The 71,908-nt window shown below is 48.2% G+C and overlaps 2 protein-coding genes and 1 pseudogene across 3 annotated transcripts; 1 reads left to right on the forward strand and 2 right to left on the reverse strand.

Moving 5' to 3' along the window:
• Positions 1-16,140: 16,140 nt before the first annotated feature.
• On the reverse strand, positions 16,141-17,573 carry LOC125548978 (annotated as a pseudogene).
• Positions 17,574-24,631: 7,058 nt separating this feature from the next.
• On the forward strand, positions 24,632-29,231 carry LOC125545672. Of its 2 annotated transcripts, none has more exons than XM_048709693.1 (15): positions 24,632-24,958; positions 25,618-25,721; positions 25,834-25,945; positions 26,025-26,168; positions 26,721-26,825; positions 26,929-27,012; positions 27,177-27,292; positions 27,383-27,484; positions 27,568-27,681; positions 27,767-27,823; positions 27,899-27,965; positions 28,043-28,096; positions 28,498-28,572; positions 28,650-28,685; positions 28,830-29,231. In XM_048709693.1, exons 2-15 carry the CDS (start codon positions 25,693-25,695, stop codon positions 28,941-28,943), a joined length of 1,209 nt encoding a protein of 402 aa, XP_048565650.1. In that variant the 5' UTR covers positions 24,632-24,958; positions 25,618-25,692; the 3' UTR covers positions 28,944-29,231. The 2 variants fall into 2 exon arrangements, with proteins under 2 accessions (XP_048565650.1, XP_048565651.1); XM_048709694.1 differs by having other exon boundaries at positions 24,634-24,958; positions 25,837-25,945.
• Positions 29,136-31,053, reverse strand: LOC125545671 (hornerin-like). Its single transcript, XM_048709692.1, has one exon. The coding sequence runs from the start codon at positions 30,950-30,952 to the stop codon at positions 29,360-29,362; it is 1,593 nt and encodes a 530-aa protein (XP_048565649.1). The 5' UTR covers positions 30,953-31,053; the 3' UTR covers positions 29,136-29,359.
• Between the last annotated feature and the right edge of the window lie 40,855 nt (positions 31,054-71,908).

Consider the following 71,908-nt stretch of genomic DNA (forward strand, 5'->3'; position numbering starts at 1 on the left):
GTGCCTCCTCTTGGCCGGCCGGCCCCCCCCCCTTTGAGCCTTTATATACGGAGGCAAGGGGCAGCCCTAGAGATACAAGTTGATCCACGTGATCATATTCTTAGCCGTGTGCGCTGCCCCCTTCCACCATAGTCCTCGATAATATTGTAGCGGTGCTTAGGCGAAGCCCTGCGACAGTAGTACATCAAGATCGTCACCACGCTGTCGTGCTGACGGAACTCTTCCCCGACACTTTGCTGGATCGGAGTCCGGGGATCGTCATCGAGCTGAACATGTGCTAGAACTCGGAGGTGCCGTAGTTTCGGTGCTTGATCGGTCGGGCCGTGGAGACGTACGACTACATCAACCAAGTTAACGCTTCCGTTGTCGATCTACAAGGGTACGTAGATCACACTCTCCCCCTCTCGTTGCTATGCATCACCATGATCTTGCGTGCGCGTAGGAAATTTTTTGAAATTACTATGAAACCCAACAGTGGCATCCGAGCCTAGGTTTTATGTGTTGATGTTATATGCACGAGTAGAACACAAGTGAGTTGTGGGCGATATAAGTCATACTGCTTACCAGCATGTCATACTTTGGTTCGGCGGTATTATTGGACGAAGCGGCCCGGACCGACATTACGCGTACGCTTACGCGAGACCGGTTCTCCCGATGTGCTTTGCACAAAGGTGGCTAGCTGGTGACAGTTTCTCCAACTTTAGTTGAACCGAGTGTGGCTACGCCCGGTCCTTGCGAAGGTTAAAACAGCACCAACTTGACAAACTATCGTTGTGGTTTTGATGCGTAGGTAAGATTGGTTCTTGCTTAAGCCCGTAGCAGCCACGTAAAACTTGCAACAACAAAGTAGAGGACGTCTAACTTGCTTTTGCAGGGCATGTTGTGATGTGATATGGTCAAGACATGATGCTAAATTTTATTGTATGAGATGATCATGTTTTGTAACCGAGTTATCGGCAACTGGCAGGAGCCATATGGTTGTTGCTTTATTGTATGCAATGCAATCGCGCTGTAATGCTTTACTTTATCACTAAGCGGTAGCGATAGTCGTGGAAGCATAAGATTGGCGAGACGACAACGATGCTGCGATGGAGATCAAGGTGTCGTGCCGGTGACGATGGTGATCACGACGGTGCTTCAGAGATGGAGATCACAAGCACAAGATGATGATGGCCATATCATATCACTTATATTGATTGCATGTGATGTTTATCTTTTATGCATCTTATCTTGCTTTGATTGACGGTAGCATTATAAGATGATCTCTCACTAATTATCAAGAAGTGTTCTCCCTGAGTATGCACCGTTGCGAAAGTTCTTCGTGCTGAGACACCACGTGATGATCGGGTGTGATAGGCTCTACGTTCAAATACAACGGGTGCAAAATAGTTGCACACACGGAATACTCAGGTTATACTTGACGAGCCAAGCATATACAGATATGGCCTCGGAACACGGAGACCGAAAGGTCGAGCGTGAATCATATAGTAGATATGATCAACATAGTGATGTTCACCAACGAAACTACTCCATCTCACGTGATGATCGGACATGGTTTAGTTGACTTGGATCACATAATCACTTAGAGGATTAGAGGGATGTTTATCTAAGTGGGAGTTCTTTAAGTAATATGATTAATTGAACCTAAATTTATCATGAACTTAGTACCTGATAGTATCTTGCTTATGTATGTTTGATTGTAGATAGATGGCCCGTGCTGTTGTTCCGTTGAATTTTAATGCGTTCCTTGAGAAAGCAAAGTTGAAAGATGATGGTAGCAATTACACGGACTGGGTCCGTAACTTGAGGATTATCCTCATTGCTGCACAGAAGAATTACGTCCTGGAAGCACCGCTGGGTGCCAGGCCTACTGCTGGAGCAACACCAGATGTTATGAACGTCTGGCAGAGCAAAGCTGATGACTACTCGATAGTTCAATGTGCCATGCTTTACGGCTTAGAACCGGGACTTCAACGACGTTTTGAACGTCATGGGGCATATGAGATGTTCCAGGAGTTGAAGTTAATATTTCAAGCAAATGCCTGGATTGAGAGATATGAAGTATCCAATAAGTTCTATAGCTGCAAGATGGAGGAGAACAGTTATGTCAGTGAGCATATACTCAAGATGTCTGGGTATTGTAATCACTTGATTCAACTGGGAGTTAATCTTCCAGATGATAGCGTCATTGACATAATTCTCCAATCACTTCCACCAAGCTACAAGAGTTTCGTGATGAAGTATAATATGCAAGGGATGAATGTGACTATTCCCGAGCTCTTCGCAATGCTGAAAGCTGCGGAGGTAGAAATCAAGAAGGAGCATCAAGTGTTGATGGTCAACAAGACCACTAGTTTCAAGAAAAAGGGCAAAGGGAAGAAGAAGGGGAACTTCAAGAAGAACAGCAAGCAAGTTGCTGCTCGAGAGAAGAAACCCAAGTCTGGACCTAAGCCTGAAACTGAGTGCTTCTACTGCAAGCAGACTGGTCACTGGAAGCGGAACTGCCCCAAGTATTTGGCGGATAAGAAGGATGGCAAGGTGAACAAAGGTATATGTGATATACATGTTATTGATGTGTACCTTACTAATGCTCGCAGTAGCACCTGGGTATTTGATACTGGTTCTGTTGCTAATATTTGCAACTCGAAACAGGGACTACGGATTAAGCGAAGATTGGCTAAGGACGAGGTGACGATGCGCGTGGGAAACGGTTCCAAAGTCGATGTGATCGCGGTCGGCGCGCTACCTCTACATCTACCTTCGGGATTAATATTAGACCTAAATAATTGTTATTTGGTGCCAGCGTTAAGCATGAACATTATATCTGGATCTTGTTTGATGCGAGACGGTTATTCATTTAAATCAGAGAATAATGGTTGTTCTATTTATATGAGTAATATCTTTTATGGTCATGCACCCTTGAAGAATGGTCTATTCTTATTGAATCTCGATAGTAGTGACACACATATTCATAATGTTGAAGCCAAAAGATGCAGAGTTGATAATGATAGTGCAACTTATTTGTGGCACTGTCGTTTAGGTCATATCGGTGTAAAGCGCATGAAGAAACTCCATACTGATGGACTTTTGGAACCACTTGATTATGAATCACTTGGTACTTGCGAACCGTGCCTCATGGGCAAGATGACTAAAACGCCGTTCTCCGGTACTATGGAGAGAGCAACAGATTTGTTGGAAATCATACATACAGATGTATGTGGTCCGATGAATATTGAGGCTCGTGGCGGATATTGTTATTTTCTCACCTTCACAGATGACTTAAGCAGATATGGGTATATCTACTTAATGAAACATAAGTTTGAAACGTTTGAAAAGTTTAAAGAATTTCAGAGTGAAGTTGAAAATCATTGTAACAAGCAAATAAAGTTTCTACGATCTGATCGTGGAGGCAAATATTTGAGTTACGAGTTTGGTGTACATTTGAAACAATACGGAATAGTTTCGCAACTCACGCCACCCGGAACACCACAGCGTAATGGTGTGTCCGAACGTCGTAATCGTACTTTACTAGATATGGTGCGATCTATGATGTCTCTTACTGATTTACCGCTATCGTTTTGGGGTTATGCTTTGGAGATGGCCGCATTCACGTTAAATAGGGCACCATCAAAATCCGTTGAGACAACGCCTTATGAACTATGGTTTGGTAAGAAACCAAAGTTGTCGTTTCTGAAAGTTTGGGGCTGCGATGCTTATGTGAAAAAGCTTCAACCTGATAAGCTCGAACCCAAATCGGAGAAATGTGTCTTCATAGGATATCCAAAGGAGACTATTGGATACACCTTCTATCACAGATCCGAAGGCAAGACTTTTGTTGCTAAGTTCGGAAACTTTCTGGAGAAGGAGTTTCTCTCGAAAGAAGTGAGTGGGAGGAAAGTAGAACTTGACGAGGTAACTGTACCTGCTCCCTTATTGGAAAGTAGTGCATCACAGAAAACTATTTCTGTGACACCTACACCAATTAGTGAGGAAGCTAATGATAATGATCATGAAACTTCAGAACAAGATACTACTGAAACTCGTAGATCAACCAGAGTGAGATCCGCGCCAGAGTGGTACGTTAATCCTGTTCTGGAAGTCATGCTACTAGATCATGATGAACCTACGAACTATGAAGAAGCGATGGTGAGCCCAGATTCCGCAAAATGGCTTGAAGCCATGAAATCTGAGATGGGATCCATGTATGAGAACAAAGTGTGGACTTTGGTTGACTTGCCCAATGATCGGCAAGCAATTGAGAATAAATGGATCTTGAAGAAGAAGAAGACTAACGCCGACGGTAATATTACTGTCTACAAAGCTCGACTTGTCGCAAAAGGGTTTCGGCAAGTTCAAGGGATTGACTACAATGAGACCTTCTCACCCGTAGCGATGCTTAAGTCTGTCCGAATCATGTTAGCAATTGCCGCATTTTATGATTATGAAATTTGGCAGATGGATGTCAAAACTGCATTCCTGAATGGATTTCTGGAAGAAGAGTTGTATATGATGCAACCAGAAGGTTTTTTCGATCCAAAGGGAACTAACAAAGTGTGCAAGCTCCAGCGATCCATTTATGGACTGGTGCAAGCCTCTCGGAGTTGGAATAAACGCTTTGATAGTGTGATCAAAGCATTTGGTTTTATACAGACTTTCGGAGAAGCCTGTATTTACAAGAAAGTGAGTGGGAGCTCTGTAGCATTTCTGATATTATATGTGGATGACATATTACTGATTGGAAATGATATAGAATTTCTGGATAGCATAAAGGGATACTTGAATAAGAGTTTTTCAATGAAAGACCTCGGTGAAGCTACTTACATATTAGGCATTACGATCTATAGAGATAGATCAAGACGCTTAATTGGACTTTCACAAAGCACATACCTTGACAAAGTTTTGAAGAAGTTCAAAATGGATCAAGCAAAGAAAGGGTTCTTGCCTGTGTTACAAGGTGTAAATTTGAGTCAGACTCAATGCCCGACCACTGTAGAAGATAGAGAGAAAATGAAAGATGTTCCCTATGCTTCAGCCATAGGCTCTATCATGTATGCAATGTTGTGTACCAGACCTGATGTGTGCCTTGCTATAAGTCTAGCAGGGAGGTACCAAAGTAATCCAGGAGTGGATCACTGGACAGCGGTTAAGAATATCCTGAAGTACCTGAAAAGGACTAAGGATATGTTTCTCGTATATGGAGGTGACAAAGAGCTCATCGTAAACAGTTACATTCATGCAAGCTTTGACACTGATCCGGACGATTCTAAATCGCAAACCGGATACGTGTTTACATTAAACGGTGGAGCTATCAGTTGGTGCAGTTCTAAACAAAGCGTCATGGCGGGATCTACATGTGAAGCGGAGTACATAGCTGCTTCGGAAGCAGCAAACGAAGGAGTCTGGATGAAGGAGTTCATATCCGATCTAGGTGTCATACCTAGTGCTTCGGGTCCAATGAAAATCTTTTGTGACAATACTGGTGCAATTGCCTTGGCGAAGGAATCCAGATTTCACAAGAGAACCAAGCACATCAAGAGACGCTTCAATTCCATCCGGGATCTAGTCCAGGTGGGAGACATAGAGATTTGCAAGATACATACGGATCTGAATGTAGCAGACCCGTTGACTAAGCCTCTTCCACGAGCAAAACATGATCAGCACCAAGGCTCCATGGGTGTTAGAATCATTACTGTGTAATCTAGATTATTGACTCTAGTGCAAGTGGGAGACTGAAGGAAATATGCCCTAGAGGCAATAATAAAGTTATTATTTATTTCCTTATATCATGATAAATGTTTATTATTCATGCTAGAATTGTATTAACCGGAAACATAATACATGTGTGAATACATAGACAAACAGAGTGTCACTAGTATGCCTCTACTTGACTAGCTCGTTAATCAAAGATGGTTATGTTTCCTAACCATGGACAAAGAGTTGTTATTTGATTAACGGGATCACATCACTAGTTGAATGATCTGATTGACATGACCCATTCCATTAGCTTAGCACCCGATCGTTTAGTATGTTGCTATTGCTTTCTTCATGAATTATACATGCTCCTATGACTATGAGATTATGCAACTCCCGTTTGCCGGAGGAACACTTTGTGTGCTACCAAATGTCACAACGTAACTGGGTGATTATAAAGGAGCTCTACAGGTGTCTCCAAAGGTACATGTTGGGTTGGCGTATTTCGAGATTAGGATTTGTCACTCCGATTGTCGGAGAGGTATCTCTGGGCCCTCTCGGTAATGCACATCACTGAAGCCTTGCAAGCATTGCAACTAATGAGTTAGTTGCGGGATGATGTATTATGGGACGAGTAAAGAGACTTGCCGGTAACGAGATTGAACTAGGTATGGGATACCGACGATCGAATCTCGGGCAAGTAACATACCGATGACAAAGGGAACAACGTATGTTGTTATGCGGTCTGACCCGATAAAAGATCTTCGTAGAATATGTAGGAGCCAATATGAGCATCCAGGTTCCGCTATTGGTTATTGACCGGAGACGTGTCTCGGTCATGTCTACATTGTTCTCGAACCCGTAGGGTCCGCACGCTTAAGGTTACGATGACAGTTATATTATGAGTTTATGCATTTTGATGTACCGAAGGTTGTTCGGAGTCCCGGATGTGATCACGGACATGACGAGGAGTCTCGAAATGGTCGAGACATAAAGATTGATATATTGGAAGCCTATGTTTGGATATCGGAAGTGTTCCGGGTGAAATCGGGATTTTACCGGAGTACCGGGAGGTTACCGGAACCCCCCGGGAGGTATATGGGCCTTAGTGGGCCTTAGTGGAAGAGAGGAGAGGTGGCCAGGGATGGGCCGCCCCTCCCCCCCCCTTAGTCCGAATAGGACAAGGAGAGGGGGCCGGCGCCCCCTTCCTCCTCTCTCTCTCCTCTTTTCCCCCTCCCGAATCCTATTCCAACTAGGAAAGGGGGGAGTCCTACTCCCGGAGGGAGTAGGACTCCTCCTGGCGCGCCCTCCTCTGGCCGGCCCCCCCCTTTGAGCTTTATATACGGAGGCAAGGGGCACCCCTAGAGACACAAGTTGATCCACGTGATCATATTCTTAGCCGTGTGCGGTGCCCCCTTCCACCATAGTCCTCGATAATATTGTAGCGGTGCTTAGGCGAAGCCCTGCGACGGTAGTACATCAAGATCGTCACCACGCCGTCGTGCTGACGGAACTCTTCCCCGACACTTTGCTGGATCGGAGTCCGGGGATCGTCATCGAGCTGAACGTGTGCTAGAACTCGGAGGTGCCGTAGTTTCGGTGCTTGATCGGTCGGGCCGTGGAGACGTACGACTACATCAACCAAGTTAACGCTTCCGTTGTCGATCTACAAGGGTACGTAGATCACACTCTCCCCTCTCGTTGCTATGCATCACCATGATCTTGCGTGTGCGTAGGAATTTTTTTGAAATTACTACGAAACCCAACAGCTGGAGGCTGGCAGCTGCGGCTGGGGGTGGCGGCCGGTTCTCGCGGTGACCGGATGCCGGGGCGGCGGCCCCGGAGCTTGGTGGTGTTCCTGCTCGGCACTAGGCGAGCGGTGGAGGGGCATGGGGCGCGCGGCGGCGGGCCTCGGTAGGTGGTGGTGGGCGCTGGGCTCGTGGCGACGCTCCGTCGTGTGCAGGCGGCGGCGGCCCCTATGCGCGGTCGGCAGCTCCCTCTCTGACCCGGACGACGCGGGGGGTGGCGGCCGCCCGGCGTGCCCGGCGATCTGGATGCGGTTGGGCCGGCGACTCGCTGGTTTGCCGGAGATCTAGGGGCATCATCGTCTCCGACTCGATCTGCTTCGGTTTGTGCTAGATCCGGTACAGGGAGATAGCCGTCATCTCCCGGTGCTGGCTACATGGATCTGGCGACGACGGCTGGACCCTTGGTCTAGTCTTCAACAGAGAAGGCGGCGGTCCGAGCACAAGAAGCGGATGAAGTTCTTCGAACAGATCTGGGTGAAAACCTGCTCTTGGCTAGATGCCAAAGCCGACGATGGCGGCGCTCTAGGGTGTCGTTCCCTTCTTGAAGGCATCGCCGTGGAGAAGTTCTAGACTACGATCTGCTACCTTCGGGGGAAACCCTATATCGATAGATCAAAAGACGGCGACGTGTTTGTGTCGTTTCCCCCTTGGGGGCGTCTTTCTTGAAGGTGTACGCGGGCTCGAGGGACCAGTGGACGACGTGTTTGGTGGAGTGGTGCTTCATCATGCACATTGATAGTGATAGATCTCGATGGCTTGGCGCTCTGGAGATTAGGCGTCTGATGTGCGATGATGGACTCGTGTAGGAGGGTGACGCTGTCTGGAGTCATGGTGGCGTCGACAGCAGCTAGACCGGGCAAGGTAGATGCAACAGTACATCACTGAAGATGGATTGGTGGCAGGTGGCTGCGGCGGCCTCATACACGGCAGGCGTCCTGATTGAGGAGTGTGCCGGACTGGTGAGTGCCCCATACACGGCAGGCGTCCTGGTTGGGACCTCAGGTCTTAGATGTTAGGTTTGACTGCGAGGTATATTTGGTATTAGGCCTAGACTATCAGCATCCATTCATCAACTGGATATGAGTAGCGACAGATGTTACCTAGACGGTGACTTTAGTTTTACTGTTGTATCACTTTGTAAGGTCTTCTGTGAATAATTAATAAAGTGGCTGCATGCATTATCCAAATGCAGAGGCCGGGAGTCCTCCTCCATTTCTAAAAAAAATCTCGTCAAGTATATGACTGCATTAGATTTAGATTAATCGGTAACAATGTGCACTTTTAATGCGTCGGGACCAACATTGCTTTAGCAGACGCCCAAAAAAGCACGCAGTGCAAATTGTGAAATGCGCGCAATCCGGAGCCCAAAATATACTGCGCTCGATAGCGTTTTTCAGTGCGTGTCCAAAACTTTTTAGCACACGCAATATTTTACAGCATCTGTTGGAGCTATTCGGTGCCAAAAAAACAATTTTTTTCACGCACGGTGCTTCTTTTTGCCGCCTATTGAAGATGCTCTGTATACAATGAAAGAAAGAAACCGGAGAGATCATATTACCATGAGTTCTTGAGAGAGTATGAGGGTACATATGGTACACCAATATTCCTTAGTCAAAACATTCGGGAAGTAGGGGGTAAACTTACCGTTAAATCTTTTAACAAGGATTGCCGTCACCTTGTTGCTAAAGCAGTGTCCAAGTTTTGAGAGCTAAAAGATACTACTTCCTCCGATCCCAAATAAGTGCCGGAGGAGACAAATTTGACAATTTTGATCTGTGGATGAAATCATTTCATAAAATGAACTGTTTTTAGAAGAATTTCACTTAACTGACCTTTTTGAGTGGCGCCTGACACGAAGGCGTTATACTATATTGTGCAACGCTTGACAGATATGCAGCGCCTAAAAGCTAGGCGCCATACTATATAGTGTAGCGCCTAGCCTTTAGGCGTTGCATTAGTGCTTGCCTACAAAATGAAGCATCCACTAGTGCAACGCCTAGAGGCTAGGCGCTACACTATATAGTGTGGCGCCTAGCTCTCAGATGCTGCACACTGACTTAGTAATTTTTGGATCACACACGTGCAACGACTGCCAGTCAGGCGCTGCACAGTATAGTGTGACGCCCTCGTGTCGGTCGCCATTTAAAAAGGTCAGCTGGATGAAATTTTTTCAAGAGCAGTTTATTTTGTGAAATGATTTTATTCACAGGTTAAAATTGTCAAATTTGCCGCCGGAGGAAGTAGAAAGAACGGGTGCTTCACCGAAGCGCGCCATTGTTTAATGGCATCGTAATAGTGTAGGGTCCTCAAAGAATAGGCGTTTGATGGCATGGTAATAATGCAGGTTCCTCAAGGATAGGCTAGCATACGTCATATCGATTACTACTAATCTAGAAGGAATCTCTCCTGGAGTCCTGGTTTGCATGCATGTTCTCCGGCATGGTAACTAACCTGATGTGTGTAAATCAAGCTCAAATGTACTACATGCTCATATGAATTGCTATTGTCGTAGAGTTAGATGAACATATACACAAGCCGACAAGCCTAATTTATTGCTTGCTGAGGAACAACTCCGAATTTTCACAAGTCTATCAATCACAAACAACTCAAACATATGTGAATATTTATAAAAGTAACATTAAATTAAAACCCATTAATTTCATATATCAAATATGACTAGGACCATATTTTTCTAAACCATATACTACACCAGATCAGGTTCAGCGGAAAAGGTTCGTCCATACGTTGCCCAGGCTGCCCGCCGCGTCGATACTGGGCATATCAACCGCCATCCACCTCCTTAGCTCCATCCCTGTCGCTTGTGATTCCCACCTAAGATCTTTAGCAATGATGAAAGCTATTTCCATATTAATTAACAATCAAAAACTGAAAAATAGTGCTTTCTAGTTCTATCTACTTTTGATCTGTCGTGTTCTAATAAGAGGTAAATACACCAGGAGTCATAGAACTTGCATGTGACGGTCAGTTTGGTGCACAAAGTTGTAAAATACGTGTTTCTGGTCATCAAACTTGCACAAACGTTCATATACGGTCACATTTCATGTACGCAGACGTATTCATGGCCTATGTGGCATGCCAGCATGGCCAGGGCCCACTGTAAGCCCATCACGCATGGTAGATCTGTAGGCTTTTTCTTTATTTACGTATTATGCACCTATTTTTTTAACTTATTAAGCCCCTAAAATAAAATGATTTTTTATTTACGTATAAAGCCCCTAAAATAAAATGGAAAAATAAGGGATGGTTCGGTTACAAACTAGGGACGTGCCCCTACTAGGCTTGGATTAACAACCACCAAACCAATGACCATTCATGTCTAGATAGCACGAATAGTTTTTATATCATATAACACGGCCGAAAAATCAATTTTGCAAGAAATGTAACCCCAAAAAAGGGAGCACCATGGCTCGACTATGTGACCTCGTGGTCAACTTTAACTAAGATTACCACCGGGCTTCGACAACACAACATATCAAATGGGATAAATATTTTTCATGTTGTTATTCCTTCTTGTTCTATGTAAGAAAAAAAATTATATTACTTTGTTTGTGATATTTAATAAATGTTTATGTGTTACAAAAAAAGGTGTGTGACATTTAAAAAAAATAAACATTGTAAACCACATTTGTGTAATTAAAAATGATATGTTGCATTTTAAAAATGTTCATGCATTCCAAAAAAACTGGTCATGACATTTTTTAAATGCCTATACAATGTATAAAACAGTTTGTGTAGCTTTAAAATGTTTCGTACCATCCGAAAATGTTAAAAACATAGTTGAAAAAAGTTTCAAGACTTTTCAAAACTTGTATTTGAAAAAAATGCCAATCATACACTTAAAAAGTATTAAGCATATATTTTTTGAATACTCCAAACATAGATGTATAGTGGAGTATTTAAAATATATGTGTATCAAAACATAGATGTATACTGGAGTATTTAAAACATCAAAAGATATATGTATCACATGGAGTATATGTTTCAATACACATAAGTTTCAAAACTTGTATTTGAAAAAATGTTAATATGGACGTGTTGTGTTGATTAACATTTTTCCAAATACAAGTTTTTGAAACTTTTTAAAATGCCGCGTACCTTTTTTGTAACACATAAATATTTTTTGAAAGTCACAAACACAAGAATATAAATTGTTTTCTTACATCTGGACGTGTTGTGTTGTCAGTGGTAATGTTAGTTAACCTTGAGCACAAGGTCACATGGTCGAGCCACGGTGCTCATTTTTTCCGTGTTACATTTCTTGTAAAAATTATTTTCAGTTAATGTTTATATGATACAGAAATTAGTCATGCTACATAGACATGAATTATCAATAGTCTGGTGGTTGTCCACGTATGACTACTAGGGCACGTTGAAGCTTCAAGACCCCACATCGCTTGTTTTTTCATTTTATTTTTAGGGGCTTAATACGAAAATAAAAAAGCCAAAGGCTTCTCTGCAGATCTACATGCTACAGCGGATGACAATGGGCCCTGGCCACACTGGAATGCCACATAGCCGTGTACATGAAATGTGATCGTATATGAACGCTTGTACAAGTTTGATGACCGGAAACATGTATTTTACAAGTTTGTGCACTAAACTGACCATCACGTGCAAGTTCTATGACTTCGGGTGTATTTACCTCTTCTAATAAGTATCATCTATCCAGCGGTGGTATCATGCTAAAAACGAATTTCAATATCGATAATGTAAGTGTCGTTGCTATTCCATAGTTCACATCTAGCAGATCATGCCCTTTTAATAGATCATATATATACACGCATCAGGATCATGCTTCATATATATGCACGCAAGAGAAACAAAGTCACATATAGCAGGCAGGAGAAATATTGTTTTGTTTTAAGTTAATCATGATCGACACCACAAATAAATTCACATATAGCAGATTTTAAAAATGTACTAGAATTTTTATGCGTTCATCCGCCACAGTCCACCGTGCCCCCGCCCTCCCGGATCAGCCCCCCCCCCCCCCCCCCCCCCCCCCCCCCCCCCGTGCCGCCCCTTCCATGCCCAGCCGGATCCGATGACATCGGTCTTCATCGCCCCCACCCATGCCACTTCCCACGATCTGCCCATCATTTCTGCTCAGGGCTGGCCCTATGTTTTGAAGGGCCCTAGGGCGAAGTCGATGACATGGGCCCTTAAGGCTCTCTCTTTATATATATTCTCTTGCAACAAAAAAAATTTAATTTTTAGTTACACATTTTTTGTTTGAGATTACATGATGTCTAATAATGATTGTTGAAAGACTTGGAAGAAAAGGAAAATAGTGACATCTTTGACTATTAGTAATTTATGTTGAGTATCATTGTTATTTAGGAAACGTAGGATAGCGTAGGATTTATTCTATCTTGACTTGTACTCCAAGATAACCATGTACTCCTATATATATATATACCCATGAGGCTCAAGCAATAAAACAATCATTCCACCAATTCTCCTCTTCCCTTCTAACATGGTATCAGACTAACCGATTCAAACCTTATCCACCGCTTCCGCCCTGCACGCCGCTCCCGGGGCGGTCAGCCTCCATGACCGCCGCCGGGGGCCATGCCGCCCGGACCTAGGGTTTGTCCGCCGGTCGTGTTGATTGGCTGCCTTAGAGAGTCTTTTTTTCTGATTCTTGATCCGAGTTTTTCTTTCTCACACCGGTCTGCGTTTCTTCCTAATTTTCTGATCTAAGATCGGTTTGCGTTGCCCGCCGCCATTCATCATCTAGAACGTGTCTCTACTCCGACCTCGACAACAACTCCCGCCTTCACCGGGATCTGTTGCTGCCGACGTCCCAGGTTCACGCGTGTGTGGTGTTGCAGTGGCCGGTTGCACCGTCATTGACTGGCATGTCGTCTCGCATGCGGGCGTGGTGTAGCCGGCCGCTCGCGCATGCTCATCAGGCCACGTCGATCTACACTGGTTGTGAATCATGCAACCTGCAAGTCTCGCTACTTGCATGTGGGCTGCATCATGTTCGGGTATGCTTGGGTGCATGCATGCATCCATGCACAAGGCCGGTTCCGGTCGGCTGCACCACTGCTTGCATCCGAGCGCGTCTCGTCGTTCGTCCACGTCTTCTCGATCTTGCTGGCCGTGTTTTCGGTTTAATCAGCAGTCTGCACGCAGCTTCGCGGGTCTATGAAGATCATCATCCAGTATGAACGCCTCTTCACTGATCGAGCAACGGGCTATTGCTCTGTCACCTCATAGAGCGCAGCGTCGCCGCCTGGTGGTACTCCTGCGATTGCATCGACCGTGTGCTACCGCTGCGTCGCCCTTTGGGCCATAGTGCCGTGGCCCGCGGTCCACTGCCGCCTCGAGGTCGTTCAATTCAGGCGTCCCTGTGACTGCACCGACCCTTGCAATGTTGGTGCGTAACCCATCGGGTCGTAGTGAGCGTGGCACGCGGTTCGTGCCGCCGCCCTGAGGTCTTCCCCGTCGTCGCCCCGATCCACGCGCTGCTGCTGCGTAGCCCCTTCGGGACGTAGCGCCGCGGCACGCGGTTCACTTTGCCGTCCACGCGCGTCGACTTTTGTGTGGTATGCGCCGCGTCACCTTCCTAGACGCGGGAACGCCACTGTCCGCGCTAATCTTCATCACGCTGTCGGGTTCTTCTTCGCCTACTTCGAGCACCGCCGCCGCATTCTTCACCTAGCCGTCGCCGCCTCCTCAGGCCGCCGCCGCTCTTCTTCCCGGTCCACGGTGACTACCTCGACACCGGCCACCCCGACTTGACATCGACCACGGCGTCCCTTGCACGGCTAGCTCGACCACGGCTACACCGCCCTACGCTCTCGGCTACATCGACATCGGCACAAAGGGTTACCGCCTTGCTTGAGCAACCTTATCGGTTTCCATTCCAGCCACGACTTTCGCGATGCGTCGACCGTTATGACTAGGGGGGTCAGTCGGTTTGCCTTCGGATTCTTCTCCAGCCTCATCGTCTGCGTCGCTACCGTTGTGATTGCGGGGGATTTAAGTATCGTTGTTATTTAGGAAATGTAGGATAGCGTAGGATTTATGCTACCTTGACTTGTACTCCAAGATGACCATGTACTCATATATATATGCCCATGAGGCTCAAGCAATAAAACAACCATTCCACCAATTCTCCTCTTCCCTTCTAACAATTTAGAATCAATCTCCTTGCCATTTGGATTGTCAGTACCAGATGAAGGCTCATTTTTTCTTCCTTTTTATTGTCCTCATTCACGTAGGGTCGGCCCTGTGTTTTGAAGGGCCCTAGGGCGAAGTCGATGACATGGGCCCTTAAGGCTCTCTCTTTATATATATTCTCTTGCAACAAAAATAATTAATTTTCAGTCACACATTTTTTGTTTCAGATTACATGATGTCTAATAATGATTGTTGAAAGACTTGTAAGAAAGGGAAATAGTGACATCTTTGACAATTAGTAATTTAGAATCAATCTCCTTGCCATTTTGATTGTCAGTGCCAGATGAAGGCTCAGTTTTTCTTCGTTTTTATTGTCCTCACTCACTGAATTTCTGCTTGCAAAACAGAGCAAGCAACACCCTCATCTACATTTATTGACCCTGTTTCTTGGAGCTATGTCGTCATCATTCAAGAGTTATTCTGTTGGTCAGTAACAGAAAAAAAAAATCTCTCTCTATATATCTAAATGCATTCTATGTGCAGACTCTATTTCCCCTTCACCGTCAATCAAGATGATTTAAAATTATGTTTTCATAAAAAAATTCAACATCAAAATCAACTGTTTTCCTAAACGATTGTCATTTCTTGTCGCCCACCGTTTGGTGGGCAACGTGCGGCCAGCTGTACCCCTATATATTCTAGGTATAAGATGGCACCACCTTATACTCCCTAATATAAGTAGATTGTGTGAATGCATGTGATAAGGACATTCTCTTTTGGTGGTTTTGACATGTTTTCCCAAAATAGAAACACCTTTTGTCATTGGTAATCATACTATTCTTATTAATGAAAAGCGGTGTTGTTGTTGTTGTTAAACAATCATTTGATCAATGTATGGTGAAGGCCCATTCTTTCTGTCTTTCAAGATAACGTGAGACCCTAGCCTATAATGTCGTTACACATCCTTTCGTCTTACACACACCGGATGTATGAAAGTGCCTCTAACTTTTTATCTGCTCCGGCTAGATCATGCTATCAGTGGCCTAGAAGTGAGTTTGGGCAGTTGCAAGCACCCACATCAGGTTATGTAAGGTGTCATGTTCTTGAAATGGAGCAATTATGACTACTCACCGTACTCATACAACAGTTAGGTTACTAAATATCTGTTACTCCTTTTAGGTTATCAAATGTAGAATATGTGTTGTTTAATTTTTCATTTTCTTATCCAAGAAAGGTTCTCGATGATTTGCTAAAACTGCACTATGGTCAATTTGCACAATAAATTCTTATGCAAACTCTCTTACGACATCAAGATGCACATGCCACGTGTAAAATTACTAGTATCACAAGATTACTAGTATCACCAAACGTACATGTATACTATATCAACATCGGGTAGGTAGCTTGATGTAACTGAGTGTTGAAAGATTTGGCAAACAAACGGTGACAATCATAAACCCCATCGTAAAGGCCTATCGTCCATGGTGCTTCATATATTTTTGTCTAGTGTTTGTTGAGAGATGCTGAGATCGGTTGTGAGATTGAGTGATGAGCCCAACTTTATAACATTGTGGATGCGCATGAACTCGCCAAAGGTGAGGGTGCGGTAGCGTCTGGGGTTTCCTTCACTGACGAACTCCTCCGCTGGGCCGACGAGGCAATCTGCATCAGGCTGGATGAAAACCCCCACTGACGTTCGTGGCATCACCGGGTTGGTCATCACCCGGTGCTCAATGCTCTTTAGCACCCCGTTGGTCACAACCTGCAAGAGCGAACCAACATATATAGTGATGATTCGATCCACCGATACTTGAATGAACAACTTGCTCTGTTGAGAAATGATGTATTAACTCAAGTTGCAAGCCGAAGTTGACGACAAAGGCATTTGGCACGGGCTCAACGGTAATCCGATCGCCCTTGTATGAGACCTGCAAGCCAGGGACAGCACCGGGTAGGAGGAGCGTGATGAGGTTCCGGTCACAGTGTGGCGGCAGCCCAAGGCCGAGTCCCGGATCCAGGTTTGAGCATGACGGGTAGTGGTTAAGGCCAATGATGGTTTCACTACCACCGAGGGGCCCCTCGAAGTAGTTGTGGCGGAGCCCCAACCCATTCCCATGCCTCTTGTGAGCACGATCAACTTCTCGACAACCTCCCTATAACCAAGCGAAATCACAAGCAATAAATTAAGATTACCTCTCCACCACACATGTATGCATATGATGGATGAATCGGCATGGAATTATGACAACAGATGGTTTCATCGACTAGACAAAAACTAGCGAGTTATGATATGGGAGAGCTTATGCTACCGGAGTCCTTGGGGTTTGTCGGGCCAGTGATTCTTGCTGTCTCCCACGGGGAAGGTGCAGGTGAGGCGGAGGCAGTCCGTCCAGTACTTGTCGCCGCCGGTCTCAAAGGTGCTGCCGGAGAAGAGCCGGTTGGGCTTGCATCTGTCGTCTGAGTAGAAGGGTGCCACATCCGGCGCCGGCAGGCGGAAGAACTCGCACACCGCCTCCATGTCCCACATCGCATGCTCAGGGACGCCGTGGTTGACCACCTGCACGCATATGCGCATGCTTACACGTACTTTCTCTGTAGTGATCTAAACGCTCTTATATTTTTTACCGGAGTAATAAATATACTGATGCTTGCTACCACTAGACGCCTATTAGTACATACGTAATGAAATACCCGTGGCAAATTAATCAAGACAAGATGCTTGGCGTGGTGGTGGTTAAATTGGTCTGACCTGGAAGAAACCAAGCTCCTTGCCAGCGTCAAGGACGGCACGGCGGACCTCGTCGCGGCCGAGGGAGAGGTTGATGATGGGAAGAGAGACGGCCGGCGGCGGGACAAGCAGTTCGTGGGACGGGGCTGAGGAGACCAGCTTCTCCATGGGAATAGCAAGGCAACAAGAACGAACTGGAGTAGGGCTAGCTCGTGTTATCTGATTGCACTGCACTTACTGCTGCTGCCTGGCATGGTTTTCATAGGCTTGGAGATGGACGACGGAGAGGTTTTAGCCGTGTCAGCAATTTGCTCCGTAGGGGTGGATGTAAAGTTCGAAGCTCCACGAGCTTAACGAGCGGTCGTTTGATAGGCTCGTTCAGCTCGTGCTCATTTGTTAATGAACTGAGATAATATTTATTTTTAGTTTGTTAAACTAGCTAGCTTAACAATGCGAACAAATGTCTCGCGAGTAGCCCCTTAAGCTCACTAATAGTAATGTTTTTGTAGACCCGCTCAACTAATCAGAAGTGGCCAGGCGAACTCAACAAGGCCACTCGACATGTTCTCTTGTTGCATCACCCCAGTCTTATATTTTTCGTTGCACCGTGGAAAGATATTAGGTGAGTTGCGATCACGAGACACCGGCTTCCTCCTTCTCTTGAATCATGTTTGATCCTTCTCTAGTGAACCCGGTTGCATGGGGGGCATGGAGAACAGACCCTTCCCTGGTGGGCCCCGGGTGCATCATGGGGTTGGCATGGAGGACGGAACACATGGTGATGCCCGGCGGGTGATTGCAAAATGAAACTGATATTTTCTAAACATGAGCAAACAATTTGTATTTCGGTAGTCATGATCGGTTCTATGTCTTCTTCTCCATGATTCGACCGCCTTTCGTGGTCTTCAGAGTTTGTACAGTCCCTTTTCAGCATTTTCTTCTCCGCGAGGCGATTTGCTTCACAGTTTGCGGCCGATGGCGCCTCCTGGTCCGGAGGCTTCCCGGCCATTGCTTCTACGAATTCCTGGGTTTAAACAAGTTCACTTCGTTGAGGCGAAAGCCAAAGGAGACATCGAGCTATGGTCAAGATGCGCCAAACGGTGGAAGCAGGAGGAAGAATACTTTGGCACCAACCAAAATTTTAATGTAATTTTATTTTTCTATAATGGTGTGTTTGTAAAGATATGCGATACTTAATACTTCATCTCTTCTGGTATAGAGAGCATATCTCAATTTTTTTTTGGTTTTTCCATTTTGTAAGTGCCATATTTATTACTCTCCATCATATGTTCTGATTTCGAGTTAGATTAAATCGTTGCATGCAAGTATTAAGAGAAAACTCACCAATGCACACAAAAGTTTTTGGTCATTTAGTGGTCACACATGCATGTGTTGCAATTAATGCATTGATAAACATATTTTTTGAGTAAAACAAGCACATTAATTGCGTAATTTTTGTAAACTACAAAAAATATTATACCACTCACAATCTACGTTCGTTGGTGAGATTTTTGAATTTATCACTTTAAACCAAAAGGGAGGGAGTATATGGCCTTGGGTACAAAGGACACACATCCTGAAGTACCACTGCTTAATATATCTTGGGTAGTCTGCAAAATTCTCAATTAGCCAGTTTTGAATCTGGAGACGGCTACATAACATCATTCCAAAACCTTGCTCTTGAGTTTATTTCTTCCGGATTGAGACAATCAGACCATTTCTTCATAGCAGGTTGATGGAGAATGAGCAGTAAAGAAATAAGCAAGGCATATAAACTGTAACTCTTGATTGATTAACTTTCATTAATAATATTTGGGGTTGTTTTAGGATGAAACTTAATAAAGTAACTGAAAAGTATTACTTTTAATCGAGGCATCATAATTGGAGTTGATGGCATCAAATTATCGGATAATGATTTCTCAAACCTGTAAAATACTCCCTTCATACACTAGTAGAAAAGGGGGCTTTGGTCCAGGCCGGGTAAGCCCATTAGTCCCGGTTCAGTCCAGAACCGGGACCAATGGGTGCATTTATCCCGGTTCGTGCGGCTAAGGCATTAGTCCCGGTTCACCTGGGCCCTTTAGTCCCGGTTGGTGCCACGAACCGGGACTAAAGGGTGCGATGCCCATTAGTCCCGGTTGGTGGCACCAACCGGTACTAAAGGCTAGACCTTTAGTCCCGGTTGGTGCCACCAACCGGGACTAATGGGCTTTGAGGCATTAGTACCGGTTCATGGCACGAACCGGTACTAAAGGTCCCATTTTCAAACCCCCCCCCCCCCGGACCGCCTTTTCAGTTTTAGAAAAAACAAAAGAAAATGATGGAAATGTCAAAAAAATAAAATAAAATAAGTTTCCCATGTGATATGTGGTCTAGTTGTTGGGAAAATTTACAAATATGAATTTCGACTTTATTTACAAAATCTCTCTGGAATTTGTAAAATGGGCATAACTTTTGTGTACGAACTCGGATTAAAAAGTTTTTTATATGAAAAATCATCTACTCGAAAAGTTACATCCAATGGGGACTGCCTACGGCCTGTTTGCAAATTTGTAGAATCCTCAAATTCCAAAAGGAAAAAAGTTATGCTCAAATTTCAGTTTTTTTAAATTTTCATTAAATCTGGTCAAACTATGGTCAAACTACTTATTCAAGAAGTATTAGTGTTACTAAATAATTATTCAAGAATATTAGTGTTATTAAATAATTATTTCAGTTTTTTTGAATTTTGGTCAAATCTGGTCAAACTATGGTCAAACCGTGGTCAAACAATGGTCAAACTACTTATTCAAGAAATATTAGTGTTACTAAAAAATTATTGTTTTTTAGAACAATAGTTTCAAACTCAAACAGTGAAATGTGTGACTTCATGCTCAAGCTAAACTCCTGAGGGTTAATATGATTGACATCTTACTATTGTCAGGAAAACAACGAGTGCAAACTTGAAAACGAGGGAGAATAGAACCCGGAAGTTAAGCGTGCTCAGGCTGGGGGAGTGGGAGGATGGGTGACCGTCCGGAAAGTTAGATGATTTGGAATGATGAGGGGTGATTAGAGATTAAATTGAGCAGTGATGAGGGGTGATTAGAGATTAAAGGTTAAAATAATTCAGAAATTTGAAAATAAAAAAAATAAAAAAAATCAGAAAATTTCCTTTAGTACCGGTTGGTGTTACCAACCGGGACTAAAGGGTCAAGGCATTAGTACCGACCCTTTAGTCCCGGTTCAAACCAGAACCGGAACTAAAGGCCCTTACGAACCGGAACTAAAGGCCCTTTTTCTACTAGTGATACCAAAACTAGCCTAAAAAGGCATCTTATATTTTGATACGGAGGTAGTACATCTTAGCCAAGAGGTTACAACATATACCCAAACTGTACGACTGAAGAAGGCAACAACGCTGATTGTGAAAAGTAACCCCTACTACATCATGTTAACGGGTAATACAACAAAAAAGACATATATATCTTTTACTTTTAGCTTAATAGATGCAGCAATGTTTTTCAAAAGTATGGCTGCCATTAATAGAGACTTTTCTCAAGAAATAATTCCTGCTATTTGTTTTATTTCCACATGTACCGTGTTCTTGAAAGGTGTCACTTCATGTCAGCAGAGATAATGACCGTTTGAGTTCAGTGATGTCTCTTGGAAAAAATAATCATGAAGCAGATTGTCAATACATTGCAAAGAGAAAGTATATGATTTGAACGCATACATTATGGGAGTACCATTTTTTTCATTCCATATGCACCTGCATGCCCTGAATCCATTGTAAAAAGGCCAGCAATGTAATCCAACCAAAATACGTGTGCAAGCTTTGCAGCCCTCTACAAGTTTTTTCCTTGGTTTTGTTGCTCGAATAGGCTCTGCGTACCGGACCAACATAGTTTCTCCTTTAGTATTATATTAAGCTGTAATATATTGGGCCGGAAACAACAAAATATGGAGAGAAGGGCATAAATGTACTCTATGCACACATGAAAGGAGGGGGCAGAATGAATCTCCATGAAAAATGCTAATCTATGTGGGAGCCATGGATGAACCTCGTACAGGGATGCTGCAACCGAAGGAAATAGCCTCTGGTATTCCTGCGAGAAAGACATACAATCAGAAGAACATTCGAACCAAAGCCATATTTCTGAATTGAACAATGAACCGAGGCAGAAGCCAACAAAATGAACACCAATCATGTAATGGCAAAAATCTACCGTGGGGCCAGAAAGTTGACTACAAGCCACCGAAATCAGATTCGCAGATGATAAATGGGCAAATGAAGCAAAGATCTCTGTGTAGTAGCTTCATGAGTTAGATAGATAAATGGGCCAATAAGCCCACTCAATGGCAGGCCTTTGAAAAAGTCTCCAGAATAGCGGCCTATTAGGACAGCCAGCCCAATTGCGGTAAATCGGTGCTCAAACAAAGATCTGAAGGTTAGATACTGTTCAAACACGAAATCCAACGGCCAAAATCGCTGGAAGCGTGGGCTCAGTTTTACTGTCATAAATGTGCTTAACTATAGATAAATACATGATAACATATCCAATTTTCTACGTGTGGCTATTTAAACCTCCATACATTCAGCCAAACATGACAGTGGGAAGAAAATGACTTTCGTTAGAAAAGTGCACGATGTCTTCAAACACTGTTGCACGCCTCTGTTTGTCTTTGCTTCCTTCGATCACGCTCTGGTAGAAAAAAATGGCAAGCAATGTGAAACAAACGGGAAAATAGTCGGCAATAAATACTATTCCTCCGTCCCAAAATAATACTCCCTCTGCACTAACTTTAATGCAAAGTTATATTAAAGTTGAGACACTTGTTTTAGGACAAAGGGAGTAGTTTTGTTCACATGTAACAAAGAGCACAATATACTATTTTGATTCAATGAAAACAATTTTACCATGAAAACGTGCGTCACAAGCAACATCAGGCAATTAGAGCTCTAAGCAAAGAAGGGGGCCAATCCTCCTTAGCCTCGAACTGAAGATTAATACTCAGGTCAGTAAATTTAATTCTCAATAACACCATGCTCTCTAGTTTTAAAAAGCCCATATGCAATTGAGGTCTTCAATTGAAATTGGGTCCCTATCAGGCCAACAATTTCTTAAAGCCCTCTCATTTAATTCTATGGCAAAGGGGCCATGCATGTCATGGCTAGGAGACACAAAGTAAATGCAGTCATAACCAAATTAAAAACAAGAAGAAAAATACGGAATGAAATAGGACGCCAAGAGCCAGGGACCCGTTCGCTAGTTAGAATGGCACTTGCAAATGGCTCAGCTGGTAGTTTCTTCATTGGGGGCGGCAATTTTCAAAACTGCCATGGCAGTTTGTTTAAATCTGGGGAGTTCTTGCTGTAGAATTGCGACTATCTAATCCCGATCAGACGGTTCTGGGGCGTTTGTGGGATTTCGTCCCCATGGAACATTCCCTAGATAGCATTACTGATGAAATAATGTTGCTTGGAGGCAAAGGAGACCAAGTAGGTCACACCTGGAACACAAAAGAAGAGTAGTAATAATAGAATTAAAGAAAACAGAACATATAAGGAAGGAAATAATCTCCACACGCATGGACCAATGAAATAATCTTGCTTGGAGGCAAAGGAGATCAATTAGGTCACGCCTGGAACACAAAAGGAGAGGCAAAACATATAAGGCTGGTTGTAATGGGGAGTATCATATAGTAGTATCATACATACGATACTAGTGTATGATACTACCTTCCTAATGCATAATATCATACTTCCTCCGTCACAGTTTAGAAGACATAATTAAATTTGCATGTGTTTCCACAATAGACAAGGTTTAGGGCGCATTGCATTTATTTCTAGTAGCTAATTAGTACTCCGATATACTATTTCTATATGCATGCGTAGTGTGAATGCTATTTTTTAATCCATCCCACAACCAATAGATAACCACCTAGGTTCCAGAGAATTTCCAAGTGCGCCTTCTAAACCGTGACGGAGGGAGTATATTAGTATCATGTAGTACTCTATTTATTGCCATTTATGACACAAAGTAGAATATCATTTATTATTATACGGTATCATAATATGATACTCCATCATCCCTTTCTTTATTTAATGATATGACACCTCATCAAAATTGCTTAGTTGGTATGCATGATACTAGTTATGATACTACTGTTACGACCAGCCTAAGGAAGGAAATAATCTCCACGCGCATGGACACAAATATTCACCGAATGCCAGATTTTTAGGCATGGCAGATCGAAGATTTTCCATGATAAATTGTGTCTGTCGAGGATGACAAGTTTCGTTGGCGAACATGACAAATCCGACTTAGTAGTTCATTTTTTGCCCAGAAGATTACCGTGTTTGCAAAAAAAAAATCCATCCTCGTGCCAAAATAAAATGTCATGAAAACATTCGATTTGCCGTGTCTAAAAATTTGACGTCAGATTTTTAGCACACGCTTGTCAACGCGCCGCCTAGTTTCAGGTCGCCTTCTTCCTATTTTTAGGCGGGCACGATTCAAAGCTGGATATCCGAGTTACTCCCTCCATTCCAAATTACTACGCCTTTAGATTTCTTCCAAAAACTAAATCTTATAAAAATTAATAAAGTCTAGAGAGAATATTCTATGCAATACCTTTCTTCGGGCATAATCGGTGTAAACAGATAAAATGAATCCAACGGCTCGCGAATCGGCGGATCTTGTAAAATTATCCGCCGGCCAACGTGTAGCATTGCCCATATATAAACGGCAGGGTTACAATGCAAAATCTTTGGGTATCAATTCCTTGCTCATGAATGGAAACCCCAGGCCGCCTGTCAGCTCTGTCCGTGGCCTCGGCCCGCGGCTTCCCTTTCCCCCGATCACCTCGCCCTCCCTCCGCCGATCACCCCGTCTCCTCCATGACCGCAAGCACGCCTGGATTCTCTGTCGATCGGTTTTATGCTGGTAGGAAACTGTTTTAGGCGCATCTCAACATTTTGTATTACAGCCAGACAAGAACATGCGAGGCCGTCACGGCCGGCGAGCGATGATGATGAGCTCCGTTGCTGGAGGCGCAGGGCAGAGGCAAGGAGACGGCGGCATGTTAACCCGGATTAGTTTATCCCGTCGGGGTGGCGCAGTTTGATCCCGGCCGCCCTGAATGATTGCCATGTGTAGGACAACCAGATACAGCTGCGAGTATTCTACTCACCCACTGTCATGAGTCATGGCCAACGCTCACGACGCAGACCCCAATTCCTCGCAGACTCGTCGTAGCCGCGTGATATTCTACCCCACCCGCCGCTGTACCACCACCTCTACCACGACTAGTACTGCCAGGGAGGGGCCGAGGGGGGACTCAGTCACAGCGAAGAAGGGTTTGTCCTGTCGGCCTTCGCTGCCACCTCCTCCTCCCCCCGCCACCGCGCCGACTTCACGCCGGGGACTCCCTCTCCGCCGCCGAACCTGCGGGTCGGCGACGCCCTCGCCGGACCCCCGAGGGAGGCGGGCTCCCGGGCTGCTGAGCCCAGCCAGCAGGGCCGCCGCCGCCGCCGCCGGATCGCTGGCGCGGCCGCCCCGATCCGCGAGGACACGAGCCGCCGCCCGCGGATTTGGTAAGCACCGCCTCGGGCCGTGCGCCGCACCCACGCATGCGCGCGCAGATGTTGAGGCCAGTTCAAACTGTTCCGCGGTTTGGGGGATCTGGCTGCCCGCCCCGAACTGCCTCCGATTCGTAACTGCTCCCCCAGTTCCTTCAGTTTCCGCTGCGAATTCTGCCGCGCCGCCCGGACGCTCCAGCGATCTGTGTTGCGTGCCCGCGCTCTGCTCCTCACGCGGATCTTGCTTCCGGCCTAAGATTTCAACAACCGCCGCCTGAAATTCGGGGCCGGGCGGTTTAGAGTTTCTTCTAGGTGCTTGCGTGTGTACTTGTCGGCACTGTTGTAGTCTTAATTGTTGCTTGTGGAAGTTTAGGAAGCAATGCTGAGTTAGGAGTCGTGATTTTTCGATGTACTACTAAGAAAGCTACACCTCTAAATCTACAAGTCTGTCTTAGTTGGGGTGTTCGAACTAGTCTCGTTCATTCATTGCGAAACTTCTTCAAATTGGTTACGTGGATTCAGCATTCTAGATGTAACCAGCCTAATCAGCACCCCCTTTTGCTTCTCAGTTTATTCATCGGGGATTCAGGGGCATTGTTTTCTCATTTCTGAATCATTTGATGATTTAAAAGCTGCTCTGATTTATCATTCTTTCCTCGCTTTTGCGTTCACAGCTACAAGTTCTTCAGCGGTGCGGAAACCGTTCTGCTAACAAGTTCCATCGCCGCCAAACGATACTGACAGCCCCCATGGCAAAGCCCGGCATTCTAGGCCGGAGGTATGTATAGTGCATCTACTTCATGGACAGGGCTCATGCCTAGTGACTTCTAATATTTTATTCTGTGCTCCTCAATGGAATGCATAATAATTTCTTTGCCAATCTTCATCAGCAGCAGCATGCCAAGATCAAATGAAGGCATGAGGCTTGTATTCTCAGCAGTTATCGGTATTATGCTAGGTTACTTGTTTGGGATATCCTTCCCCACAGTCAATATAACCAAGGTAAATTGGATCATTTGCATCTCTTGTTCTCTTATGCCACATACTTTAGACAATAATCTTTACTATCTGCACTTCGCAGCTTCATTTCCCTTCCAGTATTGTTTCCTATATTGAAGATAGAAACTCCGGAATCACAACCCAAACATTGTTGAACCATGCATGGACATCTGCAAACAGTCACAAGAAGAACAATTCTGATTCCAAGTCTGATGAAATTCCTAAGGTACTTTGCCAAGCTAGCACTTTTTAAGGGATTTTGTTAGCCTTTTGACTTGTGTCCTGTATTTGTTCAATGCAATCTGTGTTGGCTTTCTTCTTACTTATATCCTGTTTTGTTTTGATCGTACATTGTTTTAGTTAATTTTGGGTGATCATATTATTGGCCCATTACTTGAATTGCTCCTGTATTTCTCATGTTTAGTACGTGAATTTCAAATTCCGGGATTACATGTAGGATGTAAATTGTTTCTGCCCGTGTTAAAACGATCTAATGCATTACTGCATTCTTTATGGAAGTGTGTAAGTTTGTGACTAAATTTCTGATCCTCGATTATCACTGATATTTGATCGAAGTCCTCACTCTACTTAGATAGAAAAGATACGTGGTTCCTCCTAACTATTCTCATTCCTAGTTGGATTTGGGTAACCTCTTTTATTGAAGTATAGGACATAACTTGCCACATAGATGGCTGCTTCTCATAGATATAACAGCCTTTACTGCTTCTCATAGATAAAGCTGGTTTTATTTTATTTTTAATAACTATTCTTTATTCAGATTTATGTTACCTCAAACCCTAAAGGTGCTGAAAGGCTCCCACCAGGTATTGTCGTATCTGAAACAGACCTCTATCTGCGAAGATTGTGGGGTGAACCTAGTGAGGTTAGTTGTTGTTTCACTTGCTAAGTAGCAAATGATGCTTTTAAATCTCTTACTGACGTTTTTAATACCCTTTTTTGATCTATGATCTGAAACATATCATCAGGATCTTACTATCCAGCCAAAGTACCTTGTTACATTTACAGTTGGAATTGCGCAAAAGGCAAATATTGACGCAGCAGTCAAAAAGGTAATTAATTAGACATGTAGCATGCTTAAACAGAATGCCCTGGATAAAATATATTCTGGTACTGATTTGGTAAAACTGATGATGCATCGCAGTGAATTGCTCAATTTCTTCATATACAAAATAGTAATGATTGCTTTTGATATTCATGCATGTCTTCTATATAGTTCTCGGAGAACTTCACAATTATGCTGTTCCACTATGATGGTCGGACTACTGAATGGGATGAATTTGAGTGGTCAAAAAGGGCCATCCATGTGAGTGTTAGCAAGCAAACTAAGTGGTAAGTTTGTGCTATTGTTTATCAAGTTCTTTTGCACTCTTTCTATTTGTTTGACCGTCAAAGCTTAATGCTTCTTATAATTTACCCTAGGTGGTATGCCAAGAGATTTTTACATCCCGATGTCGTTGCCCGGTATGACTACATATTTATCTGGGATGAGGATCTAGGTGTTCAACATTTCAATGCAGAGGAGTAAGCACTGCACCCTTGTTTCCTTTGCTGTCCCCCTGGTGTTCCTTCTGAGGAAGATAATTTCAATACAACTCTTTTGTCAGGTACATCAAGCTTGTTAGGAAGCATGGGCTGGAGATCTCTCAACCTGGTTTGGAACCTGATAGAGGTCTGACATGGCAAATGACTAAGCGGCGTGGTGATCGAGAAGTTCACAAGTGAGTTATAGAACATATATTCTTGTTGATGCTTAACCATCGCCCACCTAGACCAGTTCCTTATGTGACATTTTGCTTTATACAGAGTAACCGAGGAGAGGCCAGGCTGGTGTTCGGATCCCCATCTGCCACCGTGTGCAGCGTAGGGGCCAAATTGTTTATTGTTAATGTATCTTGATCTTTCAAAATTTGTCTTCACATTCAATTTGATGTGCAGATTCGTAGAAATTATGGCAACTGTGTTCTCTAGGGATGCATGGCGCTGTGTATGGCATATGATTCAGGTGGAGTGTCATTTCGATCTCTTAGTCATCTTGTTTGGAGCCGGTATGCTTACGCTTTCACACACTACTTCCTGCAGAACGACTTGATCCATGGATGGGGCCTCGATTTTGCTCTTAGGAAATGTGTGGAGGTATTTTCTTTGCTCTCTTGAAAGTGACCACTGTACATTTAAGTTAACCTCCTAAAGGTCTAGGATAGCTTAAATTGATTGCTAGGGACCCTGTAGAATTGGGGCGTAGATAGCAATGCATAGGAAGTTTGGCGGGTTTATTCCTTTGATCCAAAAGGAGCTTCATAGAAAGAAAAATAATGCTATGGACTGTAATCCTACAAAACCCTTTTGATCCAAAGGAGTAGTCTGCATGATTAATTATTTGATGACATTTTCATAGAAGGCTAGCACCATCCAAAATTATATCTCGACAATAACTCTAGGGGGCTGTAGTTATGTGTTTCTTCACTTTACATGCTTTCCCCAAACATCCATGTTTTACTGATTGGAACTGTTCTACTCGATCTTAAATTAAACAGCCAGCTCATGAGAAAATTGGAGTTGTTGACGCTCAGTGGATTGTTCATCAGGGTGTTCCATCACTTGGTAACCAGGTATAGTCACCGTTTCATCTCACCTATCACTGTATGCCGTCACTTGTTTCCTGACCTGTAGTATTCTTTTCTGTCAGGGCAAGTCGGAGAATGGAAGAGCACCATGGGAAGGGGTAAGCACAATCTTACTGATTTCATTACGTATTCTTCACATTTCAATGTACACGAATTCTGTACTCCATGCTGTGACACAAATCAATTTATGCCTGTGGATTTACACTTACCGTCATACTCCACTTGTTTGGTGCGCGCCACAGGTAAGAGGGCGGTGTAGAAAAGAGTGGGGGATATTCCAGGCAAGGCTGGCCGATGCCGAGAAGAAGTATTACTTGGATCAAGGGATCACGCCGCCGAATTCGACTTCAGTCTAGACGAAATCACACGGTGCACAGGAACCATATTAGGTTTCTGTTGAGGAAACCTGGCCCTTACCTGCTCAGTATCGTTCATGATGAAAATAGAAGCTGCCTACTAGTATAGCTGAAGCTCCCGGGCCAGATCTGTACATGGGTTACCCACTTACCACGACGACCATCAAGAGCATGTTGCAGAGAGACGCATGCTAATAATCAGACTTGTGTACCACGTAGTATATTATTGTACTGATGCCACTTACGGTGGATTCAGAATATGAGTTAGAAGTACATCTTATTTAGACACTTTTGCAATGCAAAGGTCCACCAAATACTGGCATACTACACATGCAGGAGCATGTGGAAGATAAGTATCACTGCAGGTAGGATTGTATCACGCCGGTAGTCGTCGCTTGTGGGCAGGACGCAGGAGCTCAGTAGTAGCTGTGCTTCATGGGCTGCGCCCACCCGCCGCCGTAGCCGCCGCCGGAGTACCCCTGGGTGGTGGAGCTCTGGTACGCCGCCTCGTAGTGGCTCCCGCCGCCGAGCCGCTGGCGGCGCTCATACGCGGAGTAGTACTGTGTGGCGCCGGGCACGGTGCTGCCGCCGTATCCGCCGCCCAGCACCTCGTCTTCGCAGTCGCTCTCTTCGTCGCTCTCCCACCCGAACTGGTTGTATTGCAGCTGCTTCTGCATCTGCCGGCGTTGGACAAGAGCGTCATACCCTGCGACGTCGCCGCCGTCGCACCCTTGCTGCTGGTACGCATTTTGCCCGTACCCGTGCTTCTGGGCGAGCGCGTCGTACGACGCCTTCTGCCCGCCATAGGCGCCGTGCTGGAAAGCAGAGTCGTACCCTCCGGCCATCTGCCCGCCGCCGTAGCCGTGCTTCGTCTGCTTCGCGCCACCGTGGTGGAAAGCAGCGTCGTACCCTCCGGCATCAGCGCCGTGCCCGTAAGCCTTCTGCCCACCGCCGTAGCCGTGCTTCTGCGTCTCGCTGCCGTGGTGGGCACGGCCGTACCCTCCAGCGTCGCTCCCGTGCTGGTACGGCGCCTTCTGCTCGCCGTAGCCGTAGTTCTGCACTGAGCTGTCGTGGTGGACGGCGTCGTACCCTCCCGCTGCAGCGCCGTACGCCTTCTGCTCGCCGCCATAGCCATGCTTCTTCATGGCGCCGTAGCTGTCGTGGTGGAGGGCGGCGGCGGCGCTCCCATGCTCGTACGCCTTCTGCTCGCCATAGCCGTGCGCCTTCTCGCCATAGCCATGCTTCTGGACCTTGCTGTCGTACGCGTTCTGCTCGCCGTAGCCGTGCTTCTGGACCTTGCTGTCGTAAGCCTTCTGCTCGCCGTAGCCGTGCGCCTTCTCGCCGTAGCCATGCTTCTGGACCTTGCCGTCCTGGTGATACGCCGTGTGCTCGCCGCCGTAGCCGCTCTTCTGGACCTTGCTGTCCTGGTGGTGACCACCGTACGCCTTCTGCTCGCCGTAGCCATGCTTCTGCGCCGAGCTGTCATGGTGGGCCTCGGCCCCATTCTGGTAAGCCTTCTGCTCACCGTAGCCATGCTTCTGCGTCGTGCTGTCGTGGCTGACGGCGTCATAGCCTCCATGCTGGTACGCCGCCGCCTTTTGTCCGCCATAGGCGCCGTGCTTCTGCACGGAGCTTTCGTGGTGGTGAGCGCCATACCCTCCGGCGGCGCTCTCATGCTGGTACGACGACGCCTTCTGCTCACCATAGCCGCCGTGCTTCTGCCCGGCGTTGTCACGGACGAGGGCGTCGAAGCCTCCGACGTCGCCCCCGTACGCCTGCTGCCCGTAGCCGTGCTTCTGCACGTCGGCATCCTCAGAGCACAGCTCCGTGAGGGAGGCCGTCTTCTGCACGCCGCCGTTGTACCCGGCCTGCTTCTCGTTGAGGCTCATGTGGCTGATCTCCGTCATGACGGTGGTCACCGAGTCGGAGTTGTGGGTGTGGTAGCTTATCACGGGCTTGCTCTGGCCGTAGCCGCCGCCGAAGCCCAAAGCACGCTTGACGATGGACATGGCTGCTTGCTTGCTTGGGCTCCTGGCTACTTGCTCTTACTACTACGGCTTGGCTTGCTTAGTTGTTTTGCTAGTTGCTTTGTGGCGGTGTATGTGGCCATGGGAGGCAGGGTTTTATAGGCGCCGTGGCGAGGGTGGGAGCCATAGCATTTGTGCTTGGTATGGTAGCTGATGGATATATGCTCTAAACTTTATATCTGGTTAAGCATCTAGTGATTCGAACCTAGTTTCCGTGCTTGTCAGGAATGTAAATTTCCAAGCATCCTCGCCAAATTTCCAAGCATCTTGTATATATCTCCAAATTTCCAAGCATCTTGTTATTATTGTTGAAGATAAAGCCAAGATCCTATTCGCGAGCCATATTTGATGTCCTGTTTTCTTCCCACGCCTGGTGGGGATGCTTACTTATCGTATATTACAATGAAATGATTAGACAATTTGTGCTAACGTCACAAAAATAGATTTTTTCTGTCTTTCGAAAAGAGGGTAGAGACTGCTTGGCACTTGATGAATAATTTGATTTTTAGTAAAGGAAAGGAATCCATCGCGGCCTCGGTGAGCTTTGTTCAAAACTATTGGGCTTCTTTCTCGTCTTGTCGTGCAAACAAGCAGGTGATGATGTGCAACAAAGGTAAGCAATTAAGTGGTGGAAGAACTCCGGGTAACCACTAATATGTAGATTAATGTTATCTTCTGGAAGCCTCCTACCTTGCGTTTTTTCAAGATTAATGTCGACGCAAGTTTTGTGGAGGCCATCAAAGCTGCGAGCGTGGGGTGGTCGTTAGAGACCATTATGGACAAGTTATCATCTCCTCTTGGGATTACATTGGAGCTTGCCATAGCGTCTAGAAAGCGGAACTAAGAGCGACCCTATCCGGCTTGTATAGTGGTATCACTCTTGACAAGCCCATCATTTTAGAAACTGACTGTTCTTTTGTGGCTTCTGTATTTGGAAAAATGTGTTGACAGGTCAACTCCGATGGACCTAAAGAAGGAGGCATTGAATGTCTCTAAGCTGATGGTGGGTATAAAGATAGTCAAGATTAACGGGAGGGCCAATATGGCTGACAAGATTGCTAAGTTCAGTTTTAATAATAGGTTCAATGGTATTCTTTTTAATACTGGTCTGTCCTGCTTGGCAAATTTTGTAATGAATGGTTGTATGAACGTTATAATTTAATTAATATATGGTGGGTTTTTCCAAAAAAAGCAAAGAGGGTAGAAATCCCAGGCCCTGCATGGATAGATGTATGCAACATTCTATTATCACATAGTTTTTAAATATTCAAGATCACAAAATGGAGAATAAGATTGTCGGCGTTCTGGAAACGGGGGTTCCCAAACTTGTCTGCCTGCGGCCCGCGGCGTGGCTGAGCCAGCAGGCCGTACGTCCCATTTTCATCAACAAGACATTCAAGACCCTCGTGAGGCAGACGACGCAAGACCTCCTTTGGAGTAGCCTAGCCAGGCAGGCTCGTGAGGAGGGAGATATCAAGGCGGGGCAAACCTTATAAGGCCCTCGTGACGTGAGCCATGACGCACGACACCAGGCGGGCGCCAGCGCGCACAGCATTCTTATTTCCTCTTTGGTGCTAAGGAGGCCAGCGCAGTCGAAGAGTACCGAGACATCAGGTAAAGATTGTTATATTGGTGGAACGAGACCAAGACCAGGAGGACGGCAAGATGGAGGTCATCGTGGAGCCCAACATGGCTTCACCGCCAGAGTTTTTCGCAGGCCAAGACCACTTTTGTCAGGATAGCTTGTACTAGCTGTCCCCTTCAAATTTGCCCGTCGTTGTTGGCTCCCTTTCCGCTCAATATTTGGGGAGAGGATCAGGGCCTATATAAGTAGAGCTAGCCACCATAGTAGAGGCATCTCATCTTAGCTTGATCCAACCCGATCGAGAGCCTACTCACAAGAACACCTCAACCTCAGGAGGCTGTTCTTCCCTTGTACTGTTCATCATCAGCCCCAAAGGCAATCCACCACCACCACACCGAGTAGGGTATTACACCACAACGGTGACCCAAACCAGTATAAACCTCGTGTCTTTCTGTGTTGCGAGTTCGCCGAGTTCGTCTGCGAGATCTTAGCGAGATAGGGCGTAGATCGGTAGGAAGGAAATACTTCGCGCGCACCCCAGTGTTCGAATCTTAAGGGTTTGCCGGAACCCGACATCCGACATTTGGCGCGCCAGGTAGGGGTGCGCCGTAGCTTCCCTTCCATCAGTTTGTCGCTCCGTCGTCTCCATGGCGGACGCTCGCCGTGCTCGAGCTGAGCGTGGGGCCGCCCTCACCTCCCGCGTCGCTCAGACGGCTCCTGTCGGCGGGCCACATCGCCGTTCTCCGTCTCCCGCTGCCAACGCTGCCACCGGCCCGGCGGGGAACGGGCAGCAGGCGTCCTCGCTGCATCCTTCGGTGGCCCCTGCCGGTTCTTCGTCTCACGCGCACCGCGCTCCCATGGAGGCACGGGCCGCGTTCCTCGCGCCGAACGAGCTCCTGCGCTACCGCCCCGTCAACGACCTCTACGAGAAGTGGCTCGACCGCGTCGCCGAGCTCGTCCGTGCCGCGGGGGGCTCTCCGGCGCCGTCCCACTCTCTGCCTCCCCCTCAACCAGCCGCAGGTGACGGGGCTCATGGCGTGCCTCCACCACCTCAGCCCCAAGACGGTGCCTTGGCACCAAGGCGTGCGCGGCTCCGCAGCGTGATCCGCCGCGCCCGGCGCCCGCGCGCGAAGAGAGAAGCTGCCAAGAAATTCCGCGGTCGCGAGAAGCTGCACCTGCGCTCCCCGCGCCACCTCGTCAAGACCGCGCACCGCCCGCAGCGGTGCAGCGCGGACCTCGTCAAGACCAAGCTCCACCTCTAAAGCAGGCCCCGGCAACCACGGCTGGCTGCCGCGCCTTCACCCCCGAGCTGCGTAGCGTCGTCTGGCCGGGCAAGTTCAAGTCGAATCTACCTCCTCTCTATGACGGTACCGCCGACCCCACGGAGTTCCTGCAGCTCTATGAGCTGAGCATCGAAGCGGCCAACAGAGACGAAAAGGTCATGGCAAACTGATTTCCCATGGCTCTCAATGATGGAGCTCGCTCCTGGCTCCTGAACCTGCAGCACGGCTCGATCTCCTCCTGGGACGAGATGCGCGACCGCTTCGTCGCCAACTTCCAGGGCACTCGCGACTGCCCACCGGCCGCGGGTGATCTACGCCGCATCAGGCAGCAACCAGGAGAGACCCTCCAGAAGTACATCCAGCGCTTCAACAACACCCGCCTCAAGATCCCCAAGGTCATGGATGAGACCATCATCTCCGCGTTTTCCGACGGTGTCCGTGACGTCAAGATGAAGGAAGAGCTTGCCATCCACGAGGACCTCAGCACATCTCAGGAGCTGTTCAACCTGGCGACCAAGTGCGCAAGAGCTGAGGAGGGGCGCCTCTCCCTCCTTGAACTACCAGCCATGGGCGCGGAGGAGAAGAAGGCCAAGGCCAAGGACGTGAAGCGCAAGGAGGCAGTTGTGCTCGCAGCGGAGCCCGACATCAAGCGGGACAGAGATCAGCCCGATTTATCCAAGAACGGCCGACCATTTTGCTCCTTCCACAACCTGAACACCCACAACACCAGCGACTATCAAGAGCTCAGAGCCATACGAGAAGGACGCTACGGTCGACGCCCCGAGCGCAACGACCGGGGCTACGGCCGCGGAGGAGAACGTGGAGGCGGACGCTGGGACGACCGTGGCCTGCGCCAGGAGTGGCACGACCGGCCTCGTGAGGACCGCTGGTAGGACCAACCTCGCGAGGGCGCCTGGAGGGACCCGCCGCGTGAAGATCGCCCCCAGGGCAACGCCGGTCTTCCCCCGCTGCCGCCACCAAGAAGGAACGACGACCACCACCAGGACGAGGGGGCTGGGGGCTTCCAGGAGCCGCGTGCGATCGCCTGCATCTTGGGCGGCGCCGAGGCCCCAGCCTCTCAGCGCATCTTCAAACAGCTCGCTCGCGAGGTGAACGCGGCGCTCCCCAAACTCAAGGCCACGCGCCCACTCAGGTGGTCCCAATGCGCCATCACTTTCAACTCGGCGGATCAGCTCAAGTGCGCAGCCACTGCTGACACCCTCCCTATGTTGTGTTCCCCAGTCATCAGCAATGTGCAGGTCACCAAGACCCTCATCGACGGCGGCGCAGGGCTCAACGTTCTGTCCGTCGACACGTTCGACAACCTTCAAGTGCCATATGAACAGCTCCAGCCCACCAAGCCTTTCTCAGGAGTGACCGACGGCTCCACCACACCGATTGGGCAGGTCCGCCTGCCCGTCACCTTCGGGGAGCGCACGAACTACCACACCGAGCTCATCGACTTTGACATCGCGCACATCCGCCTACCGTACAATGCCATCCTCGGGTATCCGGCCCTGGCCAAGTTCATGGCAGCCACTCATCACGGCTACAACGTTCTTAAGATGCCAGTAAGCGGAGGAATCATCACGGTCCCGTGTGAAGAGAGGGATGCGGTGTGCTCCCTCGAGCGCACCTTTCAAGCCGCAGCAATCGATGACCTCGACAGCAAAAATGAAGGCCCTCTGGAGGCCATCCCCAAGAAGGAGCAGCCGCGCCGTGCAGGACCTCAGGAGAATGGCGTCGCGACAGGAGCCTCGTCAGGACCAGCGCCTGCTCTAGGGGCGCCTCCCTCCATCGCATAGGAAGGCGCGCCCGGCGCCCTCCTCGGGCAGGGCTCGGGGACTCTCTTATGGAGGGACTCAGACCTTGCCAACCTCATGAGGGAGGCGCTTGGGCACCACTTGGAGGCGTGCTTCGCGGCGCGTGACCCTCAGGAGAGCACAGGGCAAGGAGTGCCCACCACTCAGGAGTTCATCACCAAGACCACCCAGGAACTGCAAGAAGCAAGAGCCATGTGCGGCGACAGCCACCCATGAGGCGTAGCTCCGCATCCTGGCGAGGATGCTGGGCTACGTGTCTGCATCAACGTCCCAGGGCTCAACATGGCCGCATCTCAGGAGCGTTTCTAGCCTTCGCGTGTGGGCCGCTGCGAGGGCCCGCTGCACGGCTATGTTCGTATGCCCTTTGGCTTGCTGAGCGTGGCATCAGCCTATCAGCGCAACATGCGACGTGTCCTGGCGGCTCAGGAAGCTAGGTACCACGCCGTTCTGGAGGAGATGGAGACTGTCTTCAGGGAACCTCCCGAGCCCCCAGAGCCTCCCGAGGCTCAGGGTTCTGGCGGCTCATGAGGAGTCATTTCTTCAACGCACGCCTTCAGCAACACCAACTCTACTTCGTCTACAGAACCAGGTGACATCTTCCAAGCTCATTTAGCTGGGAGCGCCCCTCGGCCTGCATTATTCCCAGGCCGCGTGGGTCCGTCCCTGCGGCATGTATCCCTTTTGCTTACGTCTTTAGCTTACCTTGTTGGGGGCGCCCCTCGGGTTGCATCATCCCCAAGCCGCTCGGGCCAGATCCGGTGGCACGCATCTTCCTGCATTTATCCAAGTTGATCTGCTCTCCATGCTTAACCTGCCACCTGCTGCCACCTGCTCGATTGCTGCCCACCACGGGTCTGTTCATCCTATGCAATTCGCTTGGACATTAAAAGGGGGGCTCCTGAGCATCGCGACTCAGGAGCTCTTACTGGCTCTCCAGCCCTCACCCCCTGGCCTTGACCACAGCATCGCGACCTGGCATACCAGCGGCGGCTGAGCTCGCTCGAGGGCTGGGACCTGAGGACATATAGTGCTTGCATCTAACCGCCTTGTAGGGACATACAGTCACCAAGAGTCAAGACCAGGCGCAACCCGCTTTGAGGTAGGGCCTCGTGAGTCCCGCACTGGCTCACGAGTGCCCAGATACACCTCGCAGCCCTGCCGTGCAAGCCACGTGTTAGGGCGGGACTGTACACGGCCCGGGGGATCCTCCCGGAGGCCCCCCCATCCCACGCCCAAGTGGAAGCACCATGCTCCGCGCTGGCTGTCGAGACTGCCGAGGAGCGGCTATGCCCGTGCACAAGTGGAAGCACTATGCTCCGCGCTGGTGATAAACAACTGAGGGCGGCCCCACGGTCGTACCAACCTCAGGGAGCCCAGAGCTCAGCGCCCAGCCTCACCACAACGCCTCCCCTCGGGAGAGCCGCACGAGGGGGCTGGGCACGGGGGCTGCGCTCGGGTCACGCCCAAGCGCACGCCACCCAACCAAGTCCCCCAGACCTAGGCGTCGCGTGCCCCTCCTGAGGCCTCGGCGAGGGCAGGTATGGAAATTGTTTGCACGTCAAGGGGGACTCCTGAGCATTGTGACTCAGGAGCCTAACTGGTCACATAGCCCCTCACTCCTTGGTCCGTCCTGGTCTCCGGTCGGCCCAATGGCGGTTGAGGTATGCGCGTGGCTAGGCTCTGCCGACGTAGAACATCGATCTATCCTCACGAACTCTCCCTATATGCTATTTGCGCGTCAAGAGGGACTCTTGAGCATCGCGACTGAGGAGTCTAACTGGTCAAGTAGCCCCTCACTCCTTGGTCCGTCCTGGTCTCCGGTCTGCCCAATGGCGGTTGATGTATGCGCGGGGCCAGGCTCTGCCGCCGCAGAACGCAAAGCAAATAGGAAGCAAATCGCAAAACCTCAAAGCAAATATTATAAGCATATTGTTCTCACAATACCCAATGAAAAGTCTAAACGCCTCCACGAGGCCTGATACATGTCGCAGGAACGAAACGGGAAGAATAGCCGCAGGCCACCCCTGGATATCGCCATCGCCTACAGAAGGTGCTCCCTCGTGGGCAACGATGTTCTCACCTTCACCACCAGCCGCAGGACCCGCGGCGTCGCCAGACAGAGGATCAGAGACAAAGCCGCGGAACCTCCCCAGCAAGGCCTCCACTTGACCTTGTACAGCCGTGGCGGCAGCTTCGCAGTGATCTTCAGCTACAGGCTCCAGCAGCTCGTCAAGGCGAGCGCTGGGGTCGTGGAGGTGCAGATGGGTGAAGACGCGAGTCAGTGCGGCTGAAGACAGGACGCGAGCTTCTGCCTCTGCCATGGGACCGAGGCCATCAACGACCTCCTCAAGTGCCTTCACCACGAGAGGAAGCAGCTGGGCGGGGCCATCCTTGTCGGTGTCCAGCGACTTCTCCAAGCCGTGCTCGTAGAGTGTCTTCAGCGCCTTGCGAGACCTCTTCCCGAGATCGGCAAAGGCCACGCGGTCTTCGGCCAGGACTCGCGCCTTGGCATCAAGATCGGCCTCCCTCGTCCCCATCTTTCGCTCCAACTCTTCCAACCGGTTGCGCTCGGCGGCCTGCTTCTTCCCCATCTCCGCCAGCTCAGCATCACAGTTCTTGACGTCTTCCTCCCGGGCCTTCATTTTCTCCTCCTTCTCTTGGCGGCAGCGTGCCTCTTCAGCGTGCTTGTCGTGCAGGCTCTGCAACTCGCCCTCCAGCACTTGGCAGTGGTCACGGGCGGCCTTGGCGTCTTTTAGCGCCGCCTCACGATCGGCTGCAGCGCTGGCGGTCCTTGCTTCTTCTGGGAAGCCGCAGTAGCCTGGCCCAGCGCCGCACGAACCGCCAGGTCGGAGTGATGCCAGCTAGAGGCCAACTCCAGACGCCCGGCCACCAGGCGCGGGTCCGCGCTCAAGAGATCCGCCTGAAGCTGGGTCATCTCCGAAAGGGCACGCTCCAAGACAACAGCAGGAGCAGAAGAACCAGGGAGTGGAGGTGCTGCGGTGGGAGGAAGCGACACCGTCACCAGGGCTTGGGAGACCGCGGGTTCTGGAGCAGCTGGGACCTCGTCAGCCGCACCAAGCGCCGGCACCTCCGGAGCCAGCGGGGCCATGGGGGCTGATTCCACGCAGCGATGTTCCTCTTGGCCCCGCAAGGACGACCGGGCCGAGGAGATGTGGGCGCTGCTGCCTCCTTTCTCTGCGGAGGGAGGCACGGCCGCCGTATCCTCCTTCCTCTTCTTCGCCGAAGATGCCGGCCTGATCAACCAAGGGCGAGCGTTAGGAAATAACAAGTACCGGTAGGGATAAAGCGAAGCTCAAGACACCTACGGGTCCACCGCGAAGTACTCCACCTTTCGCTTATGAAGCTTGAAGCCTGACAGCATCGGGACCTGAAGGGTAGGCGTTCGGGTTCTGGCGGCGCCAGGTGGTGCGGAGGCAGAACCGGATCCAGCCCCAGGAGGTGTTGGGATGGAGGCGGCACCACGGACCACCAGCGATGACCTACCCTTCGTTGGGATGAGGGGTTTCTCCCTCTTCCGGGGTCTTCTCTGAGTCCACCTCCTCTTCCCCCTCTCCGCGGGACTCGCCAGAAGACACCTCCATCGGTTTCTGCGCCATAGGAGCTCCCGGAAGCACCGTCGGCACCAGCCCGCACGCATCAAAAGTCGGCATGGAGGCGAAGAATTCCTCCCAGTCCCTGCTTCGGAACATGGAAACGAAGGCGCTAGGCGGGTACTCCTGGTTGTCCCCGACTATGAGGCGCAGGACGGCGTCCAATTCATCGCTAGGCAGGTCCCCTGGCCTCAGGTGGGTCTTGTTTTCCTCTTCTTAGAGCTCCCAGAGGGGGCACGTGCGCCTGGAGTGGGGCAACCCACAGCATCAAGAACTCCCTCAGGAGCATCGCCCCCGTTATCTTGGCCGCCCTCGCGTTGCCCGACTTCAGGTTGGTCATCATCTGCCCCAACACTAATGATGCCCGCTTGTCGACAAGCTCCGCCTTGGGCCACCCCTTGCCCTGCTGGGGCGCCTCCGTCGGCAACACCAGGCACGGATGGGCGTGCTTGGCGTCCATCATGACCCACTTGGATCGAATGTTGTCGACTCTCTTCCTGGTGCTCGAGATCGAGTTGGCCTTGCTGCAGGCAACGAAATTAGCGCATCCGGAGGCGTGCTCGCCGCTGACGCGGAGGAAGAAGAAATGGCGCAGGAGCGCCATGGACGGCATCACGCCCAGGTACGCCTCAGTAGTAGGCAAAGATGGACAGGAGGAGGACAGAGTTGGGATGGAGGTGCAACGCCTGCAGGCCGTAGTGGTCGAGGACTTCATAAAAGAAATCAGAGAAGGGAGGAACCAACCCAACAGTGACGCTGCTCGAGAAGAAGGGGAAGAAGGTGCTCCCCTTAGGCTCCGGCTCGTCGGACGCAAGCCGGAGCTCCGTCTTCCCCCACTCGTTGCTCTCTCCCGCTGTTAGCAGGCGCATGGAGGCGAGGCTCTTCTCCATGACGGTGGGCGCCTCAAGAGCTGGCTCGTACCAAGCCGGTGCCGAGGAAGTCTTGACCTTGCGTGGCACCATGAGCGGCAGATGCAGAGCAAGACTAGGGCAGATCTGGAGGTAGCGGCGGCGAAGAGCGAGAAAGGGGATCTGGAGCGAGGCAAGGAAGAAGCAATGAAGGCAAGTGCTGCCTGCGCCAGCCTTTTGTCAGGTCAAGCAGTTGTCGAGGCAGCATGGGGAAGTGGAGACGCCTGATACGTCTCCAACGTATCTATAATTTTTGATTGCTCCATGCTATATTATGTACTGTTTTGGACATTACTGGGCTTTGTTATCCACTTTTATATTATTTTTGGGACTAACCTATTAACCGGAGGCCCAACCCAGAATTGCTGTTTTTTTTGCCTATTTTAGGGTTTCGAAGAAAAGGAATATCAAACGGAGTACAAACGGAATGAAACCTTCCGGAACGTGATTTTCTCACCGAACATGATCAGGAGACCTGGACCCTACGTCAAAAAACAAATGAGGAGGCCACGAGGTAGGGGGCGTGCCTACCCCACCCCAGGCGCGCCCTCCACCCTCGTGGGCCCCCTGTTGCTCCACCGACGTACTCCTTCCTCTTATATATACCTACGTACCCCCAAACGATCAGATACGGAGCCAAAACCCTAATTCCACCGCCGCAACTTTCTGTATCCATGAGATCCCATCTTGGGGCCTGTTCCGGAGCTCCGCCGGAGGGGGCATCCATCACGGAGGGCTTCTACATCAACACCATAGCCTCTCCGATGAAGTGTGAGTAGTTTACTTCAGACCTTCGGGTCCATAGTTATTAGCTAGATGGCTTCTTCTCTCTTTTTGGATCTCAATACAATGTTCTCCCCCTCTCTTGTGGAGATCTATTCGATGTAATCTTCTTTTTGCGGTGTGTTTGTTGAGACCGATGAATTGTGGGTTTATGATCAAGATTATCTATGAACAATATTTGAATCTCCTCTGAATTCTTTTATGTATGATTGGTTATCTTTGCAAGTCTCTTCGAATTATCAGTTTGGTTTGGCCTACTAGAATGATCTTTCTTGTAATGGGAGAAGTGCTTAGCTTTGGGTTCAATCTTGCGGTGTCCTTTCCCAGTGGCAGTAGGGGCAGCAAGGCACGTATTGTATTGTTGCCATCGAGGATAACAAGATGGTTTTTTTTATCATATTGCATGAATCTATCCCTCTACATCATTGATACGTCTCCAACGTATCTATAATTTATGAAGTACTCATGCTATTATATTATCAACCTTGGATGTTTTATATGCATTTATATGCTATTTTATATGATTTTTGGGACTAACCTATTAACCTAGTGCCCAGTGCCAGTTTCTGTTTTTTCCTTGTTTTTGAGTTTTACAGAAAAGGAATATCAAACGGAGTCCAATTGACGTGCCAATTTTTGACAATTTTTTATGGACCAAAGGAAGACCCCGGAGTAAAAGAGTTGGGCCAGGAGAGTCCCGAGGCGTCCACGAGGGTGGGGGCGCGCCCACCCCCCCAGGCGTGTGGTCCTGCCTCGTGGATGCCTCGGGCACCTCCTTGACATGAGACCGACGCCAAAAATTCCTATAAATACAGAAACCTCGGAAAATTAACCTAGATCAGGAGTTCCGTCGCCAGAAGCCTCCGCAGCCACCAAAAACCAATCTAGGCCCTCTCTGGCACCCTGCCGGAGGGGGCCATCATCACCGGAGGGCATGGAGGAGGATCCCGGAAGCGGCCATCATCACCATGAAGGCCCAGGACCAGAGGGGGAACCTCTCCCCATCCAGGGGGGCCATGGAGGAGGAAGCACAAGGGGGAGAACCTCTCCTCCTCTCTCTTGGTGGCACCAGAGTGCCATCGAGAGGGGAATCATCGCCACGGTGATTGTCTTCACCAACATCACTATCATAATCACCATCCTCATCTATTTTACGCGGTCCACTCTCCTGCACCCCACTGTAATCCCTACTTGACATGGTGCTTTATGCCACATATTATGATCCAATGATGTGTTGCCATCCTATGATGTTTTGAGTAGATATCTTTTGTCTTTGGGTTGATTGATGATCTAGATTGGTATGAGTTGTATGTTTTACTTTGGTGCTGTCCTATGGTGCCCTCCGTGTCGCGCAAGCGTGAGGGATTCTCGTTGTAGGGTGTTGCAATACTTTAATGATTCGCTTATAGTGGGTTGCGTGAGTGACTGAAACACAAACCCGAGTAAGGGGGTTATTGCGTATGGGATAAAGAGGACTTGATGCTTTAATGCTATGGTTGGGTTTTACCTTAATGATCTTTAGTAGTTGTGGATGCTTGCTAGAGTTCCAATCATAAGTGCATATGCTCCAAGTAGAGAAAGTATGTTAGCTTATGCCTCTGAAACTGCAATAGTGATTACCGGTCTTGTTAACGATTGCCTAGGACAATTCCGCACACCGATCCACCATTATTCCACACTCGCTATTTATAATATTTAGTAATATATTCTAACTTCATGATAACAACACCTACTTTTATATTTTAGCTCTCCGATATCATACAAAGTTATCCTCTTCATACCCACAACCTAGTTTTATTTCTCATTGCTAGTTGGAAGCAAACGTTCGGTGTACGTAGAGTCGTATCAGTGGCAGATAGGGCTTGAGAGAATATTCATCTTACCTTTAGCTCCTTGTGGGTTCGACACTCCATACTTATCACTTCCACCTTTGGAAATTGCTACGATGATTCCTTGCACTTGGGGATTATCAATCATGTCATCTTGCTTAAGGTGTTACTCTGTTTTCATGAACTTAATACTCTAGATGCATGCTGGATAGCGGTCGATGAGTGGAGTAATAGTAGTATATGCAGGCAGGAGTCGGTCTACTTGTCTCGAACGTGATGCCTATATACACGATCATACCTAGATATTCTCATAACTATGCTCAATTCTGTCAATTGCTCAACAGTAATTCATTCACCCACCATAAAATACTTATGCTCTTGAGAGAAGGCACTAGTGAAACCTATGGCCCGCGGGTCTATCTTCATCATATTAATCTTCCAATACTTAGTTATTTCCTTTGCTTTTATTTTACTTTGCATCTTTATCATAAAAATACCAAAAATATTATCTTATCATATCTATCAGATACTCTCGTAAGTGACCGTGAAGGGATTGACAACCCCTTATCGTGTTGGTTGCGAGGAGTTATTTGTTTTGTGCAGGTACGAGGGACTCGCGCGTAGCCTCCTACTGGATTGATACCTTGGTTCTCAAAAACTAAGGGAAATACTTACGCTACTTTGCTGCATCACCCTTTCCTCTTCAAGGAAATCCAACGCAGTGCTCAAGAGGTAGCAGAGAAGATTTCTGGCGCCGTTGCCGGGGAGTCTACGCAAAAGTCAACATACCAAGTACCCATCACATATCCTTATCTCCCGCATTACATTATTTGCCATTTGCCTCTCGTTTTTCTCTTCCCCACTTCACCCTTGCCGTTTTATTCGCCCTCTCTCTCTCTCTATCCTCCCTCTCTTTCTCTATTTGCCTCTTTTCCGCTTGCTTGTCGTTATGGCTAGTCCTCTATCTTCTCTGTTGTCTCTCGAGAATGAAGTTCTAAATTTTAAGCAAAGTTAGGGAGAAAATCTAAAAGACGCTTGGTATAGAATTTGCAATGTTGAAAATAGATCTACCAGGAAGCAATCTACTTCCGTTCTTCATCACAATTTTTATGTAGGCGCTACTCCTTGGCACAGATATATCCTTGATACCATTACCGGAGGGAACTTCTTGGGTAGCCATACTTTTGATTCTTATAATGGTATGATAGATTTATTTGGCTCACCACCTCTTTTGGTTAATGGAACTACGTTAACTTTGGAGCATGTAATGCAAAGGCTTGAAATTATTGAGAATAAGGTTGCTACTATAGAGTTAATTGAAAATTTGGATAAAAAGATCCACAACCAAATTACTCAATATGGATCTAAAGTAGGAGTCACCTTGAAAAATATTAAAGAAAAGGAACCTATAGTTAATGAAAAAATAAATCAAGATTCCACTCGAATTGACAAACTTGAGGGTATTATTACCAACTTGGGAACCGCTTTTTCTTTCGTAAAAAATACTCCAAGTCCTCCCACTAAAATTGCCAAGCTTATGTATGTTCCTAAAAATAAGGGTGAATCTTCTAGTAAGGAAACTTCGGATCTCAAATCTATAAGTATTCATCCCAATCTTTTTGCTATCATTAAAGAACCATTTGTTACAAATGAATTTTTTGACCTTGTGCCTAAAAGTTTTATAATCAATAAAAAGAAAGAAATTCCTAAGGATGGTAGATGCCTCATTGAAGAATTACCAACTAAAGATGGCAATACCTAGATCTATCCTTGCTTATTATGCCTAGCTACTAGGGGCGTTAAACGATAGCGCTTGTTGGGAGGCAACCCAATTTTATTTTTATTCCTTGCTTTTTGCTCCTGTTTAGTAATAAATAATTTGTTTACCCTCTGTTTTGGTTTTGTTTTTTGTGTTTAATTAGTGTTTGTGCCAAGTAGAACCGTTGGGAAGACTTGGGGAAAGTCTTGTTAATCTTGCTGTAAAAAACAGAAAGTTTAGCGCTCACGAGAACTGCTGCCATTTTTATTTGGAAAGTGCTATTTAGTTAATTCTTTTTGAAGATGATTAATAGATAAATTCCTCACGTCCTTAAGTTTATTTTAGAATTTTTGGGGTTCCAGATCTTGCGCTAGCTACAGATTACTACAGACTGTTCTGTTTTTGATAGATTCTGTTTTTCGTGTGTTGTTTGCTTATTTTGATGAATCTAAGGCTAGTAAAATAGTTTATAAACCATAGAGAAGTTGGAATACAGTAGGTTTAACACCAATATAAATAAATAATGAGTTCATTACAGTACCTTGAAGTAGTCTTTTATTTTCTTTCGCTAACGGAGCTCACGAGATTTTCTACTTTGAGTTTTGTGTTGTGAAGTTTTCAAGTTTTGGATAAAGATTTGATGGATTATGGAACAAGGAGTGGCAAGAGCCTAATATTGGGGATTCCCATGGCACCCCAAATGTAGTCTAAGGATACCTAAAAGCCAAAGCTTGGGGATGCCCCGGAAGGCATCCCCTCTTTCGTCTACTTCTATCGGTAACTTTACTTGGAGCTATATTTTTATTCACCACATGATATGTGTTTTGCTTGGAGCGTCTTGTATGATTTGAGTCTTTGCTTTTTAGTTTACCACAATCATCCTTTCTGTACACACCTTTTGAGAGAGCCATACATGATTTGGAATTTGTTAGAATACTCTATGTGCTTCGCTTATATCATTTGAGTTATATAGTTTTGCTCTAGTACTTCACTTTTAGAGCATGGTGGTGGATTTGTTTTATAGAAAATATTGATATCTCATGCTTCACTTATATTATTTTGAGAGTCTTAAATAGCATGGTAATTTTCTTAAATAATCCTAATATACATGGTATTCAAGAATAGTAAAAACTTTCTTATGAGTGTGTTGAATGCTATGAGAAGTTTGATACTTGATAATTGTTTTGAGATATGAAGATGGTGATATTAAAGTTGTGCTAGTTGAGTAGTTGTGAATTTGAGAAATACTTGTGTTAAAGTTTGCGATTCCCGTAGCATGCACGTATGGTGAACCGTTATGTGATGAAGTCGGAGCATGATTTATTTTTTGACTGTCTTCCTTATGAGTGGCGGTCGGGGACGAGCGATGGTCTTTTCCTACCAATCTATCCCCCTAGGAGCATGTGTGTAATACTTTGCTTTGATAACTTATAGATTTTTGCAATAAATATATGAGTTCTTTATGACTAATGTTGAGTCCGTGGATTATATGCACTTTTCTTCCTTCCACCATTGCTAGCCTCTCTAAATATCGCGCACCTTTTGCCGGTATCATACACCCACCATATACATTCCTCAAAACAGCCACCATACCTACCTATTATGGCATTTCCATAGCCATTCTGAGATATATTGCCATGCAACTTTCCACCATCCCATTTATTATGACACACTCCATCATTGTCATATTTCTTAGCATGATCATGTAGTTGACATTTTATTTGTGGCAAAGCCACCATTGATAATTCTTTCATACATGTCACTCTTGATTCATTGCATATCCCGGTACACCGCCGGAGGCATTCATATAGAGTCATATCTTGTTCTAAGTATCGAGTTGTAATTTTTGAGTTGTAAGAAAATAAAAGTGTGATGATCATCATTATTAGAACATTGTCCCATTGAGGAAAGGATGATGGAGACTATGATTCCCCCACAAGTCGGGATGAGACTCCGGACGAAAAAAAGAGGCCATAAAAAAAGAGAAAAGGCCCAATTAAAAAAATGAGAGAAAATGAGAGAAGGGACAATGTTACTATCCTTTACCATACTTGTGCTTCAAAGTAGCACCATGATATTCATGATAGAGAATCTCTCATTTCGTCACTTTCATATACTAGTGGGAATTTTTCAGTATAGAACTTGGCTTGTATATTCCAATGATGGGCTTCCTCAAAATGCCCTAGGTCTTCGTGAGAAAGCAAGTTGGATGCACACCCACTTAGTTTCTTTTGTTGAGCTTTCATATACTTATAGCTCTAGTGCATCCATTGCATGGCAATCCCTACTCACTCACATTGATATCTATTGATGGGCATCTCCATAGCCCGTTAATACGCCTACACTACTAGGGAAAACCTTATACACAAAATGTTACCAGTAGCGCTTGTTAAAATGAGGCGCTACTGCTACTTAGCAGTAGCGCGTCTGCTAGAACGGCGCTACTGTTACCCGCTTAGCAGTAGCGCGGCAGGAACAGAACACGCTACTACTATAATTGCCACACCGTTCCCGACGTGCTAGGTATAGTAGTAGCGCCCTTCTACGAACATCTCTACTACTACAGATTTTAGTAGCAGCGCGTTTTGCCTCCCGACGCTACTATTAAAGCTATTTTCACCTAACCCCCCGTGCGGCCTGATTCCCTCTCCTCTGCTTCCTCCCCCAATTCTCCTCTACTATTCCTCGTCGCCTCCGCCTCACTGCCGTCTCCCCCGACCCCGCCTCGCCGCCGTCTCCCCCGACCCTGCCTCGCCGCCGTCTCCCCCGACCCCGCCTCGCCTCCGCCTCGCCGCCGTCTCCCCCGACCCCGCCTCGCCGCCGTCTCCCCCGACCCCGCCTCGCCGCCGTCTCCCTCGACCCCGCCTCGGCGCCGTCTCACCCGACCCCGCCTCGCCGCGCCTCGGTGCCGCCGTCTCCCCCGACCCCATCTCTCTCCCCGCCCTCTGTAAGCACTCTCCTCTTCCAATCCCTCTTCTCTGCTTAGTATGAACCCCAGCTATTTAGTGCTAGTTAGTATGAACCCTAGGCTATTTTTAGTGCTAGTTAGTTAATTACTTATATGGTAATTAGGGCAGTAGTTCCTAGGTACTAATTAGTTAGTAAGAACTAGGTACTAATTAAGTATTAGTTTATTTTTATTTATAGTAAGTTTATTTTTAGTAAGAACTAATTGAATTAATAGAACTCGTTAGTAAGAACTTGTTGCTATTTTTTTTAGTTAAAGCAATTTTTCTCGCATCGGCGTGGACGATGCCTATCCCGCATCCTCGTCATCGAGTCGGCGGAGGACGACACCTGCTTGACCAGATGGGCCATGTCCGGGACTGGGCTCCACCGGGGTGGTACTGGGAGGCACTACCTACCGGGGGCCGCAGGTTGGTGAGGAGCCAGCCTGTCATTGACCCGAAACTTCTTTGGTGGCGGTTGCGTGGGCCAGTGACGGTCCAGAGGCTCGAGGACTCCGCGGAGGTGGTGCGTTACCATGTCAGTGAGGAGGACGCGCACGTCCGTCGCTACTTGTTTGCGTTGGAGCACATGTTCTCCAATACCTGGCAGGTTCTCCAGGGATCTCACTGGAGCTATGATCCCGTGATGGTTCCTTCTCTGTGGGTGTCCACCGCCCGCGCCGATACCCGTCATGTGCTAGGGTTTTAGTTGTATTAGTGATGTTATATGTATGACACTATTTGGGATGTATTAGTGATAATATTTGACGATGTACGGACGCATGAGATGATTTACTTTTGCTTATTGAATGCATGCTAATTTGAGTCCTATAAGATATTTTGAAATGTATATCTTGTGTTGCTCAATATCCAAGTGGCCGGTCATGTTTGCAGGTTACACCTCCGAGTGGCCTATGTTTTGCCGGAGTGTTGATTCATTTCCATTCCGGCAAATTTCAGGCGCTCGATATGTCCTATTTTAGCAAAGGTCATGCCGGATTTTTCCGTGAATTTTGGCATGACTTGTGCCAGAATATGTAGGAAATATCGAGTGTCCCGGATTTGTGTGTTGAGTATCTTGGTAGTTGTCTTCGATCGATTTTCAATTAATGTTTTAACTATGAACATAGGAAATGTCTGATGACGAAAAGGATTTCGGTATTTGCAAATACTGCGAAGACGAGCGCGGCCTGTGCGACGGAATCTTCCTAGATGATGATAGGCGCTTTAGCATCAAGCTGGACGAGAACTTCGAAGTGGATATAGTAATTCACAACGACAAGTCTTTTTTCGTAATTAAGCATGACATCTGCTTCATTTGCTTCAACTTATATTTTTTTACTATTGTACTAGCGTATCCCCTGCCATGCAAGTGTTTTTGTATTGGATAAGATAGGTTTCTGTCATACTATGGAGGTAAAGAAAGTTTACTTGAAGACCGAGCATGGTTATATTTTCCATGCAAAATTATACAATTCAGACGACTACACCTATTTTGGATGGAAAACATGGCGAGCACTATGCAAGACTTATGCATTTGAGCCTAATATGGTTATCACCTTTGATATTCATCCGGAAGATGATATTGAAAGTAATACCGACATCTGGGTCGATGTGCAGACGCCTCCAGTTATACCATTATGTAAGTTTCTCAACTACGGTCACATCTATTTAGGAAGGATGGTAAGATTTTTACTATTTGTCCTAAGTGCATCTTTTCCATACATTATTTTTGAAGCTAAACTTCATTGGTAAGTATGTTACCATACAATGTTCTTCAACAGGGACTCCCGATGAATGTTGTGCCTTATGGGATCGAGACTAAAGGTACCATGAGTATTATTAGCTTACGACCAAGATATCCTACAGATTACTTTAGTGCATTCAAGATTAGCAACGGATGCTTAGTAGTGCAAGACTGGACCAAATGTGTGATGGAGAAGCGCAGAGAAGTACTAGGGGGCAGCAAACAGATGCACTACCCACGATTAGGAGACAGGTTCATCTGCATGCTCCAACTTGATCAAGGAGGAGAGCTACACATGTTTTATGTTATTTTACCTAAGAGAGAGCAGGAGGAGTGATTAGCTAGCTAGAAATGAGTTTGAGGATGATGATGTGCTACACTATTACTATGATGATAAAATAGCTAGTGTTGGTGGTAATGACTATGATGATTATTATTAGCTAGTGTTAGTGGTGATTAAATAAATACTGTTGGTGGTAATGACTATGATGATGATTAAATAGCTTGTGCTGGCGGATTAGATTAGAGTGGAGGCAACATGTGGTGCACATCAAAAGTACTACTAGTCCAAACTAGATCAAGTTTGGATTAGTAGTATACTTTTGACATGCACCACATATTGCCTCCACTTGAACCTAATCCACCTTCATTTGACACACTGTTATGGACATAATGATGTAAACCTCATAACTGGTATTGTAATATTTGTCCTATGGCGCATAAATACACTAAAAATAAAAAAATAATACTAGTAGCAATGGCGAGAAAACACGCTGCGAGTAGTTACATTAGCAGTAGCGCAGGAGTGAACAAACGCTGCAGCTATTTGCCCTAGTAGTAGCGCGTGCGGGCACGCGTTACTACTAAGCAATAGCTGTAGCGCCTTATTAGTAGCGCGCCTACCCGTGCTACTAGTGAGCACAAAACCCGCGCTGCTGCTAGCCTTTTCCCTAGTAGTGCTAGTTGATGTGAGACTATCTTCCCTTTTTGTCTTCTCCACAACCACCATTCTATTCCACATATAGTGTTATATCCATGGCTCACGCTCATGTATTGCGTGAAGATTGAAAAAGTTTGAGAATGTCAAAATTATGAAACAATTGCTTGGCTTGTCATCGGGGTTGTGCATGATTTAAATATTCTGTGTGGTGAATATAGAGCATAGCGAGACTATATGATTTTGTAGGGATAACTTTCTTTGGCCATGTTATTTTGAGAAGACATGATTGCTTTGTTACTATGCTTGACGTATTATTATTTTTATGTCAATATTAAACTTTTATCTTGAATCTTTGGGATCTGAATATTCATACCACAATTAAGAATAATTACATTAAAATTATGCCAAGTAGCACTTCACATCAAAAATTATCTTTTTTATCATTTACCTACTCGAGGACGAGCAGGAATTAAGCTTGGGGATGCTTGATAGGTCTCCAACGTATCTATAATTTTTGATTGCTCCATGCTATATTATGTACTGTTTTGGACATTATTGGGCTTTATTATCCACCTTTATATTATTTTTGGTACTAACCTATTAACTGGAGGCCCAGCCCAGAATTGCTGTTTTTGCCTATTTTAGGGTTTCGAAGAAAAGGAATATCAAACGGAGTCCAAACAGAATGAAACCTTCGGGAACGTGATTTTCTCACTGAACATGATCCAGGAGACTTGGACCCTATGTCAAGAAACAAAGGAGGATGCCACGAGGTAGGGGGCGTGCCTCCCCCCCAGGCACGCCCTCCACCCTCGTGGGCCCCCTGTTGCTCCACCGATGTACTCCTTCCTCCTATATATACCTACGTACCCCCAAACGATCAGATACGGAGCCAAAACCCTAATTCCACCGGCACAACTTTCTGTATCCACGAGATCCCATCTTGGGGCCTGTTTCGGAGCTCCGCCGGAGGGGGCATCCATCATGGAGGGCTTCTACATCAACACCATAGCCTCTCCGATGAAGTGTGAGTAGTTTACTTCAGACCTTCGGGTCCATAGTTATTTGCTAGATGGCTTCTTCTCTCTTTTTGGATCTCAATACAATGTTCTCCCCCTCTCTTGTGGAGATCTATTCGATGTAATCTTCTTTTTGCGGTGTGTTTGTTGAGACCGATGAATTGTGGGTTTATGATCAAGATTATCTATGAACAATATTTGAATCTCCTCTGAATTCTTTTATGCATGATTGGTTATCTTTGCAAGTCTCTTCGAATTATTAGTTTGGTTTGGCCTACTAGATTGATCTTTCTTGCAATGGGAGAAGTGCTTAGCTTTGGGTTCAATCTTGCGGTGTCCTTTCCCAGTGACAGTAGGGGCAGCAAGGCACGTATTGTATTGTTTCCATCGAGGATAACAAGATGGGTTTTTTTTATCATATTGCATGAATCTATCCCTCTACATCATGTCATCTTGCTTAAGGCGTTACTCTGTTTTCATGAACTTAATACTCTAGATGCATGCTGGATAGCAGTCGATGAGTGGAGTAATAGTAGTAGATGCAGGCTAGAGTCGGTCTACTTGTCTCGGACGTGATGCCTATATACATGATCATACCTAGATATTCTCATAACTATGCTCAATTATGTCAATTGCTCAACAGTAATTCGTTCACCCACCGTAAAATACTTATGCTCTGGAGAGAAGCCACTAGTGAAACCTATGGCCCCCGGGTCTATCTTCATCATATTAATCTTCCAATACTTAGTTATTTCCTTTGCTTTTATTTTACTTTGCATCTTTATCATAAAAATACCAAAAATATTATCTTATCATATCTATCAGATCTCACTCTTGTAAGTGACCGTGAAGGGATTGACAACACCTTATCGCGTTGGTTGCGAGGAGTTATTTGTTTTGTGCAGGTACGAGGGACTCGCGCATAGCCTCCTACTGGATTGATACCTTGGTTCTCAAAAACTGAGGGAAATACTTATGCTACTTTGCTGCATCACCCTTTCCTCTTCAAGGAAATCCAACGCAGTGCTCAAGAGGTAGCAATGCCCACGTCCAATCAACCGCCATGCGTCAACCGAGGCCGCAAGCTTTGGGGGCCCGCGGTGCTCCGAACTTGACCCTTGGCTTCGCCATGAAGCCAAGCCCAAGCGCACCTTGGGCCCGGGGGCTACTGTCGGTGTTTTGGGTACGGGGGTCCCCAGACTTGCCTGCCTGTGGCCCGCGGCGTGGCTGAGCCAGCAGGCCATACGGCCCATCTTCATCAACAAGGCATCCAGGACCCTCGCGAGGCGGACGATGCAAGACCTCCTTTGGAGTAGCCTAGCCCGGCAGGCTCGTGAGGAGCGGAGATATCAAGGCGGGGTAAACCTCACGAGGCCCTCGTGATGTGAGCCATGACGCACGACACCAGGCGGGCGCCAGCATGCACAGCGTCCTTATTTCCTCTTTGGTGCTAAGGAGGCTAGCGCAGACGAAGAGTACCGAGGCATCAGACAAATGTTGCTATATTGGTGCAACGAGACCAAGACCAGGAGGACGGCAAGACGAAGGTCATCGTGGAGCCCAAGACGGCGTCACCACCAGAGCTTTTCGCAGGCGAAAACCACTTTTGTCAGGATAGCTTGTACTAGCTGTCCCCCTTCAAATTTGCTCGCCGTTGTTGGCTCCCTTCCCGCTCGATATTTGGGGAGAGGACCAAGGACTATATAAGTAGAGCTAGCCACCATAGTAGAGGCATCTCATCTTAGCTTGATCCAACCCGATCAAGAGCCTACTCACAAGAACACCTCAACCTCAGGAGGCTGTTCTTCCCTTGTACTGTGCATCATCAGCCCCAGAGGCAATCCACCACCACCACACTGGAGTAGGGTATTACACCACAACGATGACCCGAACCAGTATAAACCTCGTGTCTTTCTGTGTTGCGAGTTTGTCGAGTTCGTCCGCGAGATCTTAGCGAGCTAGGGCATAGATCGGTAGGAAGGAAAGACTTCACGTGCACCTAGTGTTCGAACCTTAAGGGTTTTCCAGAACCCCACATCCGACAAAGATCAACTAAACCCATAGGGGGGAGGAGCACCCAGGAGCTCCTATGCATTTTCTGCCTTATGTGTTGCTATACCCGTGGATTGCTACAGAGCCATAAAAACGACAATGAGATACTACTAGCTTAGGAAATCATCAAAATATGATGATGGCTTACGTCTATTGCATGGTTTATGATTAAATAGGGAGCATAAATACAATGAAAGGTTATGTTGTAGTCACTGATGATTTTTAAGCGATTATGTAGGTCCTTTGCAAGATTTACAGTGAGATAACATTTTAAATTTTAAAACATAGGCGAATGGACATGAGTAATTTTAATGCTCAAGATCGTGGATTTGGTAGGAGGACAATGTCTATGACCACGTTGAAATTCAATGTGTTCTCTCTCTTCTTCTATGCTATACAACTGGAAAAATTGATTGGGTAGAGAAGTTACAATAAAGGCCATGATTTTGAATTGGAATGTATGCATTTATAATTTGTTTTTATAAGAGTGTTATGCTCATATTAGGGTAACAGTGTATTTGTTTATCTGGGATGCGATATGTCACACAATAGTAACATTTGTTTATTATATTATTTTAAAGGTTGCTAGTATCACGTGTGGTAGAAGTGCATTGTTTATTTGTATGGTCCCACATGCGAACTCACCATCAACTCCAACATTTATAAGTAGAAAAGATTTGTTCTAACACAAGTGATGGTCTTCAGCGGATAAGACCACACACATAGCCAATTGATTGACAAGGCTTAGGGAAGGTTCAACCCTGATCTTGTGCATTGGCCATCTCAGCAATCACCCATGGACATATAGCCCAGAGGTATGATTCATCAATAATCGGCTGACAAAACTTATCCACCAACTGGTATCTTGCATTGAAAATCCGGTCAGTACATTCTTTCAAAAGGAAACAACAAATTAGAATGACACTGAATTGCGATACATGGAAGCAACTTTCGAGAAGGAATTATCCTGATATTCCACCAATCCATGAGAGAAGGTATACCAAAGTAAGGTACTTTCCCAGTCTAATACTCTCTGAGGGAGTCCTGGATTAGGGGGTGTTCGGGTAGCCGGACTATACCTTCAGCCGGACTCCTGGACTATGAAGATACAAGATTGAAGACTTCGTCCCGTGTCTGGATGGGACTTTCCTTGGCGTGGAAGGCAAGCTTGGCGATGCGGATATTCAAGATCTCCTACCATTGTAACCGACTCTATGTAACCCTAACCCTATCCGGTGTCTATATAAAACGGAGGGTTGTAGTCCGTAGGCAATCAACTCCATACACAACAATCATACCATAGGCTAGCTTCTAGGGTTTAGCCTCCTTGATCTTGTGGTAGATCTACTCTTGTACTACCCATATCATCAATATTAATCAAGCAGGACGTAGGGTTTTACCTCCATCAAGAGGGCCCGAACCTGGGTAAAACATCGTGTTCCCTGCCTCCTGTTACCATCCGGCCTAGATGCACAGTTCGGGACCCCCTACCCGAGATCCGCCAGTTTTGACACCGACACTCTCTAAGGGATTATGTTAGCCTTTTGACTTGTATCATGTATTTGTTCACTGCAATTTGTGTTAGCTTTTTGAGGGGAAATGCCCTAGGGCGAGCTTTATTACTTTCAAATCACAGTTACATCAAAGATTATGTCTGGAAGAATAAAGCTAGGGGGATCACCATCCCAAAAAACTACAACTTTAGAATCATAAACGTGCCTCGCTAAATTATGTGCGACCCTATTGGCATCCCTAGGACAGTGCTGAAAGCTCACTATACCTAGTCTTGTTGCTCGCTGGAAGCAATCTGCAAGTATCGCCGTGGCTGGGCTTAAAACTTCATTCACACTAGTGCAAGCTTGGATTAATTCCAGTGAATCAGATTCCATGATGACCCCATTGCAGCCTATATTTTCAAGCAATATCAACTCCTTTTGCAAAGCTAAAGTTTTAGCTGTGCTAGAATCATACACGTTATTTAGAAGCCATGAGCCACCTGCTATTGCCTCCCCCCTGTAATTCCGAATCACTACCGTTGCTGCTCCTGACCCATTTTGGAAAAAGTCGTGTCCACGTTCATCTTGTAGCTGCCAACAGGAGGTTTCTGCCATGGTATTTTTGTGACTGTACCGCACTCTGAGCCACTGCAAAGTTTGATGTGATTGTGTTGATAGCGAAAGCTGTCTTGCTAGGCGAAGTCACTTGGTTTCCTTTCACAAACTCTCTCCTCTGTCACCATATATACCAAGAACCCACGACAACCAATTCTTCAACACCAAGGTTTGGGAGAATCGGTCTAATATTTGACTTATTTCGAATTATCTCCTCCAGGACTATGCTGCCAGATCGGTCTACCCTCAACGCATTATCTATAACTTATAAAATACCCAATGCATTCCAAACTTCCTTCGCACGCCGACAGGAAAATATCAAGTGCTTGATGTCCTCGGCTTCCTCTGAGCATAAAGGACATTGCAGAGACACCTTAATGTGTCTGTTTGCTAAATTGGATCGAGCAACAACTACACCATATAGAGCTTTCCACGCAAATATCTTGACTTTACTTGGCACTTTCAATTTCCAAAGAATCTCCCACACCGGATTAGTCGTCGAGGACCCATGTCCATCACTTCGTCTTACATGTGAATCATGCTGGTGGTGCCATTGTACATAGTACGCCGAGCGAACTGTAAAGGCATATGATTTAGTAAAGTTCCATGCTACAAAATCCTCCACCACCTGAACATTCAGTGTAATTCTCAAAATCCTCTCAACATCTATAGGGAAAGAAGATGTTTCTGATGAGTGTTTCATCCCACTCTCCCAACTACGGATCAACCAATTCTTCCACTCTAGTCAGCAAACAAGCCCCCTTAGGTGTCAAAACCTTTCTAGTTGGGCTGTTTGGCACCCAGTAGTCATTCCATATATTGATTTCAGATCCTGTCCCAACGCGCCAAATATGACCTCTCTTGAAAGTTTGGATTCCAGAAACAATAGACTGCCAAGTAAAGGAAGATCCTTTTTTGTTCCCTGCCTTCAAAATATTACCATCCGGATAATATTCCGAGCGAAGCACACGAGCACATAACGCATCTGGATTAGAGATCAATCTCCAACATTGTTTGGCTAACATCGCAAGGTTAAAAGCATGAAGGTCATGGAAGCCCATTCCACCATCATTTTTTGGTATGCACATTCGCCACCATGCCCGCCAATGCATCCTTTTCTGGTCCTCTTCGTCACCCCGCCAAAAACTAGCCATGGCATCTGTAATTTCCTTACATATTTTCTTCGGGATCTTAAAGACTCCCATTGCAAAAACCGGCAGAGACTGAATGACTGCTTTAGGTAGGATTTATTTACCTCTGAGAGAAAGAAATTTCTCCTTCCAGCCCTTTATCTGAGCAATCAGCCTATCCACCAAGTAGGCAAAGCTATCACTTCTGTCCACTCGAACCATAGCAGGCAAACTGAGATACTTGTCAGATAAAGCTTCGGTCATTATATTCAGTTCTACACACATACTTGCTTTTGTTTCCACATCCACACATGGACTAAAATAAATGCTATATTTCCCTTCACTCACCAGCTATCCAGAACTCGCGCAATATTGGTCAAGCATTTGTCTCACCGAGGTTGCATTATTTAAATCTGCCTTCATAAGGATCAAGGAGTCATCAACAAATAGTAAATGTGAAACTGATGGTGCACCCCTGCACACCTTTACTCCTTCTATGCCACAAACCTCCTCTTGGTGAGCTAATAGACACGACAAATCCTCTGCACAAATCAAGAACAAATATGGTGACAAGGGATCCCCCTACCAGAGACCCCTAGATGGCACAAATCTCTCTATCCACTGGTCATTATATCTTACTCTATATTTCACAGATCTAACACATGCCATAATCAGCTCAACAAAATTATCATGAAAATCAAGCCTTCTCATCATCTTATCTAAAAATCTCCACTTGACTCGATCATATGCCTTGTGCATGTCCAGCTTGATTGCACAATAGCCAGTCTTTGCTTTTTTGCAGTTTTTTATGTTATGTATATATTCATAAGCCACCAGGATGTTATCGTAATTAACATGCCTAGTACAAACGCACTTTGCACCAGGGAGATTATCTCATCCATTACTCTTTTTAACCGGAATGCGATCATTTTTGAGATGATTTTGTACATGACGTTACAAAGACTTTCAACCTTAGGAATTAGAACTATAACAGTGTCATTCCACCCCTCTGGTATTACCTTGTGGTTGATTGCATTCAGAACCTCCTCCATCAATTTATCTCCCAATATATGCCAGCACCTTTTAAAAAAGATTGCATGTAATCCGTCAGGCCCCGGGGCCTTCAAATCACCTATGGAGAACAAGGCTTTTTTAACCTCCTTCGATGTATAATCCTGCAACAGGGCATTATTCATATGATCAGCTACTCTAGGAGCAACCTTGTTCAACATTTCTGGATCCGGCTCATCTATTTCTCTGGAGAACAATCCTGCAAAATAATCTGAAATAAAAAGGTTAAGCTTCGTGGTGTCCTCTCTCCAAACACCAGACTCATCGGGTAGTTTTTTGATTCTGTTCTTGGACCACCTAGACGAAGCATAGTTATGAAAGAAGTCGGTATTCCTATCCCCAACTCTCAGCCAGCCAACACGGCTCCTCAGCGCCCAATACATCTCCTCCCGCTCTAGCAATTTCTCCACTTCCATTAACAAGTTTCGTTCTTTGGCCAAATTCTCTTCCTTCATAGCACCCCTTGTTACTTTTTCTAGCTCCTTCTGCACCCCCTTAATTTTCTCCTAGTTCATTTTAGTACTGTTTTGTGCCAGGTATGCAGCTGAGCATGCACAAAAGCTATCCTCGAGGCCAAACTATCCCCCGTCGCTGAATTGTTTGCATCAGCCCAGGCTGCGGCGACCATTTCTTGGAACTTTGCCTCCTTTAGCCATTTTGATTCAAAACGTAGCACTCTTGTACCCACAAGGACATCCATTGTAGGGTCAAGATTGACCAGGAGCGGTCTATGATCCGAACAATAATAATCCATATGTTCTACCATTGCAGCACCAAACTTCTCATTCCACCCATCGTTCGCTAGAGCCCTGTCAAGCTCGTATTTTCCCTCTTTTCCATGTAAATTTATCTCCCACAAACCCAAGGTCCATTAGCTTACAATCATCTACAACATCCCGAAACGCTTGCATGTAATTTACAGGCCTCGTGTTCCCCCTTCTTTTCCAAAGGTGTACATTATCTCATTCAGGTCCCCAATGATCAACCAAGCCCGATCACTTTGTGCGTGAAGATCTCTCATTCTTTGACAAGTTTTGTATTTATCCTCCCACTTTGGTCCCCCATACATTCCCGTTAGCCTTCGTGCACTTCCTATATTTGTTCCCACATCTACATCAATGAAGTTGTTCATCTTGAACTGCAGAGAAATGCTTGTCTCGTTCTTCCAGTACATCACGAGACCTCCACTTTGACCATTGCTTACAAAAACTTCTTTACAATACATTTTTAATCTCTTTCTTAGGCATTCTGCTGGCCATTCCTCCAAATGTGTCTCAGAAAGAAAAATAATATCTGCCTTACATCGCTTCTGAACCTCCAGAAGCGCCCACACCGCCGCAGCCTGCTGCAGGCCGCAACAGTTCCAGCTTAGTAGTTTCATTGCATCCGGTCAGTCTCCTCACGGGAGACCGCTGATATCTTGTTTACTAGGATTAAGACCACATCAACTTCACATCACTTCTGCTTCTTCTTGTTTTGATCTCTCTGTCTCGGCACCACAACAAACTTCCGTGGTGTTCCTGCATATGCCAACTGCCCTGCAACACTTCCACTAGCAATATCAGTCTCAATATCAGAGGCCCGCTTTCTTGTATGATCTACTACCTCCATGGTCTCATCAAGGTCAACATGTTGGTTTGTAACTTCATATGCATCATACTCCCCAGCATAGCCTGACTGACCACGAGCTCCACCCTGATTTGCCATGTGTACTGGTACACTAATCATCCATCGCATATCCTCATCATCAGGAGGTTTCTCCTCCTCAAAAACTAGGTCATCAAGATTCTCCACGATGAGATCGAGCAGATGCATCATGGCCTCAATCTTCTCCTTCTCCGACGTGCCTGCTGACAATCCCTGACCACTTGTCGCAATGGCTCTGCAAGAACTGATCCAATCTGGCAAAGCCTCCATAGACTCACCTCGCCCGCTTCCTAAAAGACGTCTACCAAGGCCGGGCAGAGGTGCGACCCCCCTATCAGCCCAGGCAGGCATTGGTCGAAGCAGCCGGAGAGGGAGGAAAATGTTAGGGATCGTTGCAGAAATTAAAAATTTACTACGCATCACCAAGACCAATCTATGGACAGACTAGCAACGAGAGAGAGAGGAGTGTATCTTCATACCCTTGAAGATCGCGAAACGGAAGCGTTACAAGAACGCGGATGAAGGAGTCGTACTCACAGCGATTTAGATCACGGTAGATTCCGATCCAAGCGTCGAACAACGGCGCCTCCGCATTCAACACACGTGCAGCCCGATGACGTCTCCCAAGCCTTGATCCAGCAAGGAGAGAGGGAGAAGTTGGGGAAGACTTCGTCCAGAAGCAGCACGATGGCGTGGTGGTGTTGGAGCAGCATGGTACTCCGGCAGGGCTTCGCCAAGCGTCACGGGAGGAGGAGGAGGTATTAGGGAGGTGGAGGGCTGCGCCTTGGGTGTGGTGTTGCTGCCCTCCCACCTCCCCTCTATTTATAGGGGCAAGGGAGAGCGGGGCCGGCCCCCTCCAGATGGATCTAGAGGGGGGCGGCGGCCAAGGGGGGGCGCCCCCTTTAGGGTTCCCCCAAACCCTAGGCGCATGGGCCCTAGGGGGTTTGGCACCCAGCCCACCTAGGGGCTGGTTTCCCCTCCATATTCAGCCCATAGGGCCCTCTGAGGCAGGTGGACCCTCCCGGTGGACCCCCCGGAACCCTTTCGGTGGTCCCGGTACAATACTGATAAACCCCCGAACACTTCCGGCGACCAAATAAGGACTTCTCATATATAAATCTTTGTCTCCGGGCCATTCCGGAACTCCTCGTTACGTCCAGGATCTCATCCGGGACTCCGAACAACATTCGGTAACCACGTACAAACTTACCCTATAACCCTAGCGTCATCGAACCTTAAGTGTGTAGACCCTACGGGTTCGGGAATCATGCAGACATGACCGAGACATCTCTCCAGCCAAAACAACGGGATCTGGATACCCATGTTGGCTCCCACGTGTTCCATGATGATCTCATCGGATGAACCACGATATCGAGGATTTAATCAATCCTGTATACAATTCCCTTTGTCTACCGGTATAGCACTTGCCCGAGATTCGATCGTCGGTATATCGATACCTTGTTCAATCTCGTTACGGCAAGTCTCTTTACTCGTTCTGTAACACATCATCCCGTGACCTACCCCTTAGCCACATTGAGCTCATTACGATGATGTCTTACCGAGTGGGCCCAGAGATACCTCTCCGTCATACGGAGTGACAAATCCCAGTATCGATTCGTGCCAACCCAACAGATACTTTCGGAGATACCCGTAGTGCACCTTTATAGCCACCCAGTTACGTTGTGACGTTTGGCACACCCAAAGCATTCCTACGGTATCCAGGAGTTGCACCATCTCATGGTCTAAGGAAAAGATACTTGACATTAGAAAAGCTTTAGCAAACGAACTACACGATCTTGTGCTATGCTTAGGATTGGGTCTTGTCCATCACATCATTCTCCTAATGATGTGATCTCGTTATCAATGACCTCCAATGTCCATGGTCAGGAAACCGTAACCATCTATTGATCAACGAGCTAGTCAACTAGAGGCTCACTAGGGACATGTTGTGGTCCATCTATTCACACATGTATTATGATTTTCGGATAACACAATTATAGCATGAACAATAGACAATTATCATGAACAAGGAAATATAATAATAACAATTTTGTTATTGCCTCTAGGGCATATTTCCAACAGTCTCCCACTTGCACTAGAGTCAATAATCTAGTTACATTGTGATGAATCAAACACACATAGAGTTCTGGTGTTGATCATGTTTTGCTCGTGGAAGAGGTTTAGTGAACGGATCTGCGACATTCAGGTCCGTATGCACTTTACAAATATCTATGTCTCCATTTTGAACATTTTCACGAATGGACTTGAAGCGACGCTTGATATGCCTCTTCTTCTTATGAAACCTGGGCTCCTTGGCAAGGGCAATGGCTCCAGTGTTGTCACAGAAGAGAGTCATCGGGCCCGACGCATTGGGAATAACTCCTAGGTCGGCAATGAACTCCTTCATCTAGATTTCTTCATGTGTTGCCTCCATGTCGGTGTACTAGAGTAGGGGTACCCTAGTATCCCGAACTTGTGCACGGGCAGTCGCAGCATCCCGCGGCAAGGCTTGCCGGGTGACCGCCAAGGTCCTCCGTGGTTCCTTTGGAGCCATTCAAGAACAAAGTGTCCAAGCCAAGAAGACAAGACCCCGGCAAGAGGAGCTTGCCGGGAAGGCTAACAAAAGCATCCCAAGACCCCGGCAAGAGGAGCTTGCCGGGAAGGCCACCCAAGGCATTGCAAGGAATTTGCCGCGGCGCACCACGCGCCCCGACAAGGCCCGGTGAGTGACAAGCTCCCGGACGTGACAAGACAACGACAGCGGCAAGGCGCTTGCCGCGGCAAGCCACCTCCCTGGGCCCGCGCTCCAGCACATCCACCAACGTGTCGCTCTGGGGCCCTTCCAGGCGTACGTGGCGGGAGGCTGTGCAGCCAGCGGCGTGCTGTGGCAAGCGGCGCTGACAAGATCGCCATCGTGGCGAACGGTGGCGTCCCTGGCGGTCCCTTTTCGCACTGTTTAGGCGGCACAGACGGGCATTTAAGGCCCTTGTCCCCTGCCGTCAGGGTTAGGTATGATACACTGTAGCAGGTAGCTGTGCCTACCACAGCACCTTTCCATTTTTGCCCTTTACCTCCGTTGCCACCTGTCGGTAACCCCTTGAGCATATAAAAGGAGGTCCGTGTGCAATGTAGAGGGGGGTTAGCTGGTTCGAACACTCATGCTCGGTCTTGTTAGCTGCGGGTGTGTACTGTAGCACTCCGCGCTCCCGAGCAAGAAATCAATACAAACCACAAAGCAGGAGTAGGGTTTTACGCATCCATGCGGCCCGAACGTGGGTAAATCGCTCGCCTGCATCGCCTCGATCCGCTCTTTGCACGACCTTCGCCCCCGCCGAACCGAAAGGGACTCGGCCCGCCGGTCCCATAGGTGCCCGTGGATCAGTACCCCGGCATCTTTGGCGCGCCAGGTGGGGGGCGTCGAAGTTGTGTGAACCAGATCCGGCGTTCTCGCGAGCTAGATCTTCATCCTCTTCATCAACATGCCGCCGAAGAAGAAGGTTTCGGAGGCGGCTGCTCCGTCCGCGCCTTACCCACCACCGCCGGGACAAACGGCTGATGGGGCGGGCGCCGGCGGAAGAACGGGCGTAGACGAGGGAGCTCACGGTGCTGCCAGGTCCAAGGGCGAGGCTGCGCTGCCCATCGGCGGCGTAGCCGGCTCCCACAACGACCGGGCGCACTCCAAGACCTCGGCGTCCGTACATGCACCGCGCCTGTCTTAGGAGGCGCGAGACCGGCAGCGTCATGGTACTCATGGTACCATGCGTTTGCTAGACCAAGATCGGGCTGGTGGATCTCGGAGCGCTCAGGACCACCATGCACGCCAACATGCTGGCACGAGCGAGGCACGGTCGCCTGGACAGGATATTGCTCCTTCTAACGTGGTTAGAAGTCCGAGCATATCCCGCTCCTCACACCGTTCACCACCACCGCCCGCCACTGCAGCAGAAGCTTTGGCGCGAGCTCAGCTGCTCCTAGACTACCCTCCAACGGCGGACAAGATCGACGATTGGAGGGCAACCATCCAGAGTCTCATCGGCTTCGCCAACGGCGACACTCCACGGCAACCGAGCACGTCACAGCCGCGGCAAGCCAGCCAGGCACGAGCCAGAGACGACAAGACTGGTGGGGGTGCAACTACTGTGCACTCTCCGCCCCGAAGGCCGAGATCGCCGACTCGCCGGATCCACCTCGACAGCGACTCCACCGCGTCGTCAGATCCGCGAGCTCGTCGCGATCAGCGCCAAGTTCTTCAAGAACGACAACAAGAAGACGCTCGTACTCGCATCGAGCGCCGAAGGGAAGCGCGACGTCAATCAGACCAGCGCGCTGGGCCCTCTGTTGACATGCATGCGCCAGGGGAACCGGGCGACTTGCCATACGCGGGAGGTTGCCCTGCGTTCACTCGTGAGCTGCGGCAAGTCCAGTGGCCCAGCACGAAGAATTTCAAACCTGATGTACCGGAGAAGTACGACGGCAAGACGCATCCGTCGGAGTTCCTCAGCATCTACACCATCGTGGTGCAGGCTGCCGGGGGGCGGGACGACAAGATCCTTGCCAACTACTTCCCGCTGGTGCTCAAGCCCAACGTCAGGTCCTGGCTCATGCACTTGCCGGACAACTCCATATCCTCCTGGGCTGATCTATGCCATCAGTTTGTTGGCGCCTTTACAGGCGGCCACAAACCTCATGGCCAAGAGAGTGACCTTCATCTGCTCGCCCAGAAGGAAGGAGAGCCCCTGCGCAAGTACATTCAAAGGTTCAGCCGTGTACAGTATAACATCCCAGACGTCCACCCCGCCGCGGTCATCAGCGCGTTCCATCAGAACGTGCGTAACCGCAGGATGCGGGAGGAGATGGCGATGTGCAGGATCAGAGACGTCAGTGAGCTGTATGCCCTGGCCGACAAGTGTGCACGTGCTGAGGAAGGGAGGAAACTCCCCGGAGAGAAGACCAGAGCAGAAGGATCTGACAGTGAGGATGCTGCCCCGGCAAAGAAAAACCGGCGGCGGAACAGGAAGAAGAAAGGCAAAGAGGTGCTAGTCGTTGAGCAGTCCGGCAACGAAGGTGGCGCCAAGAAGGCCAAAGTTGGTAGCTCCGGCAAGGAGGTTGCCGCGTGCACCAACTGCCAGGCTGTGGCAGTCGCCGACAAGCAGGACGGCCTCGACAAGCAGTACTGCAAGATTCACCGCACCAAGGGCCATGACCTCCAGAGCTGCAAGAAGGTCGAGCAGCTTGTCCAGCAGCAAAAGGCTGAGTACGAGCGACGCGACAAGGAGAGGGCCCAAGGAGGTGCCGGAGAATCCGGCAAGAAGCGCGCCGGCCGGGGAGGACGCCGCGGCAAGGCCAAGCAGCGGCAAGGAGACAGACCTCCCCGCGGCCGCGACAACGATGAAGACGACGACGACGAAGAAGACATGGATGATGTTGAGACCAGTGAGCAGGAGTTTCAGAAAGCCACAGAGGTCTTGTGCGTTGACGGCGGTGCTTCTCTGCACACTTCACACCGCCAACTCAAGCAGTGGGTGCGGGAAGTCAATGCAGCGGAGCCACCTGTCGAGTCACGCAAGCTTCTGAAATGGTCCAGCACGCCTATCATCTTTGATATTGAGGACCACCCTGACCGCACAACTGCGGTCGGATGCTTGCCGATGTTGGTTTCACCAACTATCCGCAACCTCAAGGTCACTAAGATGTTAGTTGACGGCGGGGCCGGCTTGAACCTGATCTCCTCCGCTGTACTCCAGAAACTCCAGATCCCTGACAGCGAGCTCGAAGAGACCGGCACATTCCAAGGAATTAACCCGGGAAGGAGCAAGCCGAAGGGGAAAGTCACGCTGCCCGTAACATTTGGCAGCGAGCTGAACTTCAGGACTGAGAGGGTCACTTTTGACGTTGCCGATATTCCATTACCTTACAATGGAATACTTGGCCGCCCAGCACTCGCCAAGTTCATGGCAGCCTCTCACTACGCATATAACATGCTGAAGATGCCAGGCCCGATAAGCGTCATCTCTATCCCTGGCGACAAGAAAGATGCTCTTATCTGTGCCGACAAGATCTACCGGGAAGCAGCAGCCGCAGCAGAGCGCGAGTCACTTGCCGCTGAAGCTCCCGGGGGGAAGAAGACCAAGTCCGGCAAGAGTTCTGATGCCCACTCCGGCAAGCGCACCTCTTCGGAGTGCTGCGCTGCCGTCGAGGACGCACCATCGAGCTCTACCGGCAAGTGTAAGAAGACGATGGCAGCTCCGCCAGAGACGAAAAAGGTGTCCGCCAAGGAGGACGGCACTGGTGGTACCTTCACCATCAGTGCCACTCTCGACCCTAAATAGGAAAGCGTGCTCGTTGCTTTCCTGCGGGCGAATGTCGACGTGTTTGCGTGGCAACCGTCTGACATCCCCGGTGTTCCCAGGAAAGTGATTGAGCACCACCTTGCCGTTTGTCCTCATGCGCGGCCCGTCAAGAAGAAGGTCAGGAAGCAAGCAGTGGAGCGCCAAGAGTTTATTGCAGAAGAGATCAAGAAGTTGGAAGCAGCAGGCCTTGTCAGAGGAGTGCTCCATCCTACATGGTTGGCCAATCCTGTAGTCGTGCGCAAGGCAAACGGGAAATGGAGACTTTGTATCGATTTTACCGATGTTAGCAAAGCTTGTCCCAAAGACCCATTTCCTTTGCCGCGCATTGACCAGATTGTTGACTCCACAGCCGGATGTGATTTGCTTTCATTTCTTGACGCATATTCAGGATATCATCAGATCTTCATGGCAGAAGAGGATGAGGAGAAGACCGCATTTATTACTCCATGTGGCACGTACTGTTTCATACGAATGCCTTTCGGATTAAAAAATGCTGGTTCAACATTTGCAAGAGTAGTCCATGTCGCCCTTGAGCCACAAATACACAGAAATGTGGAAGCCTACATGGATGATATAGTGGTCAAGAGCAAGGACAGGGCAACTCTGATTCAAGATTTGGACGAAACCTTTGCAAATCTGCGCAAGATCAGCCTCAAGCTCAACCCAGAGAAGTGTGTGTTTGGAGTTCCTTCCGGCAAGCTTCTCGGGTTCTTCATGTCTCAGCGGGGAATTGAAGCCAATCCCGACAAGATCAAGGCCATTGAGCAGATTGAAGCACCAAAGCGCGTCAAGGATGTACAAAGACTTGCCAGTTGCGTGGCTGCTCTCAGCAGGTTTATCTCTCGGTCTGCTGAGCACGCCCTGCCGTTTTTCAAATTATTGAAAAAGGCAGGCCCAATGAGATGGACTCCGGAAGCGGAGGCTGCGCTGCAAGACTTGAAGAGATACCTGTCCTCCCCTCCAATACTTGTGCACCTAAGCCACAAGAAAAGTTGCTGCTGTACATAGCGGCAACCAATCAAGTGGTTAGTGCTGCGTTAGTAGCAGAGAGGGAGGCAGATGATGAGCTAGCAACCACGGCAAGCGCATCCAGCGACAAGCAAGGGGCTTCCCCGGCAAGCTCTGGTCCCGACAAAGATGGATCTGCGCAGATGCACGAGGAGACACAGAAGAAAATGGTGCAGCGCCCAGTTTACTTTGTCAGTTCCCTTCTGTAGGGGGCTAGGTCAAGGTACTCTGGTGTGCAGAAATTGCTTTTCGGCCTTCTCATGGCCTCGAGAAAGCTGCGCCATTACTTCCAAGCACATGAGATCACAGTTGTCACTCGCTTTCCGCTGAAGAGGATACTACAGAATCCAGAAGCGACAGGCAGGATTGTTGAGTGGGCACTGAAACTGTCAAGCTTTGGCCTCAAGTTTGAGAGCACTTCAACTATCCAGAGCAGAGCATTGGCAGAATTCATAGCAGAATGGACGCCAACACCAGATGAAGAAATTCCAGAAACGAGCATCCCTGTCAAGGAAGCAAGCAAAGAATGGCTGATGTACTTTGATGGTGCCTTTTCGCTGCAAGGCGCCGGCGCTGGTGTGCTGCTTGTCGCACCCACCGGAGAGCACCTCAAGTACATAGTCCAGATGCACTTTCCCAAGGAGCAGGCAACAAACAATACTGCAGAGTATGAGGGATTGCTTGCCTGTCTCAGGATCGCGGCAGACCTTGGGATCAAGAAGCTCATTGTCAGGGCTGACTCACAGCTTATCGTCCGCCAAGTAAACAAGAGTTATCAGAGTCCGTTGATGGAAGCTTACGTCGACGAAGTGAGAAAGCTAGAAGAGCGCTTTGACGGCTTACAAATGGAGCATGTTCCAAGAGCTCAGAACGCCATTGTTGATGGCCTGTCAAAGTGCGCCGCACTTAAGCTACCTGTGGAACCAGGGATCTTTGTGCTCAAGCTAACTCAACCGTCCGTAACACCATCAACTGGGCAGAGCAAGAAGAGGAAGTTGATTTCTGGTGACTATGTGCCGGCAGAGCTTCCCGAAGCCGCCGCCAAGAAGGTCCCTAAGATCAACGCCGAAGGCGCTGAGGAGCAGTCTGCTCCGGCAAGCCCTAGGGTTTGTTCCGTTGAAGCAGAAGCTCCCGATAAGTTTTGCTCCGGCAGGCTTGTCGGGGAACGTCAAGCTCCGGCAGAGACGCAGCTTCTCGCCGTAGAAGCGGATGTTCCCGCAGCAGCTGAGACCAACACCAAGAGCGTTGAGGAGCAAGATGCTCCGGCAAGCCCTAGGGTTTGTTCCGTTGAAGCAGAAGCTCCCGACAAGTTTTGCTCCGGCAAGCTTGTCGGGGAACGTCAAGCTCCGGCAGAGCCGCAGGTTCTTGCCGTAGAAGCGGATGTTCCCGCAGCAGCAGATTTGCCTTTAGTCCTTGTTGTCGAGCCGCAAGCTCCAGCATGGGCACAGCAGATAGTCCGTTTCCTTCAGACAAGAGAACTTCCCGAAGAGCAAGAAGAAGCGGAAAGAGTAGCCCGGCAGTCAAGTATGTACCAGTTTGTCGACGAGACACTGTACAGAAGAAGACTCAACGGTGTGAAATTGAAGTGTATTCACCGGGAAGACGGACAGAAGCTGTTGGCAGAGATACATGGAGGCATATGTGGTCACCACATTGGCGCAAGAGCACTTGTCGGCAAAGCATTCCGGCAAGGTTTCTTCTGGCCAACAGCCCTCCAGGATGCAACTGCACAAGTAACCAAGTGTGAAGCGTGCCAGTTCCATTCCAAGCAGATACACCAACCAGCTCAAGCTCTCCAGACGATCCCTTTATCCTGGCCATTTTTGGTCTGGGGGCTCGACATCCTCGGCCCCTTTCCCTGAGCTGTCGGGGGCTTTGATTACTTGTACGTTGCAATCGACAAGTTCACAAAGTGGCCGGAAGTGGAACCAGTGAGGAAGGTGACCGCACAGTCAGCCGTCAAGTTCTTTAGGTCGATTGTTTGCCGCTTCGGGATCCCTAACAGGATAATCACCGACAACGGTACACAATTCACGAGCCGCACCTTCATGCAGTACGTCCAAGATCTTGGCGCCAAGGTCTGCTTCCCTTCTGTTGCTCACCCGAGAAGCAACGATCAAGCGGAGAGGGCAAATGCTGAAGTGCTGCGCGGGCTCAAGACCAGAACTTTCGACAGGCTGCACAAGTGCGGAAGAAACTGGATCGAGGAGCTGCCGGTGGTTCTTTGGTCGATCAGGACGACACCAAATCGAGCCACTGGCCAGACACCTTTTGCTCTAGTCTATGGAGCAAAGGCAGTTATCCCCACGGAACTCGTATACGGGTCACCTCGAGTGCTCGCTTATGATGAGCTTGAGCAAGAGCAGCTACGACAAGATGACGCGCTGCTCCTTGAGGAAGACCATCTTCAGGCTGCTGTGCGAGCTGCTCGCTACCAGCAAGCTTTGCGCCGCTACCATAGCCGCAAAGTTAATGCCAGAAGTCTCGAGGAAGGCGACCTTGTTCTTCGGCGCGTTCAGTCTGCCAAGAATTCCAACAAGTTGACGCCGAAGTGGGAAGGCCCTTACCGGGTGAAACGACTCACTAGGCCTGGCGCTGTCCGCCTTGAGACCGAAGATGGCTTTCCGGTGAGCAACTCCTGGAATATTGAGCATCTTCGTAAGTTTTACCCGTAATGCGCGGTTGCCGGAACCTATTCCGGCAACCACCTTTTGTACAAGTCTTGCCGCTGTTGCATGTAATCCTTTGTACAAAGCCGGGCGCAGACCCCGTGCATAAGTAAAGCTCATGTGCCCCGCGCATTTTGTCGATTTTATGCTTTCTATTTTTTGGCATATATGATCTGACACTTTGTGCAGCACCTACTCCACGGTAAGCAATAACGAGCCGTAAAGCTCCATATCTGTATTGTCTCTTCTTTCTTTTGAAAGGAAGGTTCCCCTCGCCCACAAGTTTGCCGGGGGGGAGAGGAGAAGATGATGGTATGGACCAGGCGTCGTTCAAGAAAGTTTCGCCTTGCCGGGAAGCAAATAACAGAAAAGCTAAGTTGCCAAAGTTTGAGCAATCAATTTTTTTAATTTTTAAGTTATCTCCCTTGAACGACCTCCCTTTGTATGGAAAACCTGTGCGCGGAGGAACCAACTCGTATCTAGTTGCGCCCTTATTTTGTTTCGAGTCCGCTCAACAACTTAAGTGAGCTGCAACTAGTTGCGACAAGGTTTCTTGCCGGTAGCGGCACCGCCAGCAGGCTGCTGACGTTCCGCACTCAGCGCTCGCGGCTCTGGTGCCTGCACCGGCAAGTTCCCTAAAAGCGTAGGGTAAAAAGACATACAAAGGGAGGAATCAAGTAAAGGGAATAACGTTGCGAATCATTGCCCAGAATAGAGTTATATTACAAAAATGGCTTGTCGCGGCTCTAACAGATTGTTTTCATGACAAGATAAACAGCGACAAGGGAAGAAGAAATGGGCGGCCTAATCTACGCGATCGCCTTCAACCCTCTTGATCCCGCTCACCTTGTCCACAATGGGTGCGACAAGGGCCTTGAGCTCCTCCAGATCAGCTTCTGGCGGCAAGGTCCTGAGGATGTTGGTGAGGCGGAGGCCCGGATTGCGGAAGGCCACCTTCATCAATACTTTCTGGAGGGCCCCCGCGCAGATCTTGCGCGACTCGTCAGCCAGTTGCTTGGGGATCCTCTCCCGGAGTCGCTGAAGGGACGTCGCCACGCCCTTGAAGAACAGAACGAGCTTGGCGCTGGGTTGGAGGTTGTCGTCGGAGGGATACCCGAGATCCTCCATCCCCAGTTGCGCCAGCTCCTTGTCGATGTCCGTGGCGGCGTTCACAAGACTCTCCGTCCAGTGCGTCACGGTCTCCCTGAAGGCGTTCTGGGCGACGGCAGCACTCTCCAGCAGCGCCTTGTCGGCCTTGATTTCCTCCTTCAAGGCCGCCTCCCGCTTCTTGGCACTGTCCAGAGTCTTGGTCAAAGTGGTTAGCTTCAACTCAAGATCCACGTTGGAGACCTTGGCGGCGCTGAGCTCCTTGCCCTTCTCGGAGAGATCGGCCTCCAGCCGCGCCACCTTCGTCTTCAACTCCTCCTTGGCGGCCTCAGCGGCGGCGGCAGCGTCCTCCGCTTGCTTGAGGGCTCCGCAAAGTTTCTCCTCGCGTGAGGAAAGCTCTTCCTCGTGGGCGTCAAGATTGACCTTCCGCTGCGCCAGCTCGCCCTCCTCCGCGGCTAGCTTCACAGCAGCAAGTCGCTGGCGCTCTTCGGCTTCGGCCTTCTCGAGGAGAAAGGCCTTCTGCGCTTCAACGAGCCGCTCCCGCTCCTCCGCCAAGGATCGGAGGGCTTCCCGGTGGAAACCCCCGAGCTCTTCCGCGCGCTTTTCAATGTTTGCTCCCACCTTCGCGACAAGCGCCTCGCGGGACTCCAGCTTGGCTTGTCGCGCGCGGTAGAGCGACATCAACCTCCGCAGCAGCCGCTCTTCTTTGGGCTCGTTGCTGCTGTTGCTTGGCGCGTCGACCAGCGTCAACCCCGCGGAGGCAAGCACTTCTCCGTCGAAGATCTCCCCCTCGACCGGCGCTCTGGAGCTTGATGCCCAGGGAAGATTGATGAAGACGTTGTCGCCGGCCTTCAGGTAGATGCCTGGCTGGGGCTCTCCGGAGCCTGGCGCTGCAGCAGCGGCGGACGGGTCGGCGGTCGGTGTAGCGCCTGGCGCTCCTGCGGCCTCAGGGCCGTCAGTGCGATCGTCGGACCCCTCGCCAGTTGCCGCGGCGTCAGCCTTGGCGGCCTCTGCGCCGGCGGCATCTCCAGCACCAGTTGCCTCGTCGGCGGCGACCTCGGTTTCCATCTGCTCTGCAGCGGATGGATCTGATAGCCGGAAAAGGGGGAGAGTCAAGCAAAAATCCAGCAAAAACAAAAAGAAGATCAGAAGAAGAAGAACCCAAGGGAAGTTTTGAAGCAAGAGGAGTACCTGCACCAGGTTCTGCAGTTGTGGTCTCCGCTGTCGGGGGGCCGCTGGTGCCGTCCCTTGCCGGAGAACCCTCCCTTGCCGGAGAACCCTCCCTTGCCGGAGACTTCTCCCTTACCGGGAAGCCCTCCCTTGCCGGAGAATTCTCCCTTGTCGGGGGATTTTCCCTTGGCTCCTTGTGGGGCTGCTCGGCTCCTACACAAGTCAACAAGCAGATATCAGCAAAGACAAATACCCAAGCGCGCCTCGCAGCAGAAAGTAAATCATACACTTACGCTGGGGGCTGCCCTGGAGAAAAGTCGCCGGGTCCGGCAAGGTTGTCTCGGGTGCGCCACCTGCTGTAGCAGTGGGCTCGTCCTCGATGACGATC

This window comes from Triticum urartu, chromosome 3 (assembly GCF_003073215.2).
Source record: "Triticum urartu cultivar G1812 chromosome 3, Tu2.1, whole genome shotgun sequence".
Taxonomy (NCBI): Eukaryota; Viridiplantae; Streptophyta; class Magnoliopsida; order Poales; family Poaceae; genus Triticum; species Triticum urartu.

Excerpts from the sequence above, each read along its gene's own strand:
- LOC125545671 (XM_048709692.1), bottom strand. The coding sequence starts at position 30,952 with ATGTCCATCGTCAAGCGTGCTTTGGGCTTCGGCGGCGGCTACGGCCAG.
- LOC125545672 (XM_048709693.1), top strand. The coding sequence starts at position 25,693 with ATGGCAAAGCCCGGCATTCTAGGCCGGAG. Across the intron at positions 25,722-25,833 it reads CCCGGCATTCTAGGCCGGAG|CAGCAGCATGCCAAGATCAA; the intron begins GTATGTATAGTG and ends AATCTTCATCAG. Across the intron at positions 26,826-26,928 it reads TGTGGGGTGAACCTAGTGAG|GATCTTACTATCCAGCCAAA; the intron begins GTTAGTTGTTGT and ends ACATATCATCAG.